Below are 71,856 nucleotides of genomic sequence, written 5' to 3' on the forward strand. Positions count from 1 at the left end.
GAGCAGCACCCGGAAAACTACATATTGTTGGAATCATATCATGGCCAATACTCACACGGAGGTGTCTAAAAAATTAAAGAAAAAGTGAAGTCTAGAGATATGGCAGTGGACCACCACTTTGGGCATGAACATCAGTCAAGTTTTGACATGTTTCTAACAATGCATGCGTTTGAGTGTACTTCCTGCCTCGTTTGGTATTCTGTTACTAGTTCGCTTCCTAAACAGATGTCAAGTTAGTGTTTGGAATTGGAAAGGGACAGCGACTGCCTCAACATCATCAACTGCCTTGTGTGAAAATTCACATTCCTAACCTTGTTGGGTGGAAATTCACATTTTAATTTCACATTTGGGTTTTAGATGAATTTCTGTATAATATTATGGTGGTTTGAATAGGCAGCTTGTCCAACAACAAAAAAAAATTGTTAGCACGATACTTAGATATTACCATAGTATTTTCAAACTGTCATATACTTAATGAATTTGGGTTTTAGGTTTGTCATACAACTAATGAGATTTAGAATAATTGAGAAGTGATAATTTGTCACATAATCGAGGAAACATATTGTGTTGTGGACACTGTGGACACGTGTAAATGAGTTGTGTTTTGTCGTTTTCTTGTCAAACTCATTTTCTTGATTGATCCCTTCAATGGATTACAATGATCACCTATATATGTGTTGCTGTTTATAGACTTGCAGAGCAAGTTACTCTAACCTCTTCCTTATACCAACTAACTATATCTCTAACAAATCTTGTCACAAACATATTCCAACTAACCACATATAACAACCTATTTAATCGCTTGACAAGTGGCATTGATCTGACCATCGATTACTTTCTCACTTGTATCATAGTTTTTTTGTTTCATCCTTCTTAGATCCCCCATCAATTTGTTGCTCGAGGGAATTGAGCATGAGATTGCTACAATGATGTTGGAAAAATGGTGTAGATAAGCCCTTTGTAAGAATGTCTGCTAATTGGTCTGCAGAAGATACATGTTGAACTTGAAGATCTCATCGAGTAACTCTCTCACGTAGAAAGTGGTAGTCTAATTCAATATATTTTGACTTAGCATGAAACACAGGGTTTGTGGAGAGTGCAATGGCTAAAACATTATCACAATATATCATCATTGGAGATGAATATAAAGGAATATAAACATCACAAAATAGTTGTCGAATCCAGGCAAGTTTAGCAGCAGTGATTGCTAGAGCCCTATACTCAGCTTTTGTGGAAGATTGAGAAACTGTATGTTGTTTCTTAGATGCCTAAGATATAGGATTTGAACCAAGAAACACTACAAAGCCTAAAGTTGATCTCCTATCATTTGGATCACTTGCCCAATCTGCATCACTATAAGATTGCAGATACATTGGTCCTGGTTTGAAGTGAATTTCATAGGTAGATGTACCTTTGAGATATCGAATGATTCTTTTAACTGCAATTACATGAGAAACCATGGGATTGTGTATGAACTGACAAGCTTGATTTACTGAAAAAGCTATGTCAGGTCTTGTAAATGTGAGGTATTGAAATGTCCCAACAACACTCATATATTGTTCAGGATTGTGATAAGATTTCCAATCATCTTTGAGTAGCCTATGATAAGGTAGACATGGTGTAGCACATGAGTCCTGTAAATCAACTCATTGATATATTTTGTTTGTGATACAAACAATTATTCTAAGGTATAGCTGATCTGCAATCCTATAAAATAGTGCAATATACCCAAATCTTTCTTTTCAAACTATGCAGTGAGAGCTGTGATTAACTTGGTTGATCAATTAAGAACTACTTCCTGTGAGAATTACATCAACATACATAAGCAATAGGACAGTTCTTTTTTAAGACTGTTGCACAAACAAAGAAAGATCAGCTTGTGAAACTTGGAACCCCAAACTTGGTAAAAAAAAAACTTGTAAATCTCTCATTCCAAGCTCTGAGAGCTTGTTTTAGACCATATAATGACTTCTAAAGCTTCAGATATAATTTGATGGGTGTGTTGAACTCTCAAACCTTGGAAGTTGTGCCATATAGACTTCTTCTTGAAGTATGCCATGTAGAAAGACATTTTTTTACATCTAATTGTCTAAGAGACCATTTGAATTGAGCAGCTAATGCAATGATCAAGCTTATTGTTGTAGGTTTTACCACATGACTGAGTGTTTTTGAGTAATCTACACCCTCCTCTTGGCTATATCCTTGTGCCACAAGTCTTTCCTTATACCTTGTCATAGACCCATATGCATTTTTCTTTATTTTATATATCCATTTGCATCCAACCATGTTCTTATCAAGTGGTAATGAGACTAAAGACCATGTCTTCTAAGAATGAAGTGTAGCTATATCCTCTTTCATTGCATCATGCCATTCTGAAACTTTTAATGCAATTGTGAAAGTCTTGGGTTTTGAAGTGACAGTTGCAGAGAAAGCTTTCTTTTTGAAGAGAAAGCTTTCTTTTTGAACACCCCATTCTTAAATCTTGTTTACATGGGATGTACATTCATTGGAATTGGCAAGGCTACACTTAGTTGCTCATGTTGGAAATTAGGATCCATAGGGATGAGATACTGTGTACTACAGCTAGTTGGTGATAACTGATGTAATTGAGGTTCACAGGGTATGTGTGATGTGATGTTATCATATGCAGGTGAAGAAACAAACTCTGGAGCACTATATGCAATTGTTTCCAAGGAATCTAAGGTTTTGGATGCATACAAGGATTCTGAGTTACTAGATGAATGCATAGTCAAAGACTATGTGGTCTGAGATGAGAGTGAATGAGATAAGGGTGATGATACTTGATTTGTTAATCTGATGATTGAAGCTAAATGACTTGGTGAATGTACTGAAGTACTTGATGAATGCAATTGTGATGATGTAGAAGACAATGTTGATTTGTGAAACAAGCTAGAATCTGAGTATAGAAAACTAGTTTCATCAAACAAGTTATGTATAGATACATAAATTTTATCAGTAGCAACATCTAGACATAAAAAAAAACCCTTATATAGGCTTGCATATCCCAAAAAACATGAGTTGTTGTTTTGGGTTGAAGTTTAGATGTGTTAATGCACAAAATCAGTGAGGACTTTGGTACAGCAGAAAGTGTCAAGTTTGTGACCTTCACTAGATTGCTCCGGTCATTAGTGTGGATAAGTATGTAAATGGATAGAGACAGGGAAGCAAACACAAGATGTACATAGTTCACCCAGATTGGCTACGTCCACTGAGTAAAGGAGTTCTCATTAATTGTGAAGGGTTTACACAAGTGCATAGGTTCAAACTCTCCTTTAGTGAGTACTAGTGAATGATTTAGTACAAATGACATCAGACAATATTGTGGGAGAATGATCTCCTTTTATAGAAGAGAGTTTCTAGCTTTGTTTTGACATTGACACGTGTTGTGTTGTGATTGGCTTCTGATGTCGACATGTGTCGCGCTATGATTGGCTTCCTAGTTGGAGGGAAACTCTTCTGGGTCCTTAACGGTATAACGTTGACCGGTGCTTGGCAGTTTCGGGATTGGTCAAGTATGGTACAAACAGTGCTCTCCTAAGTTTCCGAGTGAGGGAAGCTCCTTGGTTGGGAACTTGCAAGATCCAAGCCGCTGAGTAATCACGAAACTTCTAAGTACCGAAGTGTGGTATTGTTTTCACTTGCCTTATCTGTCTTATAGGTAGATGCGGCATCTTCTCTAGAAGTACTTTTCCTCCATCCAGGGGTGGTATTTTTAACCAATGGAAATGCACAAGGTAATGTATCAATTTCACTTGAAGCTTACTTGTAGTTTCGGGCTTGGTTAAACACTATACAAACCCTATAGTAGGAGTCCCCCAAGTCTCTGAGTGAGGAAATCTGTCGAAAGATGTGACAAACAAGGTAAGCAATCTGAGTTCCAAGCAATCAGTCTCATATCAGTAATTTGATTTCGAGTTCCGGCTTATTGTTCTCATTCTCCCTATCTTGCAGGCAGCAAAAAGGATAAAGAGAAGAAAAATGAGAAGATATGATATGAGATACTTTTGCTTTTGAAGAAGTAACTTTCCACAGGCTTATTCTTGAACTGGGTTAGAGGGTTTTCTGGTTTCCTCCAGAGTATAAGGCCGACTCAAGAATTTGAGGGTCAAAACAAGTCCATCAAATCAAGAGTGCATTCGACCTTGATGATATGGGATACTTTTACTGTTGACAAAGTAATAGATGAATCGGCACGTGTCCTATTGCGCTTGTCTCCACATGCTTCCTTGTATCTTTCTCACTTGCCCTATCTATTCCTCAGACAGATGTGGTATCTTTTCTGGAAGCATAAGATGTTGAAGATGAGTACTCGAGAGTAATACCAAGTAAGTAATCAGGCAAGGAGTTCCAGGCAGTCAGTTCCTGACTGGAAGCTTGATTCCAAGTGCTGATTGATTGATCTCTTTCTCCTTGTCTTGCAGGTAAGAACAAGGGTAAAGGAAAAGACAGGGAAAAAGCATGTTATGGGATACTCTTTCTTTTAACCCTGATGATATGATATACTCTTGCTCTGGTGTGGCTTGTCTGCAGAGGTATTATCAGGGGGAAAAGAAGTTGAGTATTTCGAGAGACTCTGCTGAGGGTGACATCTCGGATGTGAAGAAAAGTTGAGCATTTTTATTTTATTTACAGGTCTGCCTGGCTGTGGAGGATGAAGGTCGACATATATAAGAATTTTCCCAACAGCGAGTAGTAACGCTGTTCCTTTACCCTTTTCGATCATAGCAATGTAGTGGGAGCTGCAAGATTCACATGTTTTAAATTCATCAGAGCACTTTGAAAAAGTCGTATGTGGTATCTGGAAAGCTGATGTTGCGTGTGAAGATTGCAGACAAGTTTTATCCAAGGAAATTTGGCTTTCAAAGTTCGGAGAGCGGTGCCTCTTTAATTTTTGAACAAGCAATCCTGGAGGGGATCTGGCTCTCGAGATTCGGAGAATGGTGCCTCTTCGATTTTTGAGAAAGCAATCCTGTTGGGGGTCTGCTTTAGAGATTCGGAGAGCGGTCCCTCTTCAATTTTTGAGAAAACAATCCTGTTAGCAGTCTGGCTCTCGAAATTCGGAAAGCGGTGCCTCTTCAATTTTTGAGCAAGTAATCTTGTTGGGAGTTTGGCTTTCAAGGTTTGAAGAGCGGTGCCTCTTTGATTTTTGAGCAAGCAATCATGTTGGAAGTGTTTTCTCAAATGTGAGTAAAGGTTAGGCATTTTTGCTAGTCTACCTTGCCACGGAGCATTGAGGTTGACACACATAGTGACTTTCCAGTTATCAACCAGTGGTGTTGTTCCTTTACCCTTGTAGGTAATAGCAGGGTAGTTAGACCTTCAAAATTTATGTGTCTAAACTTTGTCAGAGATCTTTGGAAAAGTTATCTGTGGTACCCGAGGAGTTGATGTTGCGTGTGAAGATTGTCGACAGATTTTACTCAGGAAAATTCATTTCTTGAAATCTGAAGAGTGGTGCCTCTTCGATTTTTGAACCAACTGCCTTGTTGCCCTTTCTTTTGTAGGGGCACCAATTGTGTGCAAGAAGTACATTAAGAGAGTTATTGCTTGTAGGAATTTTCCCCTTATTTTTGTACTTCAGAGATTTATTGGACCTTATTTCACTTTCATCATTTCTGAAAATGTATGGCTTATCCGACCGTCGTTTTGACTTGAACTTTGGTGAAAAGGCAGCCTCAAGACAACATATGGCGCCCATCCTTCTTATCCCCTACTGGTCATCGTACCGTTGGGGACTCTATGATGAAGAATGATATGACCGCTGCGGTGGTGGCCATGAACTTTCTCACTCCCAAAGATAACAGACTACTTTCCAAACGGTCTGATGAGTTGGCTGTTAAGGATTCTCTGGCTCTCAGTATTCAGTGTGCAGGTTCTGTGTCTAATATGACCCAACGTCTATTTGCTCGAACCCGCCAAGTTGAATCATTGGCGGCTAAAGTGATAAGTCTCAAACAGGAGATCAGAGGGCTCAAGCATGAGAATAAATAGTTGCACAGGCTCGCACATGACTATGTTACAAACATGAAAAGGAAGCTTGACTAGCTGCAGGAATCTGATGGTCAGATTTTACTTGATCATCAGAGGTTTGTGGGTTTGTTCCAAAGGCATTTATTACCTTCGTTTTCTAGGGCTGTACCGCGTAATGAAGCTCCAAATGACCAACTTTCGGTGCTTCCTCCTTCTGGGGTTCTGCCCAGTTCTGAGGCTTCGAATAATCACCCTCTGGTGCCTCCTCTTTCTGGGGCTCTGTCGACTACTGGGACTTCTCCTGAGCAACCTTTGTGAAGGCTCCATCTTGTTTGTTTATTTTGATTCATGTATATGTACATATTTTTAGCTTATCAGAGATATCAACAAATAAGCTTTGCTTCATTTCAACGTATTGTGTTAAATACACCAAGGCCTCATTCATTATGTTCTTTGAATTTTTTTTCTTTTGTTGAAGCTTGTATGTTGAGGCTTTATGAGTGAAGCATGTAGGTTGAGGTAATGCTCCATTAATTTCCCGAGTGAGGAAAACTTCTTGGTTGGAGACTTGAAAAATCCAAGTCACTGAGTAGTCGTGAAACTTCCAAGTACCGAGGTGTAATAGCATATGGTAGGAGTCTCCCAAGTCTCCGGTCGAGGGAATTGACAAATGAGGTGTCTTGCTAGTAGCCAAGTTTCCAAAGTAACAAAGCTTCACCATTTTCCTTTCTAAGTGGTAGCTCAAAACTCTTCTTTCATGTACATTTGTTATGAAAGTTGTTAGGCCCAAGGAAGAGAAGGCCTAGGCTCTCATTTTTCTTTTTTTTTTTCTTTTTTTTTTTGAATTTTCGATTTTTCGAATATATATCTATATAAATATATTGAAGCTTTGTAGATGAAGCTTTTGTAAGTGAAGCTTTGGTGTTGAAACTTTTGTAGGTGAAACTTTGGAGTTGAAGCTTTGTAGGTGAAGCTCTTGTGTTAAAGCTTTGTAAGTGAAGCTTTGGAGTTGAAGCTTTTATAGGTGAAGCTTTGATGTTGAAGCTTTGTAGGTGAAGCTTTTGTGTTGAAATTTTGTAGGTGAAGCTTTGGAGTTGAAGCTTTTGTAGGTGAAGCTTTGGAGTTGAAACTTTGTAGGTGAAGCTTTGGAGGTTGAAGCTTTGTAGGTGAAGCTTTGTAGGTTGAAGCTTGGTGAAGCTTTGTAGTGAAGCTTTGAAGGTTAAAGCTTTGAGGTGAAGCTTTGAAAGTTGAAGCTTTATAGGTGAAGCTTTTGTGTTAATGCTTTGTAGGTAAAGCTTTGAGGTTGAAGCTTTGTTGGGTACCATGAATTGATTTTGCTTCACAATATCTTGATCATGAGTGTGTGAAGCTTTAGGCATTTGTAGTTGCCCTCCATTTGTTAAAGCTTTGTTGGGTAACATGAATTGATTTTGCTTCACATTATCTTAATCAAAAGTGTGTGAAGCTTTTGGCATTTGTAGTTACCCTCAATTTGTTGAAGCTTTTGTTGGTGAAGCTGTGAAGCTTTGTAGGTAAAGCTTTGTTGGGTACCATGAATTAATTTTGCTTCACACTATCTTGATCAAGAGTGTGTGAAGCTTTTGGCATTTGTAGTTGCCTTCCATTTGTTGAAGCTTTTGTTGGTGAAGTTTTTGTGGTGAAGTTTTGTAGGTGAAGCTTTGTTGGGTACCATGAATTGATTTTGCTTCACACTATCTTGATCAAGAGTTTGTGAAGCTTTTGGCATTTGTAGTTATCCTTCATTTGTTGAAGCTTTTGTGGTGAAGCTTTGTAGATGAAGCTTTGTTGGGTACCATGAATTGATTTTGCTTCACACTATCTTGATCAAAAGTGTGTGTGAAGCTTTTGAGAATTGTAGTTGCCCTCCATTTGTTGAAGCTTTTGTTAGTGAAGCTTTTGTGTTGAAGCTTTATAGGTGAAGCTTTATTGGGTACCATGAATTGATTTTGCTTCACACTATCTTGATCAAGAGTGTGTGAAGCTATTGGCATTTGTAGTTGCCCTCCATTTCTTGAAGTTGTTGAATTTCCCAATTTCTTTTCTTTTTTTTTTTTTTGTTTGGGAAAACTAGAAATTTGAAAATATGGGAGAGACAACATATACAAATTTTGCTATGTCACTGTTGAGCAAGAGATTGTGATGTCAGCCACACCTTGTTGTAGTCGAAGGTTTGGATGAACCATATAAATTGAATTTGCTTCAAACAGTCTTGATTAAGAGTGTGTGAAACTTTCTACGAGTTGTAGTGTTTGCATTGTTACAGAGGAGAAATGTATGAAGCAGATGCAAAAGGGCTGAAGAGCTTGATCTTCGTATACCATGCACTGAAGCCGTTGTTGGCTTGCAATAAGACTTTGTTGGTGACTATAACTCTTGTTAGGTATAAGTGCTCCCCTAGTTGAGTTGTAAAGCTTTAGGGTTTTTTATTATTTGTGAATGCTAGGAGTTCACATGTACAAGTTGTACCATTCGTCTTCTGGTTGGTGGAATGAATGATGAGTTGCTTTCATCACTTGGTTGGTGGTACGAAGGTGAGTTCCTTCATCACCTTTCATCACATTTCATCACCTGGTTAATGGCATGAAGATGAGTTCCTTCTTCACATTTCATCACCTGGTTGGTGGCATGAAGGAGAGTACGGGTTGTACATTTCATCACCTGGTTGGTGGCATGAAGATGAGTTCCTTTTTCACCTGGTTGGTGATAAGAGTGGCATGTTGCCAAATAATATTAGAGTACGGGTTGTACATTTCATCACCTGGTCGGTGGCACGAAGGTAAGTTCCTTCTTCACCTAGTTGGTGATAAGAGTGGCAAGTTGCCAAATAATATTAGAGTATGGGTTGTGCATTTCATCACCTGATTGGTGGAATGAATGAGAGTATGGGTTGTACATTACATCACCCGATTGGTGGCATGAAGGAGAGTACATGTTGTACATTCCATCACCTGGTTGGTGGCATGAAGATGAGTCCCTTCATCACCTAGTTGGTGAGAATAAGGGCAAGGTGTCGAGGCACATTGTAGCAAGTGTCGAATGACACAAAGTATGTTGAACCCTTTCGAAGCACAGTTGGTTTATGTATGAATGTGTTAGAATGTATGATGTTTATGTAAAAATACGTTGGAATGTATGATGTTGATGTATGAATGTGTTGGAATGTATGATGTTTATGTTGATTGACATGAGTGATTGATGTGAGAATTACTTGACACACAAATTAAACCCTATTGATGACAATTGTAGTATAGATGTAAGTAGGGTATCGTTCTAGGCCGGGGATTAGGATGGATTGCTAATCTATTCTAAATTAATTTAAAAATATTAAACAAGACTCAAGGACACAAAACTAGGCTAAAAACTCTAATAACTCGAAACACAATTAGAATGACTCAAAATAATGAAAACAATCTAATTAGACACTAGGAACTGAAATGGACGGAAATTGAATTAAAAGACTAACAACAATGAAAACTAACTAAATAATATAATTTAATAATGGGGGGGGGTTTGGTTTTGACGAGAAGTAAATTAAACTTAAATAAATTACAGAATTGACAAAAGCATGAAATTAAGGTGAAAGGATAGGTGACGGACTAGCTAGAGGGTTCTTCTCCACACATGACACATATGCAACCTAAATTGATTTTCAGTTGTTCTTTCAATAAATTGTAAATCTCAACGCCCCAAATTAACCGTGAATTGCACTAATTAACCCTCAGTTTTTCCACAAGTTATTGGGTTGGATGATTGCATACGACAACCCAAAACATTCCCTACAAGTTCCCTACATGAATTGCATAATAGAGATACAAGCAAGAATCATTAAGTTCTATGAAAAACATAAGCATTGACGAGGCACTCGTTACTATGATTTGCATGAAACTTATGCCAAGAATTTACTTAACGTGATTGTGACTAGCAACCTTCACTACTTGTGAATATAAGTTCATAACGATTAGGTGAAACTCCCTTATATTCTAGCGTCAAATTCATGCATGTAAATTAAGTATGCATTCTTAATCGACATACAAAAATAAGCTATCAATCAAGCAATTAAGCAAATTAAATCACAACTCAGAAATCACAACTGAAGGTAATCAATTCATATTACAAATATATTCATGGCTTTGAATTAACCTCTAGCCAAAATAAATTTAGTTACACATTATTAAAACAGAAATAAAATATAAGTTTGGAAAGATTTAACCGAGAGAGAAGGCAGCTTGCTCCTTCTGTTTTTCTCCCCGCTGGCGCTGCTCTCTGTTTTTCTGTGCTGCAAGGCAGCTGTTCCTCTCTTCTCTTTCTCGCTGCAAAGGCAGCTTTTGCTTCTCTCACTGGCGTCCTCTTTCTCGCTGCAAAGGCAGCTTTTATTCTCTCTCGCAAGGCAGCTTCGCTGCTTCCCTCCTAGCCCTCTCTCCGACTGTCCTTTCCCTTTTTTTCTTTTTTTTCTTGCTGTCTCCCTTCTGCCCTCTTCCTTTTTTCCTTTTTTCCTTTTTTTTTCCTTTTATTTGCAGTTCCCTCCTCGTGTCTATCTGTCCTTGCTTATTATTTTTTTCCGCATTACCTCAGTGCTCTCTCTCCACTCTGTTTTATATTCTTTCTTTTATTTCTTTTGCCGTTCCTCCACTAGTCCATGTCTTCTCACTGTTTTATTTTCTTATTCTTCTCCATCACTCCATGTCTGCCATGCCATGGATTTCTTTTATTCTTTTTCTTACTGCCATCTTATTTCTTGCCGTGTCCCTCTCCCACTTATTCTGCGCCTCACTCTTTGTATTTTTTTTTTCTTTTTCTTTTGTTTCTTTTATTCCTCCATCATTCCATTATTTCTGTGAAAACAATGCTAACACAAAATTAACTGTACATTAACACAAGGTAAGGTAAGTTGCTACAATTTTAACATAAAAACATCACAAAAACTTTAGAAATGGATGATATAAATGCATGAAATATATGAGTGATCAGTGATGCTTATGAATGTTTTGCTATGCATGAAGGGATCCATGCTTTCGATATGTGAACCATGTTGGTTGTAACACTTGGTATCACATACTTTGTGTCAAAGTATGCATGTTGAAGCTCTGCGTTGGAGTATAAAGGTAGGTCAGCGTAGACCAAGTGTTCCAGTGCTAGGAATGCAAAAGACTCAGAAGAAGTTGTCTTAATTCCCTTTTTTTAAATATTTGCCGAATGGCTTGTGTGACAAAAGATCTCAAGCGATTGAGAATCAAAACATTTGTCATATGTATGCCTTCTTATAATAGCATTTCCTGCAATACCTAGTCCTCCACTTTGAAAGAGTAAGGCTTGGCCTCATAGTCATAATAGTCGACAATACGTTCACCCCTGGTTGTCTTGATACGAACTTTTATCCCTCTTGTTGTAATGGGCTTGCTGAGAGTAAAAATCATTCCTCTTACCAAGAGACGAATACGTTTGGTGACTTAGCGAGTAACTAAATGAGGTAGGAGATGATGCAATGGGTGTCTGAATGGCCAAGATTTCCTCACTTGGTAGAACTTGACTTCCACTTCCCACTTGTTGATAGGGTTTAACCATATGGGGGTTCCCTTGGTATGTCATTGCTTCGGCGGAGGCGTGGTTGTAAGCATGTGCCATCACATCAGAGTGAGTCTTCCAAGTGTTGGCATTGATCATGTACTTGAAGAAACAATCACGTAAGCCTACCGTGAAGGCTTTGAGGGCGGTCTTGTCATCTGCCTCAGCGCAGTGAGAATACTCATGGCTAAAGCGACTAACATACTCTCTTAATGACTCGTCCGGCTTCTGGCGAATAGTGTACAGTCATCTGTAGAATGTAAGCGATCGTTCTAGAAGATGTGTTGAGAGATAAACAGTTTCCTTAGTTCTTTAAATGAGTCTACTATCTCGGGTGGAAAATGACAATACCAGTTTAGAGCTCCACCAGAGAAGGTGGAAGGGAAGAGAAGACATCGCTCTTTGTCGGTGTGCGTCCGATATGCCATGGTGGACTCAAATAGGTCAAGGTGTTCAATCGGGTCATCCCTTCCAGTATAGAGTTGTAAACCAAGCTTTTGTTTTGTTTTCGCTTAAAGGGGGTGTCAAGGATCCTCCTTGTGAGAGGGTCAGGCCTGGGTTGGTTCCAGTCAGGTATCTCAGCCTGATGTTCGACCTTCAACTTGTTTACTTCCTCAATGAGTTGTAGGACAAAGAGGTCTTGAGTGTAGTCATGTACCACTGGAATTTTCTTCCGTAAGTCTCTATCACCTCTTAGAAGTAGGAAAGTTTGAGCAAGAACGTGTGGTTTTTCCTTGGACTCGCCTTACTAACTTCTAGGGCGAGTCTGTCGGAATACCTCCGAGTCCCCTGTACCTTCATGTTCCTTTGGGACCTGTCGTTCTTTCCCTAGATTGGCAGCTGACCTGGGTTGTGGGAGGGGACCGAGTCTTTCAGAAACCCTTGGGTCATTGATCTTCGAGCTTATGTGGAAGGGATTTTCTCGATGTTGCTTTAGGAAGTCTCGGCAGTCACGATAAATGACTTTCGATTCTTCTAACCCTTCTGCAAAGAGGTGTCTTCCTCCACTTCTCCTACTTCGAGACGAAACAGCTGGGTTGAGAGATGTCTCATGTTGATCAATGTTTTAATGATTAGCTCACTCCTCATCAGGGATACCCATGTCGAAGGAAGGTGACCCTCCGTGTTGAGGGGCACCCAAATGATGGTTATTGTCCACAGGGGCAACAACCTTACGTGTTTGAGTACGCCTAGTTTCGTGGAGCGTCTTGAAGAGCTTCTCATATTGTTCTTGAAGGATCTCATTCTTTATTGCTATCTTGTTGTTCTGAGCCTCCAGCTCCTCGACTTTAGCTTGAAGAACGAGCTTCTTTCGTTGCTTCGCACTAGGTGTGGGGGGTGTCATTCTGCGTGTTGTGGCTTCCTTCGCTTCCCATGTTGGAGAGGGATGCTTGGTCAAAAGAAAGTGTACGAACGGTGGAAACCAGCTTGACAAAGTTAAAGAAAGTAGGAATAAGTGCATTTCCCACAAACGGCGCCAAATGTTGATGCACAAAATTAGCGAGGACTTTGGTACAACAGAAAGTGTCAAGTTTGTGACCTTCGCTAAATTGCTCCGGTCACTAGTATGGATAAATATGTAAATGGATAGATACAGGGAAGCAAACATAAGATGTACGTGGTTCTCCCAGATTGGCTACATCCACGAAGTAGAGGAGTTCTCATTAATTGTGAAGGGTTTACACAAGTACATAGGTTAAAGTTCTCCTTTAGTGAGTACTAGTGAATGATTTAGTACAAATGACATTAGGAAATATTGTGGGAGAATGATCTCATTTTATATAAGAGAGTTTCTAGCTTTGTTTTGACATTGACACGTGTCGTGTTGTGATTGGCTTCTGATGTCGACACGTGTTGCGATGTGATTGGCCTCCTGGTTGGAGGGAAACTCTTCTGTGTAATACCCTGAAAATTTTAAATATATGAAATAGATATTCATAATTATGAATATGTGGGAAAATTGAAATTATGATTATAGAAATAAAATTGGGGAATTTTATAGTTTTGTTATTGAAATTTTTTATAAGTTACGTGAAGTGTTGTCGAGATTTTATGTTATTCATTGGGAAAGTATATTAATTTATTTGAATATAGTTTTAAATTAAAATAGTTACAAAGTTTGCAGTTGGAAATTAATTACTTAAAATCCATCAACCTTTTTAGGTCACAATTTATATGTATGAATAGAGCTTGATCCCACGAACATGTGGGCGCAAACCGTTCATGAAATGGAGTTATAACGAAGAAGATATAAACGAGCAAAGTAAAGGCTGAAATGGCCATTCGACCAATTTCTGGAGGGCTCCAGATCTTCTGGAGCAGAAAGGAGTGGAGCCAGGTGGCAGGCTGTGAGAGAAGGAATGGGGACGAGCCAATTAGAAATGAGGGAAATGAGGGAAAGGAGGGGGGGAAAGGGGAGAAGAAAAACGGGATCTCTTCTTAGACCCAAGTGACCCGGTTCGAGATACCCCCCTCCATGCCAATTCCGACGTTTCTCTGGCGGGTTGGACATCGCCACTCTCTTCACTCGACTCTGTGAATCCTCTTCTTCCAATTCCAACTTAAAATATTGGGAAATTAGCTTGAATTTAGTACAACTCGCACCGGTGGGTGCGATGGGTCCGTGTCTTAGATTCCCCAATTCTGAAAAAATTCCATCAAATTACCGTCACTAATAGACTTCCCTAGGGGCCTGGGACAAAGCCCAAACAGTTATAGGGACGGCGGAGCACCGGTGGTGACGAATCAAGGACACCCATTTATAGGGTTTCAAGCGGATTCAAGGCAAATTGGACTTGACCACAGGTATAAAGTTTTCTCTACTCTTTGAGATCTTCATTTCTGGAATTTTTGGAATTTTTTTTGTAATAGTTGAATTTTTCGGCGAGTCAGGGCGGCGGCGGGTGCGGCGGCGCACGGCCAGGAAGCCGACATTTGCATTGTTATATGAATTTCGTTATTTTAAGTATGTTGTTTTTTATCTAATTGTTATGGTTTGAATATTAATATGCATGTGGTGTATATGGGAGTAAATGAATAGTTTTTTATTTGGTTCGAACTTTGGAATTTTGAACTACGAAAGGCTTAATCCCTGTTGAGGGTACGTAGGCAGTCTAACGAGATGTTAGATGCAGCCATAAAATATGTGAGGTTAAATACATTCGGGAATAAAGGTTACATAATTAAAATTGGTCCCTCAAAAGAAATGATTCTAAATTGGAAGTTAAATTGTATGTTTTGGTAAATGAATAATGCTTATGAATTGCTTGTGGGCTGAAGGAATTTATTTGGAGTTGTTAACTAATGATAATTAACTAAATAAGAGCTTTATTTTGGGCTTATCATCAATATTATTATTTCTCGAAATAAAGTAAATATTTCGGGACCGGGGTATTACATTCTGGGTCCTTAACGGTATAACGTTGACCGGTGCTCGGTAGTTTCGAGATTGGTCAAGTATGGTACAAACAAGATGTGTTGTAAGGTTTTATTAGAGGAAAACATGCACAACCAAAGACCATTAAATGTTTAATCTCAAGAATTGTATTATATAACTTTTGAAATGGTGACTGCATATGTAAAGTAGCACAGGGCATCCTATTTATCAGATAAGATGCAATAGCACAAGCATGGAACCATAATTGATTAGGAAATTTTGTAGTTTGGAAAAGTGTAAGTGTTGTTTCTACAAGTGCTTGTGTTTTCTCTCTGCCACGCCATTCTGTTCAGGTGTATATAGACATGATTTGTGATGTAAAATATCATGTTTTGACAAGAATTGTTGAAACTCAGTGCTTATATATCCACCATCACTTTGAAATATCTTAACTTTAGTAGAAAATTGTGTATATAAGTAAGCATGAAAGTGAACAAATGTTGCAAATACTTCTGATTTATTATGTAATGGAAAAATCCATGTATATCGAGTACAATCATCTATGAAGGTTACATAATACCTAAAGGGGCAGGTCCTCACACATCACTATGTATTTTCTCTAAAGGTTGTTCAGATTTTGTTACAGGAAAAGTAAAGGGTAACTTGGTAAAATTTCCCTTTAAACATGGTGTACAAATTGATGAGCATGTATCTAGTGATGCAGTAACTTGAGATTGATGTAGAATTGCAGAAGTAATTGCATTTGATGTGTGTCGTAGCCTTTTGTGCCATATGCTTGATGTAACTGGTTTTGCAAGAAAACATGAATGGGATGTAGGTGATGTAGATGACACCTTATATGGAATGTTGAATGGTATAGGATAGTAACTGGCCCTACACAACTTCTTAAGTAGTTTTGTCCCTGTGAATTTGTCCTGAACTCACAAAAATACATCATCACAAATGAATATGCACCTATTTTCTTTGCAGAGTTGATAAATAGATAACAGGTGCTGAGAAAGTTTTAGAACATGTAACATATTCTTGAGAGTGAGTGAATGATTTGGAACTACTAATTGAGAAGTACCAATATTGGAAATATGCAAACTTGCACCACTTGCAGTGGTAATTGTGTCATTTTCCTGATATGGAGTAGAGAGTTCCAAATTTGCTAACTCAGATGTCATGTGTGAAGTATCACCAATATCTATAATCCAAAAGTACTCAAATGGTGCAGAAGGTTGATGATTGGCATGCATAGCAATGAGATTAACAGTTGGAGGCTTTCCTTGTAAAGCAAAGTTGCTTCTGTGATAGCATTGTAGGGCTAAGTGTCCAAACTTCAAGCAGTTTTAGCACTGAATATGAGAGCTAGAAGATGTGTTGTTGTGTCTTTGAAAACAATATGCTGCAACATGACCCTTTTTTATTACATATTTGCCAAGTGGGAATCTCAGAAGGACGATCCAGACAGTGAGATTGATATAGCTTTGGTGTGCCAAGAATGCCAGGATTACCATTTGAAAACCTTGAACCAGAATTGTATTGCAATCTTCCTTTGCCTTTGCCTCGAAATTGTTACCCTTATAGCTACCAAAGTTGTGATAACCCCCAATGAAATTGTTATAAGAACCATTGCCAAGATTATAACTAGAAGAACTTGATCCTTTATTGGTCTTGAAATATTGATTAGAAGAAGACCCTGAATGATCTTGATCAATAACAAAAGCTTTCTCTTTTTCAGATTGAACTCCAGCAATCATAGCACTTCCAAAAGACAAAGCAGATGAACTCTCAAAAGATTGAGCAATAATAGCTTATTCTACCAGTAATTGAGACCTGAAATCTTTAAAAGAGATTCCATTTCCCTTCCTTTGATCACACATAGAAAATTGTTGAATTCTGCAGGCAAGCCTTTCAAAGCTAGTATGATAATGTCATCATCTTCAAAGATTACACCTGCTGCAACAAGATGATCTCTTACATCTTTGATTTTCTGAAGATAAACAGAAATCGATTCAAACCATTTCTTGATATTCTGAAGTTATGTCTTCATCTGGAAAATTGTTGCTTTGTAACTAAAGAAAATCTCTCAGTGAGATTTAGCCACATCTTAGATGAACTCTTGCTTCCAATGATGCAAGAAATAGCAGTCGTAGACAATGTTGCAATGAGCAACTGCATAAATGCACGATCGTGCATTTTCCAAACCAAGTAGTCATCATTTTCATCCCATTCAATGGTAAAATCATTGTCAAATCTTGGTGGACATTTTCTTGAACCATCAATGAACCCCATAATTCCATGCCTTTCCATAAGTAATCAGATCTAAAAACTCCAAGTGAGATAGTTAGAATCATCAAGTTTCACTGTAACAGAAGTGAAAACTGTAGAGAGAAGATTGGTGATTGGCGATTGAACAATCTGCAGCTGAGCAGCTGTAACCATTTTGCAGAATTTGTGAAGAAATCTTTCGCTGAATCTTTTAATCGAGCAGTTGGTGGGTAGATGAAAAGAAACCAACTTTCTAAGCAATTGGTATGTTTACCGATGTCAATATATCACATAGAGATGCAAATTAGAGAGTAAAGAAGAAAAATGAATGCTTGAAGATTGAGCGGAAGCATCGAACATGCCGGCGATGATACCATATGAAGATTGATGTTAAATGCAGAAAAACAGATAGAGATAAGAGAGAGATATAGATTTGTAGCTGAAATGTTTTCTTGATTGATCACTTCAATGGATTACAGTCATCACCTATATAAGTGTTGCTATTTACAAGACTTGCAGAGCATGTTACTCTAACATCCTCCTTATACCAATTAACTATATCTCTAACAAATCTTATCAAAAACAGATTCCAACTAACTACATATAACAACCTATTTAATGTAACAACCCTGCCCAATTTATTGTATATATTTTATCCCCGAGTATGTAAAGTGACGATTATGCCATCGAGGCTTAGTGACGTGGATGTACGTAGATAATTTTAAATTATTTTCTCGCTAACGTAATTAAATTGTACTCAACGTCACAAGAATGTTGACGCGAGTTAGGGCCGAGTTGGGTTCGTAACGAAAATGTTACGAATAAACGAATGTGTAATCGGGCTAAGGAAATGGACCAGTCACCAAACCTGCTACTTTCTTGGGTCCAATTAAAATTTAAGGTTGTTCTTGGATCATTTACTAGCCCTAAATCTCATGGCCTAATCAAGGCCCTGTTTCCCTTATTTCTGCCCAATCCCGTGACCAAATACACGCACACACACGTGCTAAACTTCACCATTCCTCTCTCCCTCTTTCTTGAACACTCTCTCCGTACACCGAGACCCTCAGCTCACAAACCCCTCAAAAACTTCACAGATCAAATACGAATTTCACATCATCGTGTTCCTCATCGTTTCACGATCCTAGTGATACCTTTGGAACGAAGAACGGTTCATGGGAACTGGAGAACTTAGGAGCTCTGGAGGGGTGCCCTGTTTTCCCGACGTGATCACAGAAGTTTCACTTGGTTTTGAGACTCAAAAAGGTATCCACGCAACTCCCCTAGTGTTTTAGACTAGTTTTGGTTAAGGCTGGACGTCGGAATAAGCTCAACTATGGGTTTCCAGGTTTAGCCGGTTTTTCCAAGGATTTTTTTGGCCAGTTTCCGTTAGATTTTAGACTTCGAATAGGTAAGGTTGTGTTCTACTCTCTAAGAGCTTCAAATCCATATAAAATTCATGAATTTTGGTTGAAAAATGAGTAAGATATTGAAGTTTGAAGTTTTTCCAGAAACCAGCGATACATACGATGGCTAGAGACCAATTCTGGCGAAGCCATCGGAGAAGACAAAGAATCTTCAGTCAACTTTGACGGAATATACTGACGGCGTTGAGTAACATTGTTAGTTTTTAGACAGATGATTCTATTATTTAACGAAATATTCCCTAACGCCGTTAGGGATCTCGTCAGTGTGCCAGGCACATGCCTGCGTGTGTGGCCGTGCCTTGGTCGGCACGTGAAAGCACGTGGGATGTCGAAAAATTATTCTAAAAATAGAGGGATGCTCGTGGTGTTGAGTAGGCCAAGATGGTATATTCAAACACCCCAATTGAACAAAGTATGAGAAGTTATTGCATGGTTTTGGTTATGTACTTAATTAACGTTAAAATAGTTGTTTCACATACATGTGAGACATTTTTTGAGGACGAGCGCAGCCAGGCGAGACTCGGGGGTTACGACCCTGCTACATACCAGTGAGTGGGCTTTTGGTTTTCTATATATACGTATATATGCTTTACATTTTTCCCAGAAATTGTTTTAAATGGATTTACATTTTTTAAATGCCATGTCAATTGCATCACATTTTAGTATGTGCATTAGTATAGATATGTATATTATTGCATGACACTGAGGATGCTCAGGTAAGCTTCAGTGAGTGCATATTGATAATAATGATTGTAGGTGGTGTGTATAGTTATGTTGAGATACATTTAGTGCTCATTATCTTGCACCCCGATGTTAGTGATCCACCCGAGGCTAGTGCCTAGCCTTCACGTGATCGTTCACTTCCCGCACCACACACTCACCCTAGATCCAAGGCAGGTGCAAGCCTGTCGTACAGACCACCTTAGGTGGTTCCGACTCGTAGGTGACTTGCGATACTTCGCACAGCCTTCACGTGATCGTAGCACTTGAGCGTACCTATTTACACACAGCCTGTCGTACAGACCATATTATGTGGTTCCGACTCGTGTGCAAGATTTGGTAGATGAGTTATAGGTTCAGCTGTGCAAGTCTCATTAGGTGACTCTAGCTGGCATATCATTTTACATTGATTTATTTTACCTGACTTACCTATTTCATTGCTGAGATACTTGACATGGCATATACTTGGTTTCACTGCTCTCGAGCATGAATTCTATATACGTATGTATTAGTATCTTTTGAAAAATTATACGGGTTTTACGGTGAGGGGTTATTATTTTGGAAAGTGAAATGGTTTTGAAAAGCTTTGTTTTTTCCCACTCACGTTTTCTGTTTTGCGCCCCTCCAGGTTCTAGTTAGACATTCGTGTTGATGGCTCACGAGGACTCTACGGTGTCCTAACAGACTTCAAATAATGCAGGAACTTTCTTTCATGTCATGTATAATTAATTTTAGTCTGCTGGACTGCACTTAGGTTACCTATGCTCTGAATATGTGTATCGACACTTTAAATACTTTCACTCACACTTGTATATTTGTCTAGTATAAGTTAGTTTGGTTTTTATTTACTCACCTTTTCATATCGTTGTCACTTCCGCACTGCGCACATGGCTACGTCATCATCATGTGACGGCCAGCATGCCTCGATTTAGGTCGGAGTGTGTCATTTAATCTCTTGACTAGTGGCATTGATCTGCCCATTGATTACTTTCTCATTTGGATCACATTTTTGTATTTCATCATTCTTACAATGCTTACATAATAGAGCTAGGAAACATGTCATATTTGTCGTGTTCATGTTGTGTTTGTATTATACCCCTTATCCAAACATGTCATGTCAAACCCGTTATCTTAATGGGTTGTGTCATGTCAAACTTGTTAACTTAACGAATCATATCGTATTCTTTCAAATATTTTGTAATCCATTAATTTATCACTATGCCTAAATTTCTCACATACACATACCTAAAAGCTTGTTTGTTAATGAAAGGATACGTCAATATTTTTGTCCATAGAATACAAGATGGATGGATGAAGTGCAAGAGTGCATCCAGCATATTGTGTGATCGTCGTATGTCACTGAAATTCAAAGGAAATTTTTATAGGATGGCAATAAGGCTGACAATGCTTTATGACACGAAATTTTGGACGGTGAAGTATCAACACACATAAAATGGGTGTAGCGGAGATGAGAATGCCTCGTTGGATGTGTGGGCACACGAGAAAAGATATGATTATGAATGAGAATATTCGAGGCAAAGTAGGAGTAACCGAAATTGAAGGAAAGATGAGAGAAAATCGGTTACGGTGGTTTGAACATGTGAAACGAAGATAACGCACCGGTTAGAAGATACGATTACAGGATAGAGGTTCAGGGCCGAAAGAGTAGAGGAAGACCTAGAAGGACTTTGAAAAATACTCTTAAGAAAAAATTTAGAGTACTTAGATCTAACGGAAGACGTGACACAAAATCGACCGCAATGATATTTTGTGATTCATATAGTCAACCCCACTTAATGGGAAATTTTTTTATTATTGTTGTTGTTGATGTTGTCGTCACACACACTGATCTTCTCTGGTCCGCAAAGGGTTAAAATTCACATAAGCTTTTTGACAATTGAATAGTTGCATGTTAGTACAAGACTGATGAATCACATCATGTAATGTGTGCATGACTGAAAATTACTGGACTAGTGTTAGACTTAGTGGAGGCCTCTAAGGTGGGCTGGAGATACTTTCAAAGTGTCGTTAACAAAGTTTTAAAAGGCATTAGGAGATGGCAGGGACTTTGCGCCTACGTATCTAATGGGGCTGATTTTTTTAGGTTGAATTAAATTTATTATATAACATATAAATAAATATATGTTTATATAAAAAATTATAATTATATCAAGATATATATATTATAAAATAGGTTGACGTATAGATTATAAAATATTAAAACATATTAAAAATATGATGAACAAACACATGATGAGTGGGTCTAGGAAGGCGTCTAGGCAGGTCTAGGTTTTATTTTAATTTTCCAACGCCTAGGATTTGTTAGGGCAGTGGCTAGGCAAGGATTTTTAGAACAGTGGCCGAGAACACGGCTCAGTACACAAGTGTAATGCAATTGTTTGGAAACTTAGAAAAAAAAAATCAAACAATATTATTATTAGACTTGGTGTACTGATCATGTTCCCAACACATTAAAATAGCCGGTAAATTACATGCATGCCTTGGTGTGCACACGATCGAAAAGGTAAATCCGGAAGTTTGACAAAGATATATGCATGCCTTGGTTTTAGCATAGTGCACATGATCTAGGACAATTTTTGGTGCATGGTTTAAGTTGCTTAATCTCATATAACTCACTCGAATAATTTATTTTTCTTCGTCTTGAAAGAATTTATACAAGAGAGCATCACAATAGACTTTAAGAACAAGAACTTGGAAAATAGCAAAAGAAATTCAAATCTCATACAATATTTTCTTTATTTTTTATTTTTCAACACCCCTTCAAACTTATAATGTGGTATCAGTATCATGTTGCCCAAGTAAAAATTTAAGCTAGTTCTAAATCTAATAAATTTAATCATTAGTTCTCAATATTAACATATTACAACATGTGTTACTTACTACTACAGTTTTAAATTCAAATCTTATGAATAAGTTTGATACTAGTTTATTTCCTTCATCTTAATATAAATATATCTTTATATAGAAAATAAATAAATAAAACTATTATTTACACTCTAAAAATCTACTAGCGCATTCTTCATAAGATATTTTTCTTTTTAAATATAAAAAATTTGGAGTACATAATTACATTTTTTGAATTGCTACTAATAATTTTCTAAAATAAACATATTACAATATGTAAATTAATCTCATTAAAAAGTTGCATGACATTGATATTGATAGAAGGGGTCCACCTTTCAATTTTCATGAGTTGTCACTTTGCATCAGTGGCGGATTGGGGGGAGAGCAAAATGTTCAGCTGCATAGTGTCCCATTTAAGGGCCCCTAAAAAAACTTTTGTTATCAACAACAACAAACAAAAAAATAAAAAAATAAAAAAAAACTTTTGTTATCTAATATATATAGCAAGCATTATATCTGAATGTAGAAAAAAAAATTATAAAATTACACAGGGAAAAAAAAAATCAAATGAGGCCTACAATTAACTTTCTTCAATTTTTTTTTTTTACCATTTTCTAATATTTGTAGCAATTTACTTTAGTGGCCCTTACAACTACAATTTAATTGATGATTTTTACAGCAAAGAATGCATGAAGAATCATCTTTAAGTAAAACTTCAATGTCGTACTTTTTGGAAGGTTTTGTTCTTTTGTTTTCTTAAGATTGAACTAATTGTTGATTTTTGTTCATTTACTTAATATATGCAATGATATTAGGAAACTGAAAATTGGCGTGAGTTCTAAAATTTATCAACAACGCTTCTGGAAAGTTGTAAAAACTTCATAGCTAGAAAATTCATTTTCGACAGTTGATAGAGCTTCATGAGACCTAACGTAATACCAACTCGAAAATCATAACATTCATGGCCAGAAAACCCGAAATAATTGGAAATCTGCATGCGCAACCACATGTCGATTATCTTAATCATTTTTCTTTCTAAGAGTTTTTATGTATATGTTCCAAAAAAAAAAAAGTTAGGTTTTCGACACCTTTCAAGTTTGCTCCTTCTTCTTTTTTTTTTTTTTTTTTTTTGAAATGAAACAATTATATTGAAGCAAACTCAGTGAGAGTTACAAATATCTTGGAGAAGGACCTCCTAAATCAAAGTAGAAGGCTCCTCGGTCCAAACTAGTTCATATGGTGATCTAGTGGCTATGGACGAATTACAAGCTTGTATTTCACACACAGCACATTTTAGGTTCGATTTGTGGTGCCAAAGAATCACATGATGGTGGCAAAGGGAAGGCTGAAAATGACTATGTGAGTCTTCTCAACCTTTGGAAGGGTAGACTGCCGCGACAAAACCACCAGCTAGTCCTATTTTTTAAGGAAAAAAAACACTAAATGTGACTGGGTTTTGTTGAAATCCCACATCGACTAAAGAAAGAAAGAAATAAGAGTTTAAATATCTTAACTACACTCCAATTAATATCGAGGCATTTTGTGATAAAACCTCACATCAAACGATGGTAATTACCAAGTTGGGCCGGTGTTGTTGGAAGTGGACCTTTAACCCGTCTATCTGGTAATTTTACATGGTATCAGAGTCAGGGAGCGGGCCCGTACGTACTACGTACTGCCACGTGATGGGTGGGTCCCCTTGGCCCCGCCCGATGATGGTGGGTCCTTTAGCCTTGCGTGTAAGGTGAGTCCCATTGGCTCCACATGGTTGTTGATGTGTGGATCTCTCACGTATAACCCACTAATTGGGTCCCACGTAAGGGGTCGTGTTGAAATCCCACATCAGCTAGAGAAAGAAAGAAAGAAGCGTTTAAATATCATAACCCAACTCCAACTAATACCGAGACATTTTATGATAAAACATCACACCTTTGACTTGTTTCTCTAATAATTCTACAGATTTGTATATTAAGATTTAAGGGGTGTGTGTGTGTATTATTATAACTTTATGGAGTTTTATTAACTGGACCTTAAAATGATAATTATACCTTGCGAGACTGGCATACAACCTATTTTTAATTACATTGGTTTAATCAGCTAGGGTTTTCCTGTCCCCTTCATGTCCAGGTTGTGATTCCGTAAATAGAGAACTCCCTCCCTGTCGGCATCTTAATAAAGGCACTTGATTATTGATTGCTCATACAAGAGAATGATACTTGGATTTCAATTTAAATAATGCTAGCTAGTTTGACAATAAAAAATTAAAAACAAAAATTACAAAAAAATTAAATCTTAGCTAAGCTAGCTGACATATCTTAATAAGTGTTTGCTTCTTAATAAGTGTTTGCTTGGGCCAGAAGTAAGTGACTTTTTTTTTTTTTTTGGTAAAATGACATTAAGTAAACTGTATCTTTGAAAAGTCCACTCGCGACATCGATTCCATCTTAACTGAAATAAAAAACTTCAGACCAACAATATAAAATTCTAGCTTGAGGTACTAACCAGAGAAGAAAACAGAAACTATAAACTAAAAAATCATATACAAACAGTTGTTGAATATATCAGTCCACCTCATCATTCCAGCTCAGCAATAGTTAGTTAGGCTGTTATCAAATTAGTTAGTTAAATAGCTTAGGTTGTAAGCTAGTCATGATGGCTATATAAACTGTATTCTCATAGTTGTAAAGATTAATTCAGTATCAATGTAATCAATTACTTTCTCCCTTTCTCTTCTTCCCTTCTCTCTCTTCTTCTTCGATACATGCTCTTTCTGCATTTCTGTGTCTTTCTACATTTCTGTTAATATGGTATCAGAGCCAATCCCTGGCCGGAAGTGTGCCGACGAGGACGTCGGGCCCCTTAAGGGGGGTGGATTGTAACATCCCACATCGTCCAGGGGAGTGATCCTTAAATGTATATTCATATCCTTACCTAATACGAGGCCTTTTGGGAGCTCACTGGCTTTGGGTTCGAGCACAATGATCTGCATGAATACCCTCGAACACAAAATTTAAGGGTTTTACCAAAGAAAAGTAAAGAACTTGTAAAAAAGATCTTAAATGACATAAATAACCTTGAACACAAGTCATGTGCCTCGCACATGACTTATTTTGGATGGAAAACTTAAGGGAATTAGGGTGAGATGACAAATTGATGGTTTTAGAAAGTTGGTATGACAAATTGCTTAAAATTTTAGTTTATATGACAAATTGAAAAATGTGTACAAGTTCATATGACATTTCAAAAAATTTCCCAAAATACACACACACATACGAACCACTGCATATCATTTGATTCATTTCTCAAAAGCAATCATAGAAAGAAAGTCAATGGTGTAAATAACATAAATATACCTTAAATTAGAGGTGTATTAATTTGCAGAAGGGTGTACATGGTATTAATTTTTTTATTTTTTATTTTTTGTATATAGAAAAGTTGTCCAATTGAGACCTTTAAAACTAAATTTGTAAGATTCAACTACTTTAACGTGCTAAATAATTTAGTGTTAAAGCTTTGAGACGGTTCTCCAATTAATTGGCCAGCAATTCGTTCCCATCTTCAAGGAGTTGGAATTAGTACTATGATCATCACGAACTGCTTGAAGAATTCGTTGCTAATATTGGTAATTACTCCACCCACCCACCCCCCCCCCCCCGGCGGGGCAGGGCCGGCCCAAGCCCAGGGCAGGTTCGGCTACTGTCCGGGTCTCAAAAAAATTGAGGGTAAAAAAATTATTTGGGTAGTATATTCATTTATGTTTTCATAAGTGTATAAATATATAAAATTTGGCTAAATGACAAAGTAATTTAATTAGAATTTGTGGTTTCTGTTGTTTGAAATTAATGCCTTGGGTTCAAAACACCATATGTGTGCTTGTTTACTCTTTCATATTTACAAATTTCTTTTTATAAGAGTATAAATTTATAAAAATTTAGCCTAATGATAAAAAAGTTTGACTAGAAGTGATGGTTTATGTTGTTTAAAATCAAGGAGGTCCTAGTTTCAAAACACTACATGGATTTTTTTTTACTTTCTTTCACAAATTTATTTTCATAAGAGTTTAAACTTATGAAATTTTGCTAAAGGATCAAGAAGTTCAATAAGAAGCAATGGTTTTTTTTCTTTTTTTTTATTGTTTCAATTAGCAGCAAATCATATGATGTGTCATCAAATGGTTTAATTTAGTGCTCATTGATTACTTATACATATCAATTAAAGACTCCAAAACATCTTTATTTAGTCTCATATTGACAAGGTTAGTAAATAAGAAAAAACACATCACAATTTATACAAAAAACTTTAAAAGTTCAAATAAAAGGAAAACCCAAACTCATCATCTATTTACTTGTAAGCCCATAATTTTTTTGGTTCCCTTCCCTCGATACAAAACAAATTAGTTTTTGTGTTTCTAAATTATTCAGTTTGAAGTACTTTTCTAAGTATAATTTCATCAAGGTCTTATATGTGAAAACAAATAATTTTCTTATATGAAGTTAGGGTATATTTTTTAGCGTCATCCCGGACCTCAAAAATCTCATGACCGGTCTTGCCCCCGGGAAACCCCTTTTTGTCTTCCTGCAGTGCCTTTGTATCATAGTGAAGTGATAGGTAGGCCATGAACATCATCCCCCTCCCCTCTTAATCAGCACTCCTTGTTTCATCTTTGTCAATGATCAAGATGGCAACGCTTGTTCGAATTTTATTGGCATCTGATGAAAACGACGTGGTCTCCAATTGGCTCTTTGTAGTACCGACATGAACACAAATTAATTAATTAACACATCAATTGAAAGTCTAGATATGTCCTGTGAACTTGCCTTCATTCAATTCACCACCTAAATTCGGTTAACGATTATCATCCTCTTAATCTTTTAAAATGTGACAATTTGTCGGTTATTGCTAAGTTTGTCAAATTTAACATTTACTTTCGTCAACTCAGGGTAGATTTTTCTTTGGAAATAAAAGAACCATTTGAAATCATTTAAACAGAAACATCTAGAAGTGTACTTGTACAATGGGAGATAGCTAGCCGCATCACACCACCTCTATTACTTCATGTGTTAGTCATACTGACCTCACATTGATATCAACTTCAATTTGCTTTTCTGCAAATTATTTTCTCTTGTTGCATAATGATTTCCTCACCATGATGGATCCATTTGCCTTTATTGCTTCCAAAACTTGTCCATTTTAAATTTTTATTTGCTTTTTTTAATAATGCAAGTGTTGATAAGTGGTACATATAGTAGTGGTGGGAACATGTCACATTTCAGATAACATTATTTTCATCAATTGGTATTGTATATCTTTCAATCCAAATCCCAATCTTCATCTTTATTTTTCTGGAACACACAATAAAAAACTCGGTGTGATCCCCATGATTTGCTATTGGCTTCCTAGGAAACTAGGGTTTCATCTCCAGAAACAATTTCTGAACTGGTGGAAGTCAAATTAGTTTTTCATTTCCACTACGTGTCCTAAAATTTGCAGCTCAAATCAATTTCAATGGTCTCAAAGTTACTGTGTCTATGGACTCTTATTTTTTGTGCATTTTTTTCAATGCGAAGAAAACGAGCCCAATGTTTGATCTTTAAAATTATTAATGTGATCGTGATATTTATGACATGGTTTGAACTCGTATTTGTGTTTATCATCAGCAGGAAAATATCGTTTTACATTGACATTTTGAGTTCATGATCTCGATTTTGACATGTTTATGAGTTGTTTTGTTTTGAATATTTTCAGCACCAATTAATTTCTAGGTTTTTTGGAATTTTGCAAAGGTAGGTAATGGCCTAATAAGCCAAATTGATTAGAGAAGTAGAAGCAAAGGGTTTGGACTTCGGAGTAGTACACTTGACCGACCCATGTAATGTAAAACCATTAATCTATGGAGACGAAATTTCTATGCTAATCCATCTGATTAGTTAGGGTTTATTTTAACTGAGATTCATGAAACAAAGCATGTTTGATTTAACTTTTTAATTAAGTCTCCTTGGAACTTTGAAATGGTCACACAATTAAAAAAAAACCCAAAGGAAGACAATGAACTTTGTTTATTAGTTTGAGAAAAAAAAAAGTGAGGGTTGGAGTGGAAATTCATGGCAACAAAATCTTCTTAATATAAAAAAAAGTAAACAACAACTAACCCTTTTTTTATCTGGTCAGATTATTCACTTTGGGGAGTTTTCTTTGCTTAAGATGTGAAAGCAATGTAATACTTTTATGACAATCAAATATGTCACCATCTTGCCAGCTCCGGGTCGAGTAGATTGGAGTAGGACTCTCCCTTCCAAATTTCTCTCTCCTCGAATCCCCTCTTATTTGAAATGTTATAATTAAGTCACGTAAACATTTTGCGTTGACTTCTTTATAAAGAGAGAAAGAAAAAGAGGAAAGTGAGAGATGAGGAAAAAGGAGGGGAGGAAAGAGGAAGGAAGTGGACAACGATGACAAAATTTAACATGACCAATGCACTGGATTCTAGTGAGATTGTTGAACTTAGTGTTCTTAGGTTTTTAAGATGTGATGTGAGACAACTATAACATGTCTGGTATTTTTTTTTTTTGGTATCCAATGTTTCGAAGGCCAGGGAAAAGGCTTTGTTGTTGTTGTTGTTGTTGTATCCACTTAGTGGGAAAAAGCTTTGTTGTTGTTGTATCCAATGTTTCGAAGGCCAGGGATCAAACTCGATGTTTCGGCTCATGCCCTTGATTACGGTTTCGAAATTCAGGGCAAACATTTTGTACTTGTTGCTGGCAAAGCTAATAGACAGCTAGGAGAAGCTCTAAGTTGTGCTGTTGAAATGCTAGGCATGCTATTGTTGAAAATATGGTAAATATAAAGGAATAAATGTAATTTAATATTTTAATCAAGGGAATTGTGCTATGAGTGGAGTACTGGTTCGGTCTTGATTTTTTCTATGCCTTGTACGAAAAGAACTTCGATATTTTCTTAGTGAATGCCAAAAACTCAAATATCATGTGATAAAAATTGTCTTTGATCAAATTGTAGTGACTACCTTGTTTACAAACATAGAAACTAACAAAAAGCTTACAAACGAAATGTAAAATAACTGAATATTAAGAACAACATGCAAGCATCATATAATGTAATACAAAGCTAGATGAGTCACTTGAGAAGCGATTCAACTGGATATAAAGAGCGTCGAGTTGAAATATGAGCTTATTGGGATGAAAAAAGAGAGGTTGCTTCCTTCAAAAAGAACTTTAGTTGGGACTAATAGAGCAATAAATCTAAGGATCAAAGGCTTGAGAGAAGGTTTTGATGGGGTTAGGAGTGTATCAAGTACAAGAGAGAACTCTTGATTAAGCTTCAAATCAAGTTTCACTAACCCTTAATCATGCATAGAGCATCTTGCATATTCTGTTGAGCTGGTTTGGGCCGTGGGCTGCTTTACCGCTCAATTACTATTTCGTATTCAGTTGAAACGCAAGCTCAGTCCACAATGGAACTCGAGTTCCTTTTTAATCAGTTCCTTCTAATCTATAGAGGCAGGTCTCCTAAATTCTAATACACAACCATTTTCATGGACTACCATGCATGCATGGTAAGGAATTTGCATGCATATATGGCGCACTCTTCAACATTTTTCTTATAATTCAACGAAAAATTCCAAAATAAATATATCGAGAAGTATGAGGCCAAAATAAACATAGCTTAAAGAAATGGCAATCTCATCACAACGAGAAATGATGATACGAAGAGGGAGGCAGCCCCGCCTACTCGCCTACAGAATAATGTTTATGGGGGACGTTAAAATGTGGACAGCACATATCAAGATATATACAAAAGTTAGAAACCACCACCGCAACCTACAGCAATTATATAAACACAATAGCTAGACCAGCACCACCCTCTCCCTCCCTCCATCTTTTTTCACGTGGCCGGCACTTGTATTTTCAATGGATTTATCCTCATTCGAACGTGAAGCCAAAGGGAACTCTTCCCCACCCACTTCTGAAATATTTAGTTTGCAAGATTTAATAAATCGACCTAATTTGCAATTTCAGTGTTCATGCATTAATATGAGTCGACATTTTAGGTGTAATTACGGCTGAAATTCAAGTTATTAGTGTGCAGCTGCAAATTAGGTAAAACTTTGGTATTTTATCGTCTGACCATTATTTTCGGATTGGCTCTTATAATTAGCAACGATAATAGAGCACGCATGCCTGCCAGCCAGTGATTTCTTGTAATATCTAAAAGATTAATTAGTGCAGAAAGTTCATACTAATTAATCTTCATAAAGAGAACGTTCCTGACATAGAACCAAGTTGCTTATAGATAGAACCGGCAGCTATAAGCTACAAAGCCATATAAATGTATAATATGTTGATTATACATGCAAACGCAATAACAATAGTGATCCGTCGACTACAAACAAAACAAAGCTATATAATTCAAGTTCAAAACTTTTCTCCGTAATTTAAATTAGATTATTAGAATATTGTTCTAATAAAATAAAAAAGAAATTGACACGCACTGAGCAAATTAAAGGGGGGACAAATTGCAAATTGCGTTACACGGCATCATATATAAATACCGATCATTTCTTTTGCAGCCTTTTGAGGAGGGGTGGGAAGATTAGGGCTGCAGGTACTTATTGGCAGTCAGTTATAGTGGGGACTCCCTCTCGTTGTGAGCAATTGACAACTGGTATTGCCACTTGGAAGTACAATCAGTGCAAAGAGTATAAAGAGGGTTGGGGATGACTTGGGATTTTGCATTGAGCTCAAGTTCATAAGGCAGAAGATGGAAACTAAGGCTAGGGTTTTGTTTGGAGTTTTTTTGGGTCTTGCTTTTGTGTTGAGTTCATCTTTGGTTGGTGGGATCAAAGGTTCTGATGGAATAGATGGTGGCATTGCTGCGATTAGTAATGCTACTACTACCGCTGTCCACAAGCTGACTACTTCATCTGGTGATGAAGGTTTGGACAAAAGCAAGAACTATCAAAATGGAGGTGGAAGTGGAGGCGGCGGTGGCGGAGGTGGAGGTGGAAATGGTGGTCATGGTGGGGGAAGTGGCGGAGGAGCAGGTGGTGGGAGTGGTGGGGCTGGTGGAGCTGGCAAAGGGAAAGGAAAAGGTATAGGCCACAAGAGAAGGCATGGAAAAGGAAAGGGCAAAGGAGGAGGTAGCGGTGGCGGAGGTGGCGGTGGAGGAGGCGGAGGTGGAGGGGGTGGAGGGAATGGTAAAGGCCATGGATGGGGTGGAGGAAGTGGAGGCGGTGGTGGAGGTGGCGGAGGTGGAGGTGGTGGTGGTGGTGGCGGCGGAGGCGGGGGTGGTGGTGGTGGAGGAGGAGGAGGAGGTGGTGGTGGTCAAGGCGGAGGTTGGGGTTGGGGAGGAGGCAGCAGTGGAGGTTGTGGGCCTTGGGGTTGTGGCGGCCATCCGAAATCAATTGGAGGCAGGAAAGGAAACCCTTGAGGAAATGCAAATGGGTTGGCCATTTACATTGCATGGACCATCAACTTTGTAAAAGTGTGCAAGAAATTGGACTCCAAATCACTTTCTTCATTATAGTGAGATAATGCCATATAAATATACCGTGAGAAATTTTCCCTTAAAAAGCCTTCTAGTGAGTATTGTGTGTATGTTCGTGTTGGACAATTTTTGGTGATTGGCCAAAACACTTGTGCGAGAAAAACTATGAATAAAAAGCTTATCACTTTATGTGCTCCGTATCTCTCTTTTTTCACTGTAATTAGAGCACAACTAGTGCACCAAGATTTCCTTGCTTTGGGAAGAAGAAGTGGACTCTGGTCTAACAGCCTAATTGAAACTGCTTTTTGAAGGGATAAAAGCGTTTTTCGACAATCGACATTACTTCCGACTTCCGTTAACGGAAAAAACATAAAATTGCTTCTGATTATGTTTGTCCAGTACTTCTTTACATGTTTAACAATAAGAATTTCGACATGTTTACAATAACAGTCTAATAAAAGCACTTATGAGCATAACGGTTCATATAGAAACAGTCCCAAAGTAACCCTTATAAAATGAAGATTGCATTGATCCCAAAAAGGGCTTAGGGTCACATCTCTCTTGATGGTCATTCGGCATTTCCATTCCTAAATGGGCTTACAACCAAAAGAAATGGGCTCTGATTGATAGGACTACGGATTTAAAAATTGGAACTTTAACGAAAAGCACCCGGTACTGTTCATTTTAACGAAAAATCATATTTTTACACTAAAAAGTCAATCCTGGTACTATTCACTTTACCCTTTATTTTGTCCTTATCATTAAAACTCAAAGTTTTCAAACCATTTTCATTAGTTTTTCTTTTAAAAATAGGATATGTACATAATAGTAACTAATATCACGGTCCAGTGGTATTCATTTTTATTATGAGTTGGACGGTGCATTTTTCTCACTACCACAATGTTTTATGTGAGATACGCGTGATTTACTACATACAACATCGAAATTTAAACTCATTTAATGGTAACTAAGTGGTGAAGCTCATTATCATTTAAGAGTACTAAGCATAAGTATTCCGGTAAGTAGAATGTTTCAAGTTGTATTCACATTTTTTTTTTAAAAAAGGGGGACCATTTGGTGGCTTCGCTACTATAGTCCACCATTTCAGGGTTAGGAAGATTCATAAAGGCATTTCAACTTTCTCTTGACTACCATCGTGTGATTCACATGAACTAAGAATCGAACTTAAGACGTTACGTGTGAATTACGAGTCTAGAATTCATCTCCAACCATAGGCCACATTAATTTGACAAGCAAAACATTACCCCCTAAAGAAAAAATAGTGAAACAAAGTTTTTTGTTCTATCAGACTAGCATGGGAGTCGTAGTAGACAGCAAAGGCACATGGCAGATTGCCAGATTCAAGTGATAGTAACACAATTATGCTATTATAATAATTCCTGATGAAATATCTGTTTAACAAGATTTGGACTTCTAAACTCGATAAATTAGAAGTATTGACTTGAAAACTTCGATGATGTTATCTTATCAAACCAATAATATATAACCAAATTTTATGGACATATTGACTTTATAAACCAACCATTTGTAAACACATGATTCGATCATATTTAAGGAAAGGTTCATATATGTGGGACATTCCTGTGGTTAAATCTACTTCTCTTCTAGCCAAATCCGAAGTAGGAGCCTGTTTAGCTCCATGACCGTACCATCCTACTTCGCAAATTGAAATGCTCATTGCATTTGGCATTCCCATTAGGTCATTACTGTTAACAGAAACTGCGTGGTACGCGAACTATGCTACGTAGTATGATTAGGTCACATATTATGTGTTATAAGTGAGTAGAGGATGAGTTTTATAATTTAACCAATAGAAACTATATTCAAGGATGGATTCATTAAGGGGAATCAAGATCCTGTTCGGATCTTTGTGTCCAACCGGACCTAAAAATATGGACTACTCAATTTATACTTGTGCGGCCCTCATTAAACCATCACATTGGCCCACCCACACAAAACCAAGCCCTTGAATGGTTCAGATTTCTCTCTTTAACAGTCTGAACTTCTTAGTCCGTTGGCTCCGGACATAGAGATCCGAAGAGAATCTTAATTCCATTAAAGGGACGTACGGGGTCCTGGGACCCTACTAAAGCTTTAGAAGGTCCTATAAGAATCCTACAGGAATTCTATGGGGACTCTTTTGTACTGTTAGATTTCTTTTTCAAATAACCTAAACAAATAACGACAAGCATCCACCAAATGTTATAAACTAAATGCCTCACTAATATGGTTCATTCAAAAAGATCTTTTGCACTATTATGACCCCATGAGATATGAATCCTGAATCAACCACTATATTATAATATGCATGTGGATTGGTTATGTCATGCAACGTGTTCAAGTACTACACAATAATGTCTTCGTATCCACCGTGCTACCAAAAAGTCTTACCACTTGGCTTGCTAGATAGGCACCACACAAAATCAAATATCAACTTGCACATATGCATTCAAATTATTAATTCATTAATGTAACTCTAAGTCCGAGAGCAAAGATAAAAACAAGGTATTAAGACTGAACAGGACCCATGCATTATTTGGATGGGGCTGAAGCTGCTGAACTGATGAGTAAACTCCTATTTGCAAACAGGTACAAGTAGTACATGCAAAGAACTAACTACAAGGCCACCAAATGGCTGGTGATTCTTGAACAAACATTATGTTCAAGAAAAGTTGGGTGAGAGGTGGGCACAATCAATCCTCACTACCACCATGTGAATGTTATAGATAATGGGGAGAGAGAGAGAGAGAGAGAGAGAGAGAGAGAGAGAGAGAGGAGCTTTTTGCCTTTGGATTTTTCAAATGGAGGGCACGAGACAAATCCATCCCATGCACCCCACATCACTACTCTTTGAGTGAAAGGCCGGCCCAGAAATTTGACAACTGAATGTTTGTTATTTCTAACACAGATAAATATATTTAATTAACCTAATTTATTACTACTAACCACACATCTGCATCACCATCATCAACATCATCATTGGTTTTTATGGCCTTTGGGAGTAAAAGAATACTTTTTTTTTTTTTTTTTTTTTTTGGAATTTGACAAATTTTCTATTATCAAAGGCATCAAACTTGATTCAAATAAGAGGGTACGTATAACTCATGATCTTATACTTGATCAGTTGTTCATTTTTTGGCTCATGATCATGTTCATTTTGCACGTGAAGATACTTCATAAAGCTTTTGTGGCATGGAAGGCTCAGAATCAGAAGGTCAAAACCCTAAGAAAACCCGAAGGCATGCAAGTCCCACACAAGTGGACAAATGCATCCGTCCTTAATGTTGCACTATTATAGACGTTTGAGAGTGGTTGGAACTGGTGGGAGATGGTCATCACGTAATTGCCACTCAACAATTTTGGTAGCGCACCCAATTTTTTCCATGCCATTTTGCCCACACTTGGTATTTCGTACATCTTTAGGTTTTGTGGCAGTTTGATTTTGGTAGAACCCGTCTCGATTTTCATATGCTTATTATGGCTAAGAAACCATGTGATTTTACACCTGCTGCCAAACTTTTTAAAGCACAATTCTACAAGATTTTGTTAGGTAAATGTTGCTATGATAATATTTGAACTTTAATTATTGATCACGTACGTTAGTGGAGTATGCCTCTATTAGAGAGTCGATCAGAAAGGTGGACAACAAATCCAGATTGCATACGTCATTATTAGGGAGTTGATCAGTAAGGTGATAAATAAATTCAAATAGCGTTATTCTGCCATGAATGTATATGAGAAGAAAGTAAACCATTGCAATTCCTAACTTACTATACGTTTACGTTAAAAAAATAAAAAATAAAAATATGTGGTCTCGTCTTAAAGTAAAGATTCCACAATTAGGAGGGAGTACTTATCCAATCCTCATCCTTATTTCCGTCATTCTTAACTTCCCTCATTCCTAATAAGTAAGCATGCAACAATTTACACTTCAATATTGAAGTAATGAAAATGGAGTGCCAGCAAAGGCAATTCCTTAAAAATGGCTATAAATATTATAAACATTAGTGGATATTGTATTTCCTTGTAAAGATGCGAGAACAAGAAAAGACTTTATATTTGACTCTGGATAGTCATGTCTGTGCTTGAGTACAAGAATGTGGTTTCTTCTTCTTGGAATTTAGAATTTGATTATTCAAATAATGAGATGGGTACAACTGATGAGCAGACTTGGGTTTGAATATTTAGTTCAATATTAGAGTATTTAAAGTATAGTAGTTTTAAAATCATCCGTTCCAAATTCGAAACTTTTCCCTGCTCTAAATGATTATAATAGTTTTGAACCCTCATTTTCTCTTTAATAATATAATAGTTTAAACTTATACGTTCAGAATTCAAAACTTTTCTTTTCCCTAAATTATTAAAGTAGTTTCGAACCTCATTTTCCCTTTAACAATATAATAATTTTAAACTCATACATTCCGAATTCAAAACTTTTCATTCCCTAAATTATTGTAGTAGTTTTGAACCCTCATTTTCCTTTTAATAATATTACATTTTAAAGTATTTAATGTATATAATTAACTTGCTCATTGTGCTATACAAAAAACAATATTTAGCTCAATATTATAGTATTTAAAAATATAATTAACTTGATTGTGCCACTATATATGTATAGAGAAAAACAATATGTAGTTTAATCTTAGTTTAATCTTTTCTGTCTAATTAAATTATAAACCGGCCAGCAGCAAAGTTATATACAAATTAAAAGAAAAATAAATGGTGACTGAGGACAAATGGATGTACAAGTAATGACGACAAATGGCATGCTCAATGTAAACTGGATATTCCATATGAAACCCACATGGCATCCTATTCCCGCCAGCAGCAACGCAAGTTCGAGGTCTAAATATTTGAAAATTTTCTCTGCAGTTTTTAGTACCCTCAAACATATTATATATATGAAATGGTAAATGCATCTTCTTTATAAATAAATAAAACATAAAGTGATGTTCCTATCATATCCCTCAAGGTCAAGGATGTTTGTAGCTCTGTACTATTCAACGTTAATTTGCGTATTAACATTATAAAATATTGTGCTAAAAGTATGAAATGACCGAGAGTTCATGGAGAGTTTTACATTAAGATAATCTCTTTGGCATTTCTTTATAAAAAAATTCTTATAACTTGCAATTATAGAATTTGAGGATAGAGTTTATGGTATATGTGTATGTAATTAGTAATTCTTTGTGCAGTCTGGTTGATCGACAATGGTAATAAAACTTAACCGCAACTAAAAAACTTTACATAAAGTTAACTTTTAACTAGACATTTGTTGTTTCAAGAAACCAAAGCTAGACACTCATAAAATCAAGATAAAATGATTAACACAGACTCATATCACAACTTTAAAGAATCAAACTTTTGGTCTAACTTAATTCTGACAATTTTTCCGGCATTCTTACGTTCCAACCTAATGTTAGGGCTAACATACCGGCAATTTTAATGGTCCAGGTTTGGGCTCATGTCCCTCTTGACATATTGTATTTTTCTTGTTTATCAATAAATTCTTCTCAAAATTACTTTTCATGATAGCAATGTTTGAGTGGAATGAACTTTGCGGTTAAATTAATAATAATAATAATAATACCGGCCACTTTTGTAGTTACTCAATGATATTCGTATTGCAAAACCAAAGTATTTTAATTTGATTTATAGGGGTATCGGTTTTGAAATCAAGAAAGGATTAGAAAACTTTTTTCTTTTTCTGTATGCTTGTAAACAAGACTACCAACATGGAATGATGAGTCATGGCTTGGTGGTAATTATGGTTGTCACCACTCAAGTGTGTGCTCGCGGCACCCTCATTTAAATTCCGAAACATGGCCTGTGACTGGTTGAAGGTCTTTGCCTTATCGACTGACCTCTACCCACCTGACATTGTAGCCTTTAAAGCCATAAACACGAGAATATTTGTTGCGTTCCTGAGGAGAAAAACTTGAGTTTGAACACCTGATCTAATCACGTCATCCATAAGATAATTCTTGCAAAATCATAAACCCCATATTGCTCTGCATTTTGATCTCAACCAACTCAGTTCTTGTTCAACCCGAGGTGGATTAGTAGGACAACCATGTGAAAATTTCATGTAGCCGAGGGTAGACCAAACCATCATTGTGTTCACACTCGACACCGCACTGGTTCAATATGATGCGAGATTTACCCTAATATATACGGCAACCATGCAACAGTTTCTCTCGTTATAGAGTAGATCAAGTTTCGTGATGAGTGTTGTAAACACAAGAAGATATACCGAACCAGGACAGATTTTATCTCTCCGAAGACAATTTCAGAACCAAACAACCAAACCTGCCGATAAATATCTCTTGAAACAGTTCATTGTTACGTCCAAATACCCACTGTGGAAATGGGGATGGCTCCAAACCAGCACCAAAACCCAAAAAAGCAACTCCCACAACTCTTTCAGAACATTGCAGGAAACGAAGCGCCCACTTTCGAATCCAACGGTCAGGATTCAGCATTCAGCGTGCAGATTACGCCACTTGAAAATATGTCGTTTTTGGACCCTTCTCTCACTCTCTCGTCTCGTGGCGCGCTTCCTTCATAACATTTTTGCTTTCCAACGGCCACCAAATTAAAAAAGTTGAGCGGTTTGAAAAGGGTCGGTTAGACCACCAAATCCTCCTTTCCCTCTCAAAAAAAAAAAAGAAACTAAAAATTAGAGAAAAATTAGGGAAAAATTAAATTTAAATCCCACAAACACACGGATTTAGCAAATTAAACCAACAAAGAATATAATTTAAAATTAAGTACATATTAAGTAAACTAGTAAATTCTGCTGCCTAATCAGTTACATCCCTACAAACCTGCCGCACCCACCACCACCATGCAATAAACGGAAAAAATGTACACTAACTCGGCCTGTTTGAACCGGGTTTAATCTAAGCCCGGTTCACTCTGTCCTCTCTTCCCTACTTGCTGACTAATCTTTCAACCTTTTTTTGGTGGAACTACTTCCTAATCAAAAACTGGGCACCACCGGAGGTCTGGTCAAACCGGGTTCGGGGGTGCCCGGGCCTTCCTTCTTCCGCCGCATCTCTAGGACTTTGCGGTGGTGGTTGGAGTGCAACTCGCTCGAAAACGTCGGGCTACATGCGGGACGGTACTCCGGCAAGAGCCGACCCGACTTGTACCGGACCCCGCATGCGTTACAGAGGGTCTTGGCTCCGTTTGGGCCGGTTCTCCACTGAGGGGTTTTTTGGACCCCACAATGGCTGCACCGCCGCGGTGGCTGGCTCGAACTTCCGTCCACCAGTCTTCTCTTCGGCTTCTTCGGTGGCTTCTCCAGGGACAAGACCGGTTCACCCGGTTCCTGGTTCTGTGTGGAGGGGTAAATGAGCCAGGGGTTAGACGGAGAGGAGGAAGACGACGACGAACTCGAACTCGAGGACTCTGTGAGCGACGGCGAGCCAAGTGACCAGACCCGGCCGCCGGTCCTGGTCCGCTTGCTTCTAGCCTTTGCCGGAACCGGAGTCTTGAAACAGGGCTTTTCCGGGAAAGCGGTTTCCGGGTCGGGTCTCTTCTCGGACATGGGATTCTCTGGCACGAACACGGCCGGAAGGGCCGTCGCGAATTCCGAGAAGGAATCCTCGACGAAATGAGACAACCATTCGAGGTTCACCAAGTCGTCCGCCTGTAAAAAAACGTAGCTTTGGTCAAAAACCACTAAAAGCAGTAAAGAACACCATTCTGAACACGGAAATTTGAAAAAATAAGTACCGGCACGCTGAGTTCGCTCGCCGGTTCAACTTTTTCCGACAAATTGGACTTTTCCGTTTCCTGGTTCTGCTTCTGGGGAGAAACAGAGACAAAGGCCTTGACTTTTTCCTTATCGTCTTCTTCCTCGCCCTCCGTTACAAAGAACCCGTCTTCGTTCGAGAAGTCGAGAAGGTCGTCGACCGAGAAATCGTCGCAAGCATTTTGGCCGTTGACGACGGCGCCGCCCCACAACAAGTCGTCAAAGACCACCGCTTGCGGGCCGGCCGCCTTCACGGCCATCTCCTTCCTAATACTAGTCTTCAGAGCCGCTTCCACGCATTCCATTTCAGTTCCAACCTATGAAAACAGAACCAGAAAAACCCAGAAACAAAATAAAGCAACATTCTTTTTTCAATTATTTCGGTTTTTTTTCATACAATTTGAAAAGAAATCTCAATTTTTTGTTGTTAAGTACCTGTTGGGGAGGGGAGAGTTGGGAGGAGGAGAGCAGAAGAGGAGGAGAGAGAGAGTGGGAGGAGAGAGAGAGGGGAGAGGTGGAGGTAGAAGAAAGGATAGAACAAGTAAAGGGGGAGAGGGATGGAATTGGAATAAAAAGGGGAGGGTGAGTTTGGTAAAGCATTGAATTAGGGCTGGAAGCGTCCGTGGCCTATTACTAAAAGTGCCCGTTTCTCTTTTAATTTTTTCACTATTAAGTTTGATATCATCAAAAGCGAATTTAAACTACATTATTACTAATTTATTGTGAAGCTAAGCTTACCATTCTCCTTTAATGAACATAATATCTTTTGTTAAAAAAACAATTACCTTTTTTTTCTTTGTGCACCCTCACACTTTATACATCCACCCATTAATGTTCTTTGTATTTACACCTTTTTGGATACGTTTCCAGTTTTTGTACCCTTTTTTTTTAATACATCGATATTTTTATACAAAAGGAATGGGAAGTTCGGCTAAGCCACACAATGGGCAACTTAATTTGGTTTCGAATTCGTAATCCACGAGATTCGAACCTAAGATCTCTCACTTCCAAGTGAAGAGGAATACCACCAGACCATAGTACTAAATGGCTCCAGTCTCTGTACCATTAAATCATATAGTTTCAATTAATGTTTTTAAAAGGAAAAACAATTCAATCGAAAAATGTTATTTTCTTGTTTAAAATTACTGAAAGTGATTTTTATAAAAATATTTTTAAAACAAATTCTTAGTAAAAAAAAATTTAAGTAGATACTGAAAAAGTACTTTAATCAAAAGCACCAAAATCAATTTTATCAAAAACGTTTTTAGTTATTTTAAAAGTATTTATAAACGAGCTCTTAGCCCATAAATTTTTTAATATGACAAACACAAATCCCGTAATGTGTTGTTATATTAAAAAAAACGTAATGATTAATGTCCTATAATGAATTTACATGTTATAATTAAATGAGCTATAATCATCCACATCAAGTCACAATGTTTTGTTCATATTATTCATACATTCGTTATAGAAACATATTGTTCACGCTTTTATGAGAAACTATAAGTCGGATTTAAACATGTTTTAACCAAACGAAAATCGGGTACCGCTGAATCAGATATATTTTCTTCTCCCTTGTTTGGGTTTTGTACAAAATACGGTAGGCCATCATATCCACAAGCACCACCCATATTTTTATAACTTCCATTTTAGTGTATTTTTTCCGAATTTTTTATTTAATTTTGGATAAGAATTACACGGTGTTGGTTCGGACCGTTCGTTCCATGGGAATTCATGGGTTCGTCAATACCTAGGAAAACAGGCACCTTTGTTGTATTTTCCTCCTTTTTACCTTTTTACTTTTCTTCTTTAATAAGCAACGAAATCAAATTACCCCTTACTTTGGCCTAAATTACATAATCTGCCTACCGCGTTGATCGCCGCTCATCTTGGTTAATCACTTGAAGTTTTTGTTTCCGCGCTCTTTGTTTTCGTGCTTTATTACCAATGTAACCCCTAAATTACGCTTTGCTTTTGTTCTTTTTTCTTTTAATTTTTTTTCCCACCAAAACTTTGTCGTTTCAGAGCGTACCACGGAATTCAATGCGACTTAAATCTTCACTAAACTGGTTGAGATTTTGGTTTAAAGTTGACATTTTTGGTAGCCGTTAAATTATATTTCAGTTTTTAAATTAGTATGTGCGTAATGATCTCATTTTGATTAACGACTTTGAAAAGATTTCATGTGTTTGCACTTGGCAGATAATCGTTTTATCTCGTTTTAGTTAGTAGTTTCAAATTAATTATTTCGACAACCCTTTTTCATCAGGTTTTAATTAAAATTTTAAGAAACGAAAGAGATTATAATAAGTGTAGTTATTTTATTTTTGTTGAGGAAATTAACATTAATTGATTTGAAAGAAAGGCGTACAAAAAGAGAATAGTGTGATTATACAGTTGATCATATTTAAATTTCGTTTTATTTAACAGTCCAAATTTACCTTCATCGACAAGTTATTTAGTTTTATGTTTATTCTTTGATTATTCTTTAAGTGAGACAATTCCTTATGAACTAATTTTTGTACACACTTGATAACTACACACTAATGTTTTATCATTGTCAAGATGACTTGTAGCATGCACATAATTAATCCAATACCCAATCGTCAGTATTGGCACAAACGTACCAAGCTATCATTTTGACAATTCTCGTTGAAATTTCTTAATAATTTTCAATGATTTTGATTTTTTTTCTATGGGTTGAGTTGAAATTGATTTTTCTGTCAAATTAAACTAATAATTATCATGCAAGAAGGTCAACCTTCTAGGCTTCTTGTATTATTATTTTTTCACTTTTACCCTAATTAACATTTCATTTTTCTCGAATATTACTTTGCACACTAGAACAATGATGCGAAATGCAAGCCAAAATATTTTACAAATAATAAAATAAATGCACGTCGTATCTGCATGTTTCAGAACCATGATCACTTTCTATGAACAATGTTAAATACAATACAAGAACAAGAACCCTTGGAGGCTTCGAGTAACAATGCGTTGGTGTGTTGGTATCAAAGATGAGTTTGATTTTTTTCAAATATCGTAATAATGGTGTGGCAACAATTGATGTACACCTGATTTCTTCTTTATGGAGATACACTCATTTTCTTCTTTTGTAGACCCATATATTTATTTCTATCATTTGAATCAAGATGTATAAAATAAAAAGGTATGCATAAAAGTTAAAACGAACATACGAGAATCACTTCTTAAATGATTTACAAGTTTAAATTGATGAATTAATGTTTGACAAAAAAGAAAAAAGAAAAGAAAGAAGATGAATTATTACACATATTTCTGTTATTCAAACAATCCTACTGCGCCGCTTGTGAGAAAACCCTCCGAATGCCGCCCACTCCCTTTGGGTCTACGACTCTATGGGTAGGCGGCAAACTCCTCCAATTGCTTACTATATGGTTGCCTTCGAATGAGAAGACTTATCTAGCCATTGTGTTTGCTACCCACCTCGAGAGTAAGTGGTCGCTCACTCATATGAAGATGTGAAAACCACTTTGGTGGTTTGGGTCTCTACGCCACCTCCTTTTGCGATTTTGATTATGTTTTGTCGACTTGCTTTGTTGGTTTGATGATCATCAAGTGGTGGACATGGTTGCTAGGTTTGGTTGTTTCTTTCGTTGGTTGAGTGTTTTTTGGAGAAATTTAATGTATTGGTTGTGGATCTTAGATGTTGTGAAATTAGGGATTTGTTTTGTTTTTAATTTGGGGTTGCTTTGTATGTGTATTTTGTTTTGGAGCCTTTGGTTTTTGTTGGTGCTGATGGTAAATTCACTCCCCTGAGTGATGGAATGGCAAGATGCACGATGGCTGTGGCGATGACGACTTTTGTCAACGAACTGAGTCTGATAAAGTCATTATGTGCTTTGCTTAGGTTTCTTTGACTTTTTGACCTAATTACAACTTGTTTTTATGTATATCTCTTGTAACATCTTCATCTATCAATGACGTTTATGTTTGACAAAAAAAAAATGGAAATGAAAGACACACAATCTTTCTTCCCCTACAGACTCATGTTTGATATTGATTAATTTAAGGAAATATTGTTGGCACTCCAAAAATTTCATTCTACACTCCTCAAAAGTATATTTTTCTCTCCAAATATAGAAAGCTTGAAGTGTATAATGAGATTTTTGGAGTGTTAATAACAGTTCTCTTAATTTATTAGATTCAATGACCAAAAGTAAAGAAAAACGTGCAAAAGTAAAAAACAGTGTGCAATTATCATTTTTCATTCCTAATCGACAGGTGCCTTATATTCGTTCCACCATCCTCATAAAAATATCGCTTTTCTAAAGAGTATGAATGAATTGTTACTAGATGCATTGCCAGAGTATTTGTGTTTTAACCCCAAAAAATCATACTCCCTACATAAATTGGACAATAATTTATGAAAGAACCAACCATGAAATATGATATTTTTCTTAGAAATGGAAACAGTTAGTAAATTTATGCGGACAGGAACAAACTCAAACTCAAAAACTAAAATATAATTTATAATCCATCAAATGCCTGCCCGTTTTGGTACGACCAAATTTATACGATGCCCTTCTGAAACCCAATCCACGAACCCACAATGATCAAGTTCTTCAACGACAGCAGTAAGAGTACCAACATACAGACATGGCTTTGAAGCAAAGCCAGAGAAAGTTGATGATGATACGTACCAATGAGTCAATGACATGGCCCCAGCTTTTGTCTCCAAGTCTCCCTCCTCTCATGATTCTTTTCACAAACCAAAAATTATTAAATATACATGCTCAAATGATTCCTTATTCTTTTGCTCTCACCCTACCATTTGTCCGAATTTGAAGCTGAAGTTAATTTTTGTGCTCCTGTCTTATTGTTATGTGATATTATTTGAGCGCGTCGGTCCCCTATTGTTTAGTTTGTTTTGATTTACTTGTAGAAGGTTATATTAATTAGGCGGTGGTTGTTTTAGCATAACATCCCACATTGATCAGGGTTATGAATCCTGGAAGCCTTATATGTACATACCTACCTCCAATTAGCACGAGGTATTTTGGGAGTTTGCACGAGAGCAATCTCATGATGGTGACCTACTGGGAAGTTCTCGTGTGAGTTCCCAGAAACAAAACCTTGAGGGCGTGGTCGGGGCCCAAAACGGACAATATCGTGCTACGGTGGAGTCGAACCTGGGATGTGGTGGAGCCCGGGCCGGGATGTGACAATTTGGTATCAGAGCCAATCTATGGCCGGATGTGTGCCGACGAGGATGTCGGGCCCCTAAGGGGGGTGGATTGTAACATCCCACATCGTCCAGGGTATGGATCCTATAAGCCTTATATATACATACCCACCTTCAATTAGCACGAGGTTTTTTAGGAGCTCACTGGCTTTGGGTTCCATTGGAACTCTGAAGTTAAGTGAGTTTGCGCGAGGGCAATCCCATGATGGGTGACCCCACTAGTAAGTTCTCATGTGAGGTCCCAGAAACAAAACCGTGAGGGCGTGGTTGGAGCCCAAAACAGACAATATCATGCTACAGAAGAGTCGAATCCAAAATGTGGTGGGGCCCAACCCGGAATGTGACATTTAATTTGTTACGTGATATTACTAATTAAGTAGTTGATGGTTAATAAATCTAATAGGGTTTTTTTTTTCTTTTTCTTTTCAAAGTGATCTACTGAACTACCATAAGCTACATAGATGTGGATTTGAACCTAAAGGCAAGAGGCAGGCGCAAGGCTGCTCTCAGTTATATGTAATTTAATAAGTGTTTAAAATATCAGAATTGATAGAAATATTAATATGCAAATTTATGAAAATATCGATATTGATATTAATTGTTTTCGATAAAAATGATAGATATTTACTCAAAAATGTAAAAACTAAAAATAAAAATTTAGAAAATGTCGCATACCAGTCCTTCGATATTTAACTGTTATATTGGAAATCCATATCTTTCTTTGATTTTTTTTGATATTTTTAGGTAAATATCGACTGCATCAAAAAGTTTCAAACATTGGTTGTAGCACAAGTGAATTCAATAAAACAACGAAAAAATGTACTAAAAAAATCTTGATTATATCAACTCAATAATCTTATTCACCTCATCTATTTAGGTCAAATGGTGTCAGGCCAAATTTAATTAGAACCGACTCCAGATCCTCGTCGGATCCTCTTGTGATGATCAATATCTGATAAAAACAAAATGCACGATATACGATGAACGAACACAATTTACAGATTATCAGAATCCTCTTCGGATCCTCACCAAAAGAATCCTCTTGGATTAGAACCAAAGTTTATAATTTGATTTAGCTATCGTTCTAATCATTGATTTTATTTCAAATCCCTTTTTGCACTTAGTGCCAAATCCACTCTCGCTGTCACGTGTTCCAAATCCTATTTAATAAAAGTTCAGTAACTTCAGTGGCCGAGTGACTCAGTAACCGCAATAATCGTGAGCGGCAGAGGTAGTTTGGTAACTTTCAAATTAAAATCAACAATTTTAATTTATGAAAAGACAAAAATGGGTATAGACGGTCAAATACGTATGCGAGATTCCAGAAGTTGAAGGTTTACCAAATGGTAAAAGCCATGCACGAGACGAGGAGAGAGAGAGAGCCGGCTTCCGAGACTTCCCGCCGGTCGTTTTCAGCCGCCCAGGGTCGTTTCTTCACGTGGCGTTTTACTATTGGACAGGTGACGTTGCCCAATAAAATCGGTCGTTTCTCTCTCCATTATTATTTCTTTTTTTTTTCGATTTTGGTTTTAAATTTTGAATTTTGAAAATTCCAAATTATGGTAACGTTCTTTTGTAATTTCAAAAAAAAAAAAGAAAAGGAGTGGGCTTCAAAATTCAATTTAAGAAAAACTAATAAAAAAAATTTAAAACTTTGAATTTTAATCAAAATGACAAAAATGTGTTGTAAGTAAATAGTAACATGAGTGACTTTTTAGAGTAAAAATATCATTTTTGTTAAAAATAAATAGTATCGAAAGTGTTTCGTAAAAACTTCCTTCAATTTAATGGGGATTGTCCCCTCCTTGGTGAATGGAGCCCAACAAGGATAAACTGGGTGATTAAAGACAATATATACTTGTATCATGTGGTCTATTTCTCAGTGTCTGAAAACATGCACGTAGACTGTTTTTACATATTTTTAGTACTTATATTATTACATATGATATATAGATTCGTGGCTGAATTATTTCTCTTGCATTAAAACTTAGGATCATTTTATCTACAAATGACATAATCAAACTTGTTCTTCTCTTATAAAAAAAAATCATTTGAATTTGGAGAGAGTTTAGAATTGGTTACGGCATTTTTTCTCAACGCATTACGTTTTGAGTTCAAATCATCTTTCTTTTGGTATAGATAAGAATAATGATATCCGTTGTACTTAAAAAAAAAAAACTAATGAAAAGAGCTTGAAAATTTTGAGTTTTAACGATAAAGACAAAATAAAGGGTAAAATGAATAATACAAATATTGACTTTTTAATTTTAAAATGTAATTTTTCGTTAAAATGAACTGTACCAAAAGATTTTTCGTTAAAATTCCTTAAAAAAAATTGGAAACTGTTTAAGGTCTGTTTGGTATTAAACTCAAATCCATTTTTTTAACTCAAGCACTTTTTGAGTGTCAGGCCAAAAAATCTTATTTGATTGATTCATTCTCAAGAGCACAACTCAAAATCATTCATAGCCTACTTCCATAAAGGAAAAAACAAATTCTGGGACTTGTTTGGTACTTTACTTGAATCTAACATTTTAAACTCAAAAACAATTTTCAAGTTTTAGATCTTAAAAACTTGTTTAATAATACTATTTTTAAAAACTGAACTCAAGACTAACTTAAACTTAAACTCAAATTCATTCCTTTCTTTTTTTCTCCCTCCTTCCCTCTCACTCCAAATTTATCTCTCTCTTTTCTTCTTTCTCCTATTTTTTTTTTACCTTTTTCGTCTTCCCTCTAATCTGCTGTCATTGGAACGTACGGTTGCCTGTTGCCTGTCGTTGAGTGTGATGATGGTACGGGAAAGTGAGAAGTGGAGAAGTGAAAATACAAACACAAAGTACGGAATCTAGTGAAATTTCCAAGGAAGAGGAAGGTGACTCACGTCGAGTGTCCGAGTGTGGTGTCCTTCTCCTTACGGTTTCATTCTACTCCATCCAAAACAAGTTCCCAACCATAATACCTTCATAAATTAGATACCCCACTCAACAATTTTTTTTAGTTATTAATTAACTCTCGACGTATTAGGGTCCCACTGTTGGTGTGGAAGCCAGATTTGTAGTCAGGAGAGGTTGAAATGCCTTTGTGAGTCTTCTCAACCTTCTAAAATGGTGAATAATGCCCCTAGTTGTCCTTCCTTTGGAAGAAAAAAAATTGAATGACAAGTGCGTAATGAAATAGCATAAAATAAAGAATTGAAAGACAAATATGTGAATTAAGTTGTTAAATGTAGATTAGACTATATGCTATGTTACACTACTCTAGAAGTAATTGAAAATGGAAGAGGATCCTTTTTGGATCCACTTTGGCGGGATTCTAGGGATCCTAACATCCTAATCGTTCATCATATATCGTACAGTCATTTTTCGTCAGGTATTATTTGTGTTTAATTTTAAATAAAAAAAGTTCAAATAATTTCTGACAGCACGATGCACAAAGAATGACTAAGATGTGAGAATCTCTAGGATCCCCGCAATTTAGATTCAGATGGGATCCAAATCCATTGAAAATATGGTCCAATAACTAGTTGTTTGATGTAATGTGTTTTTTTTTATTGGCTGGTGATGGAGAAGGGAGGTTAAATGAAAATGTAGAGACACCCTGTATATAGATAATTTGTCAATTGAAAAAAGTCATGAATCCTCCTTTTATTAGGGAAGATTTTTCAACGTGCCAAGAACAAATTTTGGTACATCAAGTGTAATAATACAATTGGTTATAATTTTTTTTTTCAAGTTTCTAACCAATTCTATTATGTCACTTGGTGTATCGAGCTGTGTTACCAACACATTGAGAAAACTTTCCTTCATTAGGTCTACTAAGTTTTTCAACCCCTTTTGAATTAACCATGACTCTTCATATACAAGTGGTAAATCTTTTTATCTCTTAGTTAGTAGGAAATATTGAATCCAACAATGCTATTTTTCGCACTTTTTCTCTTGGTAAAGATGAGGTATCATGAATTGGATTTCACTGGAGTAAGTAGTCACAAGTCTAAAGTGTTAACTTTGTTAATATTCCTCGTGTATGGGTTTTCACTATCAACATGTTTACGTCAATTATGGTTCTTGAAATTTGAATTCAACATCTTCTCTAACAAAATAAAAGATTGAATGTCACTAGACTGACTGAATGATCGTGAGCACACACCGCATACTGACGCTATACCCGGTTTGCATATTCGGATACACGATAATACAAGGAGGTGTGGGAGGGTGGACTCACTCTCTGATTCCATGGATTCGTGGTCCCAGTCTCCCAGAGCATGGGTATTGGGTAGCACAGTGGAATTATGGAGAACTGAAAGTGTGAAAATGGGGAGGATTTGTATGCTACAAAAATATGTTATTATTATTATGTTTAATTATTAGACGATGTTTATTTCAAATTATTCTAATTTATAGAGAGTGAGATTCAAACTCGAGTGTAAGAGAGATAACAAACTACTTGAGCGAACTAATCTAACTATTAACGGGTTAAATAATTATATAAGTTCGCTCAAGTAGTTTCAAATTTTATTTAGTCTCAAAGTTAAACATGCGTGATTGCAAACTAGTCACGTGGTGGGCTGCATAAATGGACATGGCCTGTAATTTATATGCATTGGAAACTGCTAACATGGGCCTTCGGAACTCTAAATCAAATTTCACCAAACTATTTAGTACTATCAGCTTTTTCTGGTGCATATTTAAGTTATACATCTGAATAAAAGTTATTAAATTACATGATTTTATGGTTCTTATACACGTGTGTAATTTAAATATGTACTTTTGGTGTGCACTAGAGAAAGCCTCCCATTTACCGTTCCACAGTTTTGAATTATTTGTACATTTGGAAGATGACTTTCGCACTCTATGTATGTCCTTAAGGTGCACTCAACTAGTCTTTAAGTAAGGCTTACTTGACTAATTCCTTGTGGGAGAAACGTGGCTCCTTTCCTTGGAAGTAGAACATCATACATTTTTGTCAATCACAGACTGACATGTGTGTCGTAATTTCTCTTTTTGTACTTTTTAATGTGTTATTTCTACAAATATGTCAGATTGCGACAATAGCAAATGTAGTTTGCCCATTAAAAACAAGGGCCATGCTCTTAAATTTGTTTTTCCTAAATCTAACCAAAAAAGGGGCAAGGGAGGAGGTGGACAATAATGAAGGAAGCATACATAGCATGAAAATGCGTAGTGCATAAAGCAAGAGGGAGGAGCCATGGACTCAAAGTGTTGTTCTCAATTATTTTACAGCATATTCTCTGTTATTTTCTTCTTCAAGTTGTTGAGATGATAAAAGTTGAAGCTATCAATGCAAGTTGCAGGGAGGAAGGGAACTTTTTCTAATGTCAGCAGAAGCACTTTTTCTCATATCAGCAGAAGCACTTTTAATTGAAAAAAGCTGAAGACAAAAAACCAACATAAAAAATATATATAAAAACAAAGAATTTTGCACCAGCCGGGAATCGAACCCGGGTCTGTACCGTGGCAGGGTACTATTCTACCACTAGACCACTGGTGCTTGCTTGTCAATCATTGGTCAAAAATTATAATAAAGATTGTAACACGATCCATTTAATTTATTTTGTGAACAATAAATAAATTAACCTTTTAATTAGTAACTCTCTTCCTCCAATTGCGTTCGTTAAGGGGAGGAGGAGGAGTGCAAAAGATGAAAAGATGAATGTCTCAATCCTAATGATAACATGTTATGTGTATAAAAATTTACACGCGTCTATATATCATTGACATGAGACGTCACGGTGACAGTGTACTCGTGTCATATAAGTTATTCTTATATGAATAAGTACGAGCACATTACCTTAACCAACCCTGTCTAACCCACAATTGCCTCTCCAAGTGCACGCTGGTTTGTCCTTTATGAAACACCCCCACTTTTATAAGGGCATATATCCTCAAAACCAATGACAACATCCTAAGCCCTCCTATCAGCTTAACGTTCAGTTTTTAACTCACTTTGCAATTCACTGTTTGGAATTTGTGGCCGGTTTACAGCACTGTCTGTCTCAGGATCGTAGATGCAGCATAAGCCAAGCACAAAACACCAAATCTCCAAACAACAGAAGAACCAGACGTAAGTTTTGAATATGGCCTCCAGCTGCTTTCGTTTCTTTCCTCATGGTTTCTGACTATACATATATATGTGTGTGTGTGTGTATATATATATATATATATGTTTTATATTACCAACAAATACCTACTTCACATGGTGCTCCAATATAGGGGTTGGAGCTTTATTATTAGTCTTTGCTTGAAAGTTGAAACCCTAAACTCGTGGAGCAGGGGGGTGGAAATATAGCCGTTAGGACTACGATAGCAGTGTTGTTTCTCAAAGACTCATACAGAACATGGTCTCGATCAATGTCGAAGTCATTGTCTATCTCGTGAGTAGCCGCCATTCGCAAAACTAAATCCGACTCTCATGGATGGTTGGTATGTTAGATGAGTGTTTCAGAAGAATATTTGAGTAAAAGATGACTCAAAAGTGAGTTTAACTAGTCGATTGACGACGTTGTTACGTTTCGAGTGCAATGACATAAAAATGAAGCCTTCAAAAAAGTAAAGATCTAAACTTTTAAATTCTCAAGCCAAAACTTCAAAAGTGATTACAAGGAGGAAGTGGAACTCCACACAAGCCAGGGTTATCTATGAAACCGGAAACGGGAATAATGGCTTTGTGAGGAGGAATTTTCCCACTCAAATGGTTCCTAGAAACATCAAATTCTTTAAGGTCTTTCAAATTCAGCACCTCCTTTGGAATATTTCCACTCAAGTTATTACTTGAAAGAGAAAGTGTAGTAAGTTTTCTGGCATCTCCAAGCTCTGATTGAATCCTTCCCGAAAGCCGATTATGCGCAAGCTTTAGAACCTGCAAATCACTCAGTTTTCCCAATGACTTCGGTATGCTTCCTCTCAAGGGGTTGTTTGATAAAACTAGACTTTTGATGGCTGCCATTGTGGGAATTTCTCCGATGTCCTCATCAATCGGGCCGGTGAACATGTTGTTGGAAAGATCAAGGGAGTTGAATTGTCCAAGAGGGTTTTGGGATTGTTTCGAAAATATCGAGCTCAGGTGGCCGGAGAACTTGTTGGAATGCAGATCAAGATCCATCAGAAGTGCAAGGTTTCTGAATTCTGCTGGGATTGATGAATGGAAACCATTGTTTGATAAGTTCAGAAATGAAAGGCTAGTCATGTTGCCTATCCAATGAGGCAGCTTGCCTGTCAAGGCATTGCTTGATAAGTCAAGTATGGAGACAGATGATGAAGATAACCAATTCGGAAGCAGCCCTTCAATGCCGGTTTTCGCCAACAATAGCCGAAAAAGTTTCAATCTTGCAAAAAAGCTTGGTACACTAACCAATCCCAGTGGATTGAATGAAAGATCCAGAGTGTCTAGACTAAGTAATTTTGCAAGCTGAGGAGGAATTTGACCAATGAGTCGATTTCTCGACAAATCTAGTGTTTGTAGGTTATGTAAATTGGAAAAACTTGAAGGAATCTTGCCTGTAAAACGATTGTTGGAGAAGAAAATGTCAGTGAGAGTTGCAAGGTGGCCAATGGCTGCTGGTAGTTTTCCTGAAAGTTTGTTGTTCTCGAAAATGAGCCTTTCGATCTTTGGGAGCTGGCCTAGTGATGCTGGCAAAGCACCTGCGAGCTTGTTTTGGGATAACTGACAAAACCGCAGAGAATTAAGCCCGGAAATCGAAGAAGGAATGCTTCCAGTGAGCTGATTATGATTGAGATAGAGCAGGACTAATTGCGAAAGTGCACCAATGGACTGAGGCAGTCTTCCACTTATCTGATTTTCGGATAAATCAAGATATGTCAAGCTCTTAAGCTTGCCAATGGAGATTGGAATGCTTCCGGAGATATTGTTTGCATGGAGATCAAGCTTGCTTAGTAAAACCAACTTTCCTATTGAAGTTGGAATTTGGCCCGACAACCGATTTCCGGATAGGCCTAATTCCGAGAGAGAGCTCAAAGATCCAAAAACAGAGGAGGGAACAACACCAGATATGTAATTGTTACCCAGATAGAGCTTCTCCAATCGAAAAAGATAGCGAAATGCTGTTGGTATCGAGCCAATGAGCATGTTTGAATCAAGGAAGAGATGAGTGAGGTGAGATAGCTTCCCAAATTCTTGTGGTATTGGACCCTTCAAGTCCTTGAGATTACTGAGGTCAAGAAGTTGAAGAAATGATAAGTTTCCAAGATAAGGGGACAAAGTACCGGACATATACGTGTCGACCAGGAAGTCATTGCCGGAAACAAGCCCCGGGCGTGAGACGTTTACAACTCTGCCGGAGGATTCACACGCGACGCCTTCCCAAGCGGAGCAGCAATCGGAGGAGATTGACCACGAATGCAGCAGTTTTGAAGGGTCAGAAACGATGTTGTGCTTGAAATGTAGAAGTGCTTGTCTGTCTACCAAATGGCAAGCTTTGGAGACAAGAAGTGAGAGGAGTAGTGAGAGAAAGAGGACTAGGGTTTTGTTGTAAATTGAGATCTTCATTTATGAGAAATGTAGAAATGTTAAGGCTCAAAAATCTTCATGTCTCATGAGTCAAAAGCTTGAATTTATTGAACAATGTAATCATCAAGCAGCTACAGCACAAGAATTGTTTAATTAGTTTAAGCCTCACAGTTTTAGCTGTGTGCTTATTTGTCTTCTACAATAAGCAATGTTCCCCATGACTAGTGGGATGTGACTAGGATTGGATTGGTATTGAATTAAGTGGTAGAAAAGTATACATTGAGGGAAGAGGATCCTCTCCTGAGCTCAGGATGGGAATTCTCTTGACCACGAAATCCGGACCGTTCAAATTTAATCCAACGGTTGTAATTATTATAACTTTTAGATGGCCCCTCTGTTTAGAGCCGTTGGATTAAATTTGAACGGCCCAGATTTCGTGGTCAGGAGGATCCCCATCCTGAGCTCAGGAGAGGATCCTCTTCCTACATTGAGGATAAAATTTGTAAAGTTGTCTGATAACGTCATTCGTATGATATCTTGCACAAAAGAATGAGAATCTTATGTGGTCTAATCTCACCTTGTGTAAAAGTTGCCCTAATAAGGTAGTCATACCAAAGTTTCTCTTTACATTGAGGGAGAAGCTTCATTGTGGCAATTGGCTAAATGTTCAAGTCCCGCCATGTGACCAAAGCTAAATGATCAAATAATATCATCGAGACTATGAATTAGTTGTAAGAGAGAATCTCCTCGTGCCCTAAATGTTCAAAACTCGACCTGTGAACCTTAATCACCTAAACTAGATCCACGAAAATCAGACTCAAAATAACATATTTCAATATTTCAATTAATTAACCTAACCCCTTGTACATTCATATTAAGTTAAGATAGTCTGGCTAATGATAAGTATTGTGGCATGATCATGATGCTTTGTGTCGAGGGTTGGTAGGTTTGGTAAAGGAAAAGAGAAAAATGAAGAAGGATGCATATTTTCATCACTTAGTACTACGGTCAAGTGATATTCTTGTTCACTTGGAAGTGAGAAGTCTTATATTTGAATCTCGTGGATGTCGAATTCGATATCAAATTAAGGTGCCCATTATGTAACTTAATCGAACTCTTCTTTCCTTTGGTGTAAAAATATTGATGTATTAAAAAAAATGATGCATATTTTCATCATATTAGCCTAACTAAGTGGCATGGTAATTAGTAACTGAAGCATGTAGCACACCAAGATGATGTATTAGCCTAACTAAGTGGCATGGTAATTAGTAACTGAAGCATGTAGCACACCAAGATGATGTAAAATTGTAAATCAACCGTTGGATCACTAGCAAAAGCAACGATGTGTGATATTATATTTTTTTTATTAGCAAAAGTAACAATGTGCGAGTGAAAACTCAAATAATTTTTGTTAAATGAAAATTAAAGGTAATTATTAAATGAATTTTTAGTTTTCAAAACAAAGTAAAAATAAGAATTAAAAATAAAATAACTATCAAACAGCGATTAAAAGTGGAAACTAGGTAGTTTTCTTTCATTGGAGCGAAGCAGTTGGTGCGAATGCACTTTCACTTTGTTTGACTAGTAGATTGCTTGCTCGTAGTTACACTACCATACCAAGCACACGAGAGATTTTCAATATGTTCGGAACATGAAACGATATACTATATGTTATTATACAAGTAGAAAAATATTTTTTTTTCAAGTGTTCATCCATTTTTATTATCACATATGACATATGCTTGTTTTCCAGACATATTGAACATCTCTCCAAACACACACTATGACCATCCATACACTACAATATTATAGCCACTTAGTTATAATGGCACAAACAACCATAACGTCTTGTATCAATGAGGCAACGTCGTGTATAAATTTATCTTAACAAAACATTGTATCGTTGAGACAGAACTTCAAATTGACATTATACTATTGACTAGGGAAATCCTCCATCTATAACATGTATATGGATATACATAAGAAACCACGTGAGTGTTAACGTACCTTTGTCAGAGGAAGATAAAAAAATCTAGCAACTGATTACTAGATTAAGTTTATTCAAATGAAAATTATTAAACGAGTTTTTAGTTTTCAAAACAAAATTAAAAAAAAAAAAAAAAATCAATCCCCCCTTAAAAGTGGAAACCAGTAGTTTTCCTTCATTTGAAGCGATGCAGTTGGTGCGAATGCACTTTTACATTGTTTGGCTAGTAGATTGCTTGCTCGTAGTTATACTACTACCCTAAGCACACCAGAGATTTTCATTGTGTCCGGAATACGAGCCATTATATTATATGTTATTATATAAATAGAGGAATTTTTTTTTTCAAATGTCTCTTCATTTTTATTATCACATATGACATATATGCTTATTTTCCGAACACAATATCTTCCCAAAGCACACGCTACGACCATTCGTACACTACAGTATTATAGCAACTTAGTTGTAATGGCACAAACAACCAGAACGTCTTATATCAATGAGGCAACATCATCTATAATTTTTTTTTTTTAACAAAACATTATATCGTTGAGACAGAACGCCAAATAGATATTATACCATTGACTAGGGAAATCCTCTGGATATACATAGGAAACCACTGAGTGTTAACGTCCCTTTGTCAGAGGAAGATAAAAAAAATCTAGCAACTGATTACTAACCTCATGCACCACCAAACAAGGACTTCCCCTCTCATTATTATTACCACTATTTGACCAAACATTTCCTCAATTTCCACACTTTCCACAAACTTAAAATATAAAAATAGAAATTAGACTAAAAGGAAAACTAATGAAAATGATTTGAAAACTTTGAGTTTTAACGATAAGGACAAAATAAAGTGCAAAATGAATAATACCATGATTGACTTTTTAGTATAAAAATGTGATTTTTCGTTAAAATGAACAGTATCAAGAACTTTTCGTTAAAGTTCCCTAGACTAAAAGCAGGAACACACCAAAAAAATTAAAAATTAAGATGAAGATAATCAAACTTAGTAATAATTTAAGTTAATTTAAGAATTATATTTGCACTTTTTATAATTTAGGTTCTTGTTTTTTTTCTAAATTTTGGGCTTTATTACTTTAAAATACAAATTATTGCACTATTATTGACCTTTCTATTTCTCGAACTACCAATTTAGCGACTAATCATTTTACATAACACACAATGAGTAAGATTAGTTCTTAAACTCTAATCTTCAGTTCTCTATTATCTATATCTAGAAGATTATAGTTTTCACTAAAAAAAATAATCTTACTTATTGTGTGCATGACATTTGTTAATCTGTTGTTCATTGATATGACTCCACGTAAGCAAAAGAATGAACCAACTAAAGTGTTGCATCGAAGTTAACTTGACTAATAGACCAAGAATTCATAATTTGAGGTAGTAAATTGTGAATTTTTCAATGAAGTAGAGTCCAAACTGTTACTGAGAGTAAATTAGAAGGGTGGAAAATGAAATAATTTCAATAGTTTCATGTCATATATAATTTTACAATAATAATACAGTAATAATATTAAAGATAAATTTAAACCACATTATTACTAATGAACGACGGCTAAACCCAGTCTTCATGTTTTTAGTGTAAAAAAGTCGTTCGTTAAAAAAAAAAAATACAAAAATATATTAATAATATTTATTCATGTTATTATTTATGGGCGGAAGCTTCTACACTTATGATACGATTTCTGATGGCCACCTTTACAAACATGGTAAATCCTGGGACACCTGTACAGGCAATTATTGCCCAAAACCACATTCGCCGAACCGGGTTCTAACCCGAGCAGAGGACGCGGGATGGGTCCGGACAAGTAATTCCCACCCAGCAGGAGCCTCTCGAGCTTCGAGACTCCGGATCCGGGCACCGCCACTTTGAGCGCGTACTGGGTCGGAATCATACCCGTGAACTTATTGTTCTCCAGCGTCAATGCTGAGAGCTTCCGCATCGCCGCCATGAACAGCGGTAGCATTCCGCTGAGCTCGTTGTTGCTGAGGTCTAGTGCAATGAGCGCGCTCTGGGCGCCCGGAGAAGGAGAAACCGGGGGCTTTACGGACGTGAATTGGTTGAAGGAGAGAGTGAGCTGCTGTAGCGACAGGTGGTTGAAGAGGTGGGCGGGGACGGCACCGCCGAGTTGGTTGTGACTCAGGTCGAGCACTTGCAGAAAACCCAACTGTTTGATGTTTTCCGGGATGTTTCCTACTAGGCTGTTGTTTCGCATGGAGATTTGGAGCAGAGAGGTCGGGAAATTTAGTGGGACACCTCCGGAGATGGCGTTGTTGCTGGCGTCTAAGTAGCTGAGGTTCTGAAGAGAACCCAACTCGGGAAACTCGCCGCTGAGCAGGTTCCCTTGGAGCTCGAGCCGCTGCAACCCCGCCAGGCCGTTCAAGCTCGATGGGATTGCGCCGTTGAGGCGGTTGTTGTCGAGAAAAAGCTCCACGAGGTTCGAAAGCGATCCAATTGAGTCGGGAATTGCACCGGAGAACGAGTTTCCGGAGAGACCGAGTCGAATCAGCCCTGTTAAGTTGGAGAGCGACTCGGGGATCGACCCGGAGAAGAAGTTGTTGGAGAGGTCGAGTGTTTGCAAATACGGGAAGTTCCAGGAGAGGGAGGAGAGCGAGCCGGAGTAGCCGGCCTGGTCGAGGGTGAGCTCGGTGAGCCTGCTGACTGACGAGGAGGAGTCAACCTTGTCGCAGCGGAAGCCGCAGGTGAACCGGTCGCTGAAGAGGTTGTCGCATGGGTCGAGGTTGAAGTCCCAGGAGCTGACGCACGAGCCCGGACGCACTGAGCCGGGGTCGAGTGAGTTCTTGAACTCCTTGAGAGCTTCAATGTCGGCCCAGAAAGTCTTGGATTCGGCTCCAAGCTGCAGACTTGCGGATGAAATTACGAATATGATCAGGAAAAATAGGGAGAAATCGGAAATGGAGACACCCATGAAGTGATTTTTGTGGAGATTTGATCAGTTGGGGGTGGGGAGTGTGAAGTTGCAGAAACAGGGGAGGAGGGAGAGGTTGATCGGGACCGTTGGTTTTGAGTCAGAAGTGGGAATTATGATGTGGGGGAGAGGGGAAAAGTGCTTAAGCGAGGAAAGCACTTTGTTGGCTTTTGGTATTGGGAATCAGACAGAGTTCAGCGATCTTATATAGTGACGTGTGTTGGTTGGGCTGAAGCGGCGGCTGCTGCTGCTAGTTGCTTGTGTTGAGCTGCTGTCTTTGGTATCTCTCTTTCTTTATTTCTCATGTACAAGAAGGAATTGTATAAGTTAACGTCTAACGTCAATGATACAATATTATGTATAAAAATGTTTTGGGCAGTAAATATATAAGAAGTTTTTATGAGCCACTTAATATTACGGTTTAGTGATATTCTTCTCTATTTGTAAGATATTAAGTTCGATTCTCGTCCAGGCGAATTTAAATAACATTATTGCTAATATAATGTAAAATTAAAGCTTATTTTATCCACGTAGATAATACCGTTAAAAAAAAAAAGAAATTTGCTTTTGTGAGGGCCATGGTTTCATAATGTTGAAGACTTGAAGCAAAAGACACTGCAAAAGTTCTTGAGTTCGTCAGCACCACTTATTTTAGTCGGGAGTTGAAATTGTGTCATAGTCCTGATCGATTTCGGATGTGAATCACCATGTTTGGATCGACACGTGGCTACAAATGCTTGGCCTTTTTACATCAACAGCCCATACTCATCCACAACGTCTACAACTTTAAGAAGGTCTTGGGTAACACCTGATTTGCATGCGGTGCGAGACGAAGTGAGAGTGAAAGTGTGTCGGGTGAATATAACAAATCAGGGGGGGGGGGGGGGGTGGGGTAAGGGAAGTTTTGTGTCTCGGTCTGCACAGACACGTGGTCCGATTGCTTGATCCCATAATTTCTCTTACAATTGACACTATTACTAAAATGTTTTATTTACAAAAAAAATGAGAAAAATGAGTCGTTCCTCGTTGCAAAGAATGCGAGAAGTGATGAACTTATGTGCAATGAGCATTTCAGCCGTGTAATGCTTTATCTATCAGAGGAACTCTTGTGGTTGCAAAGAGAGATTATTGTATATATGTCAGACTGTAATTTTCTATAAACCTAATCATGCTCTCAATCGAACAGGATCCTTTTTATCCCTAGTTCTATATAAGCCGTTAGAAATGGATTCTTTACAAAAGCAGAAGCCAGTTCTTGGTCGCAATCACAAAGAAAAGAAAAAGATAAAAACAAAGGTGGGTGGCCGTTTGATAAAAAAATAAAATAAAATAAAATAAAAAAATCCCAGCTCATAGAATCGATTCCCCTATGATTCAGTTGTTACAGACAGCCTCTAAGTTGGTGAATGATGACCCGATTAGTGAAAGCACTTTTACTATAAGTCCTTATTAGAAGAGTTACCAAACTTGACTTTTTCCAAAAGCCAACCGATTTCCAGAATGCAGATTCGCGTTTGGTATTTTCAACCTTCCAACCACCACTCAGGAACATTGTTTAGAAATCATACTACGAATTAAGAAATACATCAACTAACTGGGTTCATGTTGAAGTAATCGTATTTCGGTGCAGTTCGTAACAATCAAAAACAGTAAACGTCGACTGTTAAACTAAAACATATAACTATAACCCAATGATTATTTAGTTTAGCGGCGCTCAATCTTCTTTTTTATGAGAGAGATTATGAGTTCAAGTATAATGGACGAAAATTGTCCATAAAGAGAAAGACAATAATAACATGGCCAAAATGGGAAAGATCAAAAGTTATGATAACAAGGAGCCGGTTAGTTACTGTTACCATTCGTTACAATAGTAACTGATATATCTGTATATACATATACTTGTACTACAACTTTTCGTCCTTCGGGCTGAAGGATTGACTACTATACATAGAAATTTAGCCAAAATAGTTATTGAAATTGACATAACTCCTCACTTTGGTCACTAAGATTTGAAATCGATATAAGTGGTCCCTCAGTTTGTCTACCATCAATCATTTTGGTCATTCCATGAAAAATCAATAACCAAAATGATAAAAATACCCTCAATCTAATAAACAATGGGCCAAAATGATTTGACAAATTTTAGGGTATTTTTGTCTTTTTATTCCTAATTTGTGGATTTTTTTTCACGGAATAATCAAAATGATTAACTGTGGACAAACTCAGGGACCAAAATGACTAATGGTGGACATACTAGTTCTAACAATTTTAAATCTTAGGGACCAAAAGTTATGCCAATCTCATGTAGCAGTTTATATAAAAAACCTATAAATTCTATAATCAGGCAGGGTGAGGATGCTCCTATTTAATAATAATAAAGTATAACAGACCAAGTATGGTCTATTCGAAAAGAATTGGAACAAGAAAGGCACCTTTTCATATTATTCTCCACTTACGGGCCTCTCTCAGGTGACCATTCGAACTTGGTGTGCTTATCCTCGCTTTGCTGGCCAATTCTTCCCAGATACTGCCTCGCAGATTTGTGATTCGTCTCTAAATTAAAATACATGTCCCTAATCTGCAGATTGTCATTAACAACAAATTAGTCGAGAGTACTAAATAAGTAGGAGGTAGCACTTCTGAGGGAAAGACGAAACAAGAATGGTAGCACGAGAAAATAACGATTTGAGAATATAATTGGTTGCATAGTGAAATAGAAACCTATTACCTCAATCAAATTACTTGAACTAAGACTAACACGCTGTCCCGAAGCAACTTCTTCACCATTCAAAAATATTGAACTCTTGCCAAGATTCTTCAAAGAGAAAGAACCATCTCCTTCCATCTTTATAAGAGCCTAAAGAATAATTAACAAAAGTCGTATAAAAATCATAGCGAAATTTCTTGGAAGAAGTATAACAACATAAAAACAAGCATGTAACAGTTCCTCATTGTTCTACCCTGCTGCGAAGTCAGATTTATAGAGACAATGACCAAAGTCGCCCAAAGAACAAAAATTAGGCGAAGGAGCATGAATGGATAAAAGGGGATTGTGGAAATCGCCACCCTTATTTTATTTCCCCCCTCACAATTCATCGTATCATTTGTCAAAAAACTCAGGAAACAGTTTTTTCAACACCTCAATCCCATTCTACATATTGAGTCAATTATCATAGAGCAAGGAAGGGAAACAAAAGGTCCTGGAACGATAATAATAGGATTAGAAGGGCAAAAATGTCCCACCTGCCGCCGAGATATTTTCTTATGCCGCCCTTCCTTTCCCAAGTCAATATCAACTTCGTTATCTTCTGTTGATCTGCCAATTATTACCTACAAAGTAGGAAGAGGATGCAACAGGTTTGCAAAGGAGCGGCATGAATCTGAATCGAAACTTTAAAATCCAAACAAACAGACCTCAGTTTTCATAATGTATTCCTTTATCTGGTTTCCATACAATACTGCAAGTGCACCTTTAGATGCAAGGGTTCTTTGCATAGAGGATCGTGCACACTGTTCCAACCTCATGATTTTTCTTTTAGAATCCTCGTTTTGATACTCTAAGACTGCAAATACCACAGAAAAGAATATAAAAAAGACAAGCACAAAACAATACTGACCATTATGCATGACATTCTATACGTTCAACTGTCACATACAAGGCGGAACTCTGCCACATTTGGTTGATGGTTTCTCAATAACCAGAATATAAGGGAAGGCAGCTAATGTAAAGTTTTATCACTTATTACACATCAAATCTTTTTTTAGTATTATGTTTAAATTATTTATAAATATAATAAGACGAGTTACCTTCACTACTGATGTACGAATCCTGATCCAGTGGATATAAATCCATCTCAAGTATCTGAAAATAGCATAAACCAGTTAGAGGGGCAGATCCTAGAAATGGACTAAGTAGAAGATTACAGAAAATCTAGCTAATCAACAGAACTATTAATGCTTGCCATCGCTTCAATATCAGAATAACAAGGAATGTCAGCATCATCATCATATTCTTCCTCAGATTCTTCACGATCTAGTACTGATGGGTTGGCTTCTGGTTCTGGGAAAGTCGTAGAACCCTCTGCGCATAAGGGTGCAAGTTCTGCAATTGTAAAAGGAGCTTCTAGTCCCTGTTTACAACAATCAGCTTTAGTAATACATATTTGCAAGAGCAACCAAGAAATTTATGAAGTGACTGCAGTTAAAAAATTAATAACCTCTTCTTTGAGCCCTTGATTGGTGATAGACTTAGATGGTGCATGTGCTGATCTGCTTTGGCTTTGGTCGGCAATGACATTTTTATCATGTTTGGAGACTGAAGCTACACATTTACTATCACCATATGGAGCTTTAACTCCAAAAGAACCAAGTGCATGGTTAGGGCTGTTTTCTGCACTTGTGTCGTATCCCACCATCCGGGGAACCTTAAAAGGTCGTGCAGGATCTTCTTCTTTCCTTTGTTGATCGCATTTTCTTTTACCAGTTGAGGAAGCCAACTCATGAGCTCCTTTTAAGGTTGGTTCCCCTACAGCATGAACAGTTGCAGTAGATGGAAATATATCATCATTGCATGGGATTTCAGGGTCCTCGGTATTCAATGTGCAAATCATCTCTTCATGATTACGTTCAGGAGTAAGAGGATGTGGCACTGACGTAGATGCTGTCATATTGGCTTCGGAACAAGAGATAACACGCTGATCATCTTGGCCAGAGTGAGACAGTTCAGCAGCAACATCCATCTCGGCAGCCTGCATATTGTCTGTAACAACCTGGAAGGAATCTGAAACCAACTTTGGGGGAAGATCTTGGCCAGAGTGAGACGGTACATCATTTTCATGAACATCTTTGGTCTTACTCAACGAAATCGGATTCAGGTTTTCAGAAGAGGACTTATCTATTGACTCCTTGCCACTTGCATACATGAAGGCAAGCTCATACTCATTCGCAAGGTCTATGTCTGCATAATCACCTCCAGAAACTGTGACAGACCTAATCAGTTCATCATTAAACACTTCCTCAGAATGGATATCGTCATATTGAGATGAACCAATATTATCCACATCCATATCATCAGTAACTACCAATGTCTTTTTGGCATCCTCACCATTAACACCCATGCTGACATCCATTGGCATTTCTGGTGCCCGTACATCCTCAATCGTTTTCCAAAGAGGCTCATCTATAGATGCATGAGATGGCCCTATATCTTCCGCATCTAAGGCATTCCCAAAATCAATTGCATCATCTCGATTAGAAGGCAGATCTTGACAGGCATTATCACGGCAAAAAGCATTCTCTCCTAATTCGTTACCTGGCAGCAAAGAAACCTGTTCGACAAATTCATTTGAGCACCCTTCCCCCACAAATCCCTCCACAACATGATTTCCAATTGGAACACACTCCCCACCTCCCTCCACACCTTGATTTCCAATCGAAACACGCTCTCCACCTCCCTCCGCACCATGATTTCCAATCGAAACACGCCCTCCACCATGAAATGCATTAGCAGCATCGCCGTTATCCACATCACAATCCAAAAACAAGGGCTGATTATGATCTCCAGCCCCAAAATTTTCCTCAAAAGCCTCGCCATTATCAATGTCCGGCCTGAAAAGAAAATTCCGATCGAAAAACTCCTTCTGATAAGAATCGGGATCAACGGAATTAACATCGCCCAGTCTCTTCTGCATAGCATAGTAATGCTTTCGTATGCTATCGGATTTTCGCTGCAAACCCCTAGAACGACTGAATCTACTAGCCTTGGACGCTGAGTTGGAATTGCAACCTTCCAACTTCACCAACCGAGCCGACGCCTCCGCCGAGACATCAGCGTCGTAGAGGAGCGAGCACCACCGCTCCCGCAACTCTCCGATCGTGAATTTGCGCGAAAATCGCACCGCGCCTCTGGCAAGTGCTTCCAGAGAAGCACCTGTCTGTAACCGTTAAAAAGCACCAAAGAGATTTTCAAAAATTAATTCTAACAATCACTCCATAAAATTAAAAGAATAAAAAACCAGACGCAACGCAGAAGAGGATGATAGCTTTAATGGCAGTAACGGCAATAACTGAAAAGGAAATTGCGTAAATTTGGGAGAAAATTGCACAGGATTACCTCCATGGCATCCTTCAAGCGGAGGTCGTCTTCCGGCATCCATGGAGGAGCCGAAGCCACTGCTTCCATATGGATTCGCCTCCGAAATCGTCCCGAAATTCAAATGCAAGTGATTTTTTTCCTGAAATTTTCGAAATTCTCGGAGATCTCCGCGAATTCGAAGCCTCTGAGAGTTGTGAATTTTCTAACAGCGGTGGTGGAGTTGCAGGGAGTGGTGAGTTACTGAGCCGACCGAGTCAGGCGAGTGGAAAGAGAACGCCAGGAGTGAAATAGTAGCGACGGAGCTGTGCGACTTCACGAACACGCGCGTAACGGTTCATGGACTCGCTGGCTGGCTGGCTGAGTTTAATTAACGTGCGGGATTCGCGTTTTGGGATTCGGCTCGCGGATGCTTGATTTTTGTTAATTTGATTGGTTGGATTTGGTTACCAAAATGTTTAGACCCATCTTTTTCCTTTTCCTTTTGGGTTTCGTGGATTAATCCAATTCGCTGCGGCGACGTCGTCTTCTTGAAGTTGTCATGCACCAAAGTCAAGCCCACGCCCAATCCCAAGATAAAGCCCAAGAAAATTAAAGCTCTCACTTGACTTTTCTTTTTGTTGGACTAACTAGTCTATGTAGCCAACATGATGATCTTTGTGAGGATCTCGAAAATTTATGAACTGTGTTCGTTCATCGTACATCGTACGGTTAATTTTCGTTAGGTACTGTTTGTGTTTAATTTTAAATAAAAAATTTAAAATGATTTCTAACCGCACGATATACGATAAACGAACACGATTCACTGATCCCTTGAATTAGGCCTGGCAAACGGGTCGTGTCTGTCGTGTTCGTGTCGTTTTCGTGTAACACCTGTTATCTTAACGGGTCGTGTCGTGTCACACCTGTTATCTTAACGGGTCCTTAACAGGTCGGGTCACTTTACCCAACGGGTAAAGTGACCCGACCCGTTATGACCCATTATGACCCGTTAAGAAAAATATATTTTTTTCTTAAATTTGCACATACCACACATTACCACATAAATATTACTTCAAAACATTAAAACATATTTGTCATTTAAGTACTACATCTACACTCGAAAATAAGAGCCTAATAAAAAAACATCCATACACTAGTCTATTACAAAATATTAAATGTGCAAGGATATGCAAAATGAACGAGTTTTTGTTTTCAAGGTTGTGAAGCCTTTCTCAAAAGTTTAAACCTTGTCAATAGAACTCAAAGTTTGAATGTTATTTCTTTTACAAAATCCTCAATTTTCATCGATCATCATGGGGAAATTGTATTGGAACTTTGGCTTGATCTATTGCCTTCAAGAGTTCTGTTGATGATGTTTTCGGTAAGGTTTTCTACGTCAGAACTCTATTCCGCATAAACTAAGTATAGAAAAACCAAACATTAAAAACCATTCAAATTATACAAACAAGATTGACGGTTGGATCATTGAAATTAGTTTCATAGAATTTGTATCTCATCCAAACCATAGATACTTAGACTTTATTTATACTTTCATTAAGTATAACATAAGATTTTGTGGTATCCACTTGTGTAAATATTTTAAATTGACGATCGAATTCATTCATTGTATTCGTATAGGGTCAACAAGTGTGGTTGTAAAAAATCATCAAAATCGGAGTTAAAAAAACCGTTAAATCGTGATTTTTTGTTTTATAACCGTCGAAAAGTTTTGTCTCATTACTTGATCTCTGAATGTTTGTTTTTTGTGATTTTTGGCGTATGCGATCTCGAAGCATATACAAACAAGTTTGACGGTTGGATCGTTGAAATTAGTTTCATAGAATTCGTATCCCATCAAAACGATAGATTCACTAACACTTACAGTTTATTTATACTTTCATTAAGTAAAACATAAGATTTTGTGGTATCCACTTGTGTAAATATTTTAAATTGACAATCGAATTCATTCATTGTATTCGTATAGGGTCAACAAGTGTAGTTGTAAAAAATTATCAAAATCGAAGTTAAAATAACCGTTAAATCGTGATTTTTGTTTTATAACCGTCGCAAAGTTTTGTCTCATTACTTGATCTCTGAATGTTTGTTTTTTGTGATTTTTGGCGTATGCGATCTCAAAGCATATACAAACAAGTTTGACGGTTTGATCGTTGAAATTAGTTTCATAGAATTTGTATCCCATCAAAACGATAGATTCACTAACACTTAGAGTTTATTTATACTTTCATTAAGTATAAAATAAGATTTTGTGGTATCCACTTGTGTAAATATTTTAAATTGACGATCGAATTCATTCATTGTATTCGTATAGGGTCAACAAGTTTAGTTGTAAAAAATTATCAAAATCGGAGTTAAAATAACCGTTAAATCGTGATTTTTTGTTTTATAACCGTTAAAATTTTTTGTCTCATTACTTGATCTCTGAATGTTTGTTTTTTGTGATTTTTGGCATATGCGATCTCGAAACATATACAAACAAGATTGACGGTTAGATCATTGAAATTAGTTTCATAGAATTCCTATCTCATCCAAACGATAGATACTTAGAGTTTATTTATACTTTCATTAAGTATAACATAAGATTTTGTGGTATTCACTTGTGTAAATATTTTAAATTGACGATCGAATTCATTCATTGTATTCGTATAGGGTCAACAAGTGTACTTGTAAAAAATCATCAAAATCGAAGTTAAAATAACCGTTAAATCGTGATTTTTTGTTTTATAACCGTCGAAACGTTTTGTCTCATTACTTGATCTCTGAATGTTTGTTTTTTGTGATTTTTTGCGTATGCGATCTCGAAGCATATACAAACAAGTTTGACGGTTGGATCGTTGAAATTAGTTTCATAGAATTTGTATCCCATCAAAACGATAGATTCACTAACACTTAGAGTTTATTTATACTTTCATTAAGTATAACATAAGATTTTGTGGTATCCACTTATGTAAATATTTTAAATTGACGATCGAATGTATTCATTGTATTCGTATAGGGTCAACAAGTGTACTTGTAAAAAATCATCAAAATCGAAGTTAAAATAACCGTTAAATCGTGATTTTTTGTTTTATAACCGTCGAAAAGTTTTGTCTCATTACTTGATCTCTGAATGTTTATTTTTTTGTGATTTTTGGCATATGCGATCTCGAAGCATATACAAACAAGATTGACGGTTGGATTGTTGAAATTAGTTTCATAGAATTCGTATCCCATCAAAACGATAGATTCACTAACACTTAGAGTTTATTTATACTTTCATTAAGTATAACATAAGATTTTGTGGTATCCACTTGTGTAAATATTTTAAATTGATGATCGAATTCATTCATTGTATTCGTATAGGGTCAACAAGTGTAGTTGTAAAAAATTATCAAAATCGAAGTTAAAATAACCGTTAAATCGTGATTTTTTGTTTTATAACCGTCGAAAAGTTTTGTCTCATTACTTGATCTCTGAATGTTTGTTTTTTGTGATTTTTGGCGTATGCGATCTCGAAGCATATACAAACAAGATTGATGGTTGGATCGTTGAAATTAGTTTCATAGAATTCGTATTCCATCAAAACGATAGATTCACTAACACTTAGAGTTTATTTATACTTTCATTAAGTATAACATAAGATTTTGTGGTATCCACATGTGTAAATATTTTAAATTGACGATCGAATTCATTCATTGTATTCGTATAGAGTCAAAAAGTGTACTTGTAAAAAATCATCAAAATCGAAGTTAAAATAACCGTTAAATCGTGATTTTTTGTTTTATCACCGTCAAAATGTTTTGCCTCATTACTTGATCTCTGAATGTTTGTTTTTTGTGATTTTTGGCATATGCGATCTCGAAGCATATACAAACAAGTTTGACGGTTTGATCGTTGAAATTAGTTTCGTGTATCCCATCAAGTTCAATGGTGTGTGTATATATATATATATTTATTATGTAGATTTAAATCTATTTATTTTGTACTTATAATTATTATAGTTTTTTTAGGGGTATAAAATTTAATTTAAAATTTAATATATATATATATATAGTTATTATAGTTAATATTTTGGGGGTATAATTATTATAGTATATATAATTATTATAGTTAATTTAATATATATATATATATATATATATAATTATAGTTTTAAACTTTTTAGGGGTATAAAATTGTTAAATTATTATATATAATTATTATAGTATTTTTTAGGGTTATAAAATTATTAAATTAATATTCTGCTTATCGTGTATCGTGTTACCCACGTGTATACCCGACCCAACCCGTTATCTTAACAGGTGCTTATCGGGTTACCCGATAATACCCGATTCGTTATCGTGTCGACTCAAACACCTGTTAATTTTGAGTCGTGTCGTGTCGGGTTATCGGGTCGTGTCAGTAATTGCCAGGCCTGCCTTGAATCCTTATAAAGAGGATCCAGATTCTCTATGTAGAATCATTTACTCATTCTTCATTGAAGTATTCTTTTTATAAGGTAACAATTTGTTTAAATTATTCTAATCTATAGTAACGGTATTCGCTCTTAGATACCAAAAAAGAAAGTATAGTATTTTGATCAGCTAATTTAAATTGCATCTCTTATTAAACGATATTCAAAAGACAAAGGAAAAAAAAGTTAGAATGCGTTAAAAGATTAGTCCTTGCTTTTTATTAAGGGAACTTTAACGAAAAACTTCTAGTACTGTTCATTTTAACGAAAAACCATATTTTTACACTAAAAAGTCAATCCCGGTACTATTCATTTTACCCTTTATTTTGTCCTTATTGTTAAAACTCAAAGTTTTAAAGTCATTTTCATTAGTTTTCCTTTTAAATAAAGCATCTGAAGTCACGTGAGCATCTGGTTTAGCAACCATTAGTCTTTATATTGTTGAATGGGATATAGAAGTTAAGTTTGCATGACAATTACTGGTTAACCAAAAAAGGAAGAAACAAAAGCATATGAGGATTGCTCCTAGTGAAACATGTTTTTGGGTGTCAAAATATTTTCATGACAACTTTAAAACTTCGATCATGAATCATGATAAATTGACAACATAACATATTAGACTATAATTATTAGCTCTGACACAAATTGACTCAATTAACTGACAAAAGAAAGAAAGAAAGAATTATGGACATAAAGATGGAACTAACTAAAATAACTCTCTACATCTTTCATAAAATTCCTATAGGATCTAGGAAGCGCTTTCGTGAAATTGATTTCGGATTTCAAAAGTAGTTTAAGTGTTCCTTGGAAGAAACACCAAATAAGTGCTTCTTGGAAGAAACATCAAATAAGTGCTTCTTGCAGAAAGTACTTAAAATGCTTTTGAACTTTTACTAGGAATTGGTTTCAAAAACATATTCACCAAAAACACTTTCAATCATTTTCCAAACAAGTCCCTAAAGCCAAAACAAGACATCCAAGACAAACAAACCAAAATATCAAAAGCAATGTCTGCCATGATATATATAGAATAGAAGTATTAATTATACAAACAAACCCACAAGCAACAAGGGCGCGGATTTTTTTAGTGCTATCATTGATTAAAACACCACACACATATTTATGCATCTGTTTTCAGAGGTAGTCCAAGTCTAACTCCTTGCCTAAAGATAGTCACCAAGCAAACACTTTAGAACAAAAGCAGTTATAAGTGACCTTAATATATAACTTAGTGATGATTAATCATATCTCAGATCACGATCAAGCAAGGCGGAGATCGTGCAGATGAGTAATGGAGGAGCCGAGGGAACTTCCTCCGTGGTGGAGGTTAGGGTGGTGGAGGTGGAAAGTGTACAAGTTATTCGCCCCATTTGACAATGCAAGTGCAGATTCGTAGTCTCCCTCATTGTCCTCATAACCATACTGTGGATCCTCGCCGGCTGCTTCCTGGTCAAACTTTAAGTTTTCAAACACAGTATTAGATAGCAATAAAAACATATAATAATTAAAGGAAATAATTAGAAACTGAATTGATATATATTAGGATGCTTGATTATATATACGCTTACATAGCCATGCAGCATGTTTCCTCTTCTTTGCTCCAAGTTCTTAACCTGCAGTGGTGGGATTTTATTGAATTTCAAAAATAGTACTCGAAACTTACAAATATTAACTTATGATCCAGTAAAAGTTTCTAAATAACCTTCTTCTTGGTGGTCTCCGTCTGAGTTTTGATCACATGGTACTGTAAAAATCCAACAAATAATTACATTGCCAAATCCGTCATCAACGTCAAGGAGCTCAAATTAAGTGATACACAAAATACAGGATTGGGAAGAACTATTTGTGCTAGATTTTTTAAGGATGTAGGGAGAAGCTTTCGGAAGTGAGATACACTATAAGAAGTATCATTTAGGTTTTAAACTTGGGTTTTTTTTCGTTACATAACTGGCAAAAGCCCAAAGCAACTAAATTAGAAAGTTCCTCCGAATTCTATTATTAGGGATATTTTCAAGTGCCGGCTATTCTAGCAGTGAATTCACATATCATAATACAAAGGGAAGGAAATGATATATTTTTCTGTGTCCTCTACTTGTATTATGACACATGGACTACCCGCTTGAATACTGTACAATTTGCAAAATTTCTCAAATTGTACGAGTCTACTTCTAGACCGAATGGCTAGAACTTCGATTGTAACGTTTTTCTTACGATTAGCATGAGCAATAGAACAGTACTAACTTCTATTCAGTAAGATCCTGTCACACATACAAATTAATAATGTTCTCATCTTTTAATCGAAATCTCAAATTTCAAGGTGTTTTCATACTGAGTGACTGATTATCAAGGCTTGTGTGTGAGGGATTACAAAATTCTACATGTCAAAAAAATTATTTATTATACTCCTCAAAAGAAATGTTTATTATGAAAAATTATTAGGAAATCCATCAGGACTTAATAGTGTGGACTTAAGTTTTTCAGAATTAAATTACAAAAAGGTTGGAATTCCTGGAACCCTAATATCAGATTTTTACAGATCTATATTCAGGTACCTTTTGAACTTTATAATTATTTTTCGATACAGAAAACTAAAAGTATATTAGAAACGAAAATCCGACCTTCCTTTGACGTATGGCATCCAAGGAAGACTGCATCTCATCGTCAAGAGAAGCCAGCTCGTCAAAGCTCAGGCCATTTAGATCATGGCCCAACCTCTGCCTGTTAATTTTATACATTAATTAATACATGTATATTAATCTAATCCTGTAATATTCATATATATTCCTCTCAGAAACAAGTTGATTCCTTTTTTTCTGGATTTCCCAATGTAATAGATGTAATTACCTGATCTCTCTCCTCAGCTTATTGTTGATCTCTTTCAACTTCCACAAGGTGTCTTTCATCGACTGCACCCGCGGCCAAAGAACCAATTAATTAACCAGAAACAAAAAACACTATAAAACTTCCAAGATCTAAAAAAATAAACAAATAAAAGAAGTGGAGAGAAGATATCCTTGATTATAATTAACCTCCTCGTGTGTCCTCCACAGATCGATCCCCATAGTTTTCTGATAGTCATCATACATACTCTTGGTCCTATTACATCAAAATTTAAGCAGAAATTGCAAAAAGAAAGGAGGAAATTAATTATAAAAAAAGATAAA

At 36.8% G+C, this 71,856-nt stretch overlaps 6 protein-coding genes and 1 non-coding gene across 8 annotated transcripts in view; 1 reads left to right on the forward strand and 6 right to left on the reverse strand.

The window, feature by feature from the left end:
• Window positions 1-31,011: 31,011 nt before the first annotated feature.
• Window positions 31,012-31,680, forward strand: LOC103407092 (glycine-rich cell wall structural protein 2-like). Its single transcript, XM_008346044.3, has one exon. It carries the CDS (start codon window positions 31,012-31,014, stop codon window positions 31,678-31,680), a length of 669 nt encoding a protein of 222 aa, XP_008344266.3.
• A 6,807-nt stretch (window positions 31,681-38,487) lies between these two features.
• On the reverse strand, window positions 38,488-40,117 carry LOC103400967 (GATA transcription factor 5). The gene is made up of 3 exons (XM_008339667.4): window positions 39,953-40,117; window positions 39,499-39,834; window positions 38,488-39,412 (listed from the first exon to the last, which is right to left on the reverse strand). Exons 1-3 carry the CDS (start codon window positions 40,115-40,117, stop codon window positions 38,741-38,743), a joined length of 1,173 nt encoding a protein of 390 aa, XP_008337889.3. The 3' UTR covers window positions 38,488-38,740.
• Window positions 40,118-50,181: 10,064 nt separating this feature from the next.
• On the reverse strand, window positions 50,182-50,252 carry TRNAG-GCC (transfer RNA glycine (anticodon GCC)). Its single transcript has one exon. It is a non-coding gene; the product is annotated as a tRNA-Gly (tRNA).
• A 985-nt stretch (window positions 50,253-51,237) lies between these two features.
• On the reverse strand, window positions 51,238-53,381 carry LOC103400973 (probable leucine-rich repeat receptor-like protein kinase At1g35710). The gene has a single exon (XM_008339671.4). The coding sequence runs from the start codon at window positions 53,265-53,267 to the stop codon at window positions 51,348-51,350; it is 1,920 nt and encodes a 639-aa protein (XP_008337893.2). The 5' UTR covers window positions 53,268-53,381; the 3' UTR covers window positions 51,238-51,347.
• A 3,479-nt stretch (window positions 53,382-56,860) lies between these two features.
• On the reverse strand, window positions 56,861-58,578 carry LOC103400981 (receptor-like protein 34). The gene has a single exon (XM_008339679.4). It carries the CDS (start codon window positions 58,167-58,169, stop codon window positions 56,889-56,891), a length of 1,281 nt encoding a protein of 426 aa, XP_008337901.2. The 5' UTR covers window positions 58,170-58,578; the 3' UTR covers window positions 56,861-56,888.
• Window positions 58,579-59,975: 1,397 nt separating this feature from the next.
• On the reverse strand, window positions 59,976-64,734 carry LOC103401083 (uncharacterized). Of its 2 annotated transcripts, XM_029090818.2 has the most exons (9): window positions 64,282-64,734; window positions 63,661-64,102; window positions 62,387-63,618; window positions 62,132-62,299; window positions 61,977-62,031; window positions 61,584-61,732; window positions 61,413-61,499; window positions 60,898-61,026; window positions 59,976-60,747 (listed from the first exon to the last, which is right to left on the reverse strand). In XM_029090818.2, exons 1-9 carry the CDS (start codon window positions 64,348-64,350, stop codon window positions 60,622-60,624), a joined length of 2,457 nt encoding a protein of 818 aa, XP_028946651.1. In that variant the 5' UTR covers window positions 64,351-64,734; the 3' UTR covers window positions 59,976-60,621. The 2 variants fall into 2 exon arrangements, with proteins under 2 accessions (XP_028946651.1, XP_028946646.1); XM_029090813.2 differs by having other exon boundaries at window positions 62,387-64,102; window positions 64,282-64,686.
• A 4,898-nt stretch (window positions 64,735-69,632) lies between these two features.
• Window positions 69,633-71,856, reverse strand: part of LOC103407084 (floral homeotic protein DEFICIENS-like) — a gene marked incomplete at its 3' end in the record, with an annotated part of 2,526 nt that continues 302 nt past the window's right edge. Inside the window, 6 exon segments of the mRNA NM_001328749.1 lie at window positions 69,633-70,147; window positions 70,261-70,305; window positions 70,395-70,436; window positions 71,311-71,410; window positions 71,537-71,598; window positions 71,722-71,788. Of these exon segments, the coding sequence (NP_001315678.1) occupies window positions 69,953-70,147; window positions 70,261-70,305; window positions 70,395-70,436; window positions 71,311-71,410; window positions 71,537-71,598; window positions 71,722-71,788 (511 nt within the window).

The sequence above is a fragment of the Malus domestica genome, chromosome 02 (assembly GCF_042453785.1).
Source record: "Malus domestica chromosome 02, GDT2T_hap1".
NCBI classification, from domain to species: Eukaryota; Viridiplantae; Streptophyta; class Magnoliopsida; order Rosales; family Rosaceae; genus Malus; species Malus domestica.

What these genes read in the sequence shown, in the direction of transcription:
- LOC103407092 (XM_008346044.3), top strand. Translation starts at nt 31,012, where the DNA reads ATGGAAACTAAGGCTAGGGTTTTGTTTGGAGTTTTTTTGGGTCTTGCT.
- LOC103400967 (XM_008339667.4), bottom strand. Translation starts at nt 40,117, where the DNA reads ATGCTTTACCAAACTCACCCTCCCCTTTTTATTCCAATTCCATCCCTC. An exon ending in AACTCTCCCCTCCCCAACAG is followed by an intron (nt 39,835 to 39,952) that starts GTACTTAACAAC and finishes CTGTTTTCATAG; the next exon opens with GTTGGAACTGAAATGGAATG. An exon ending in CGAGCGAACTCAGCGTGCCG is followed by an intron (nt 39,413 to 39,498) that starts GTACTTATTTTT and finishes GTTTTTTTACAG; the next exon opens with GCGGACGACTTGGTGAACCT.
- LOC103400973 (XM_008339671.4), bottom strand. Translation starts at nt 53,267, where the DNA reads ATGAAGATCTCAATTTACAACAAAACCCTAGTCCTCTTTCTCTCACTA.
- LOC103400981 (XM_008339679.4), bottom strand. Translation starts at nt 58,169, where the DNA reads ATGGGTGTCTCCATTTCCGATTTCTCCCTATTTTTCCTGATCATATTC.
- LOC103401083 (XM_029090813.2), bottom strand. Translation starts at nt 64,350, where the DNA reads ATGGAAGCAGTGGCTTCGGCTCCTCCATGGATGCCGGAAGACGACCTC. An exon ending in ATTCTGATATTGAAGCGATG is followed by an intron (nt 62,032 to 62,131) that starts GCAAGCATTAAT and finishes TGCTATTTTCAG; the next exon opens with ATACTTGAGATGGATTTATA. An exon ending in AATACATTATGAAAACTGAG is followed by an intron (nt 61,500 to 61,583) that starts GTCTGTTTGTTT and finishes CCTACTTTGTAG; the next exon opens with GTAATAATTGGCAGATCAAC.